The sequence below is a fragment of the Bidens hawaiensis genome, unplaced genomic scaffold (genome assembly GCF_021521415.1).
Source record: "Bidens hawaiensis isolate Kalapana, Puna unplaced genomic scaffold, B.hawaiensis_p1.1 tig00013119_1, whole genome shotgun sequence".
NCBI classification, from domain to species: Eukaryota; Viridiplantae; Streptophyta; class Magnoliopsida; order Asterales; family Asteraceae; genus Bidens; species Bidens hawaiensis.
Window position 1 is genome coordinate 590,303 of NW_027492108.1, and position 72,089 is coordinate 662,391.

Here is a 72,089-nt window from a genome sequence, read left to right on the forward strand (position 1 = left end):
AACCAATATCATAAAATCCAGCTTTTATAGCTGCAGCTACATCAGCAACTGCCTGAAGACCTGAGGAACACTGTCTATTGACAGTCCTAACTGGCACCGATTCTGAAAAACAGGTAAATGGCATATTTGTTGGTAATTATCAGAAGTAGGCATACAGATGCTAATGAGAAATGCAATTTTTTTGTTCTGCGCATACCAGGAAATCCAGCATAGAAAGCAGCCATTCTGCATTCACTTGCTCTTTGGGAACCTGCTCCCAAAACTGATCCAACAACAATATCTCCAACTTCAGCTGGATTAAGGTTTGTTTTCTCTATTAACGCCTGATCAAGTACAAGTATATATATTAAGTTTTACCAGATTCTCGAAAACAAAATCAAACCATGTCAGTAAAGGGGTGTTTGGGATTGCTTATTTAAACAGCTTATGATTAACTTATAAGCAGAAGCTGCTAAATCAGCTTATTGAAAATAGCTTATTGCACAACAAATCTCAAAATGCTTGTTCACCCTAAAATAGGCAGATTAGTATAAGTACTCAGAAGTGGTTATCTGCTTTTAAAACATAAAAATGTGCAATGACCAGATAAGCTTTTTAAATAAGCAAAATCCAAGCAACCCTAACATAGAGGTTGAAAAGGCACACCTTCAAAACCGGGGCAAGGATATCATCAGGATATGTATCCTTGAGGCCACCTCTCTTTGCTTTGCAAAGTGGAGATCGGTACGCACTACATAAACAAGTGAAAATTTAGTTAACATAAACATAAACTTACAGTAAGGCAAGTTCAAAAGAAATAGGTAAAATACAGAGATAATATATAATCGACAACAATTACTTACGCTACAATGACTACATCATCCCCAAAAACCGAATTCCTTTGGTAAGCAGAACTATCACCAGCTGCACAGACTGATGCCTGATTCAAAGCAGAAAACATTAACATATAAAAAGATAACCTATTTCAACAAAATGAAACCCTATATGCCTTCTAATAGCTAAAATAACAATCATCATCACTGATGCAGTTTCTGGAAGTGCAACCAAATGGCTCAAGAACACAATGATTTCACTCAAACGATTCGAACCGAATGATTCGCTTAACAAGCTTAAAGCTTACAAATTCTTTATTCAAAAACTACTAACTGAGCAAACAAAAGACCAAATGATGCAGTTTCTGGAAGTGCAACCAAATTGCTCAAGAACACAATGATTTCATTCAAACGATTCGAACGATTCGGTTAACAAGCTTAAAGCTTACAAATTCTATCAAAAAAAAAATAACTGAGCAAACAAAAGACCTAACAATTATATTTATAAACAAAAATAAACATGTGGGCCGGGCCGACTTAACGGACTGGATGCTCTGCATCAATCATCTTGCTCAGTTCTACTAAACTTAACAATTAATCATTAGACAAACACTAGCCAAATAAGCATCAATTTAAAATTCCAAATCTTAATCTGATGGCCACAACAGAAACAATTAACTTACCAGAGAGACAAAAATGAAACAGGTAAAAGTCAAAGAAATTATTAAGAGTCAACTCAAGCTCAACTAAACTCAGCCCTATGGTTTAGGGACATAAAACCTAACTTCCACATGCCCTGCCTGCTGACTATCTTCTATATCCAAACTAATTCATTCATGCTGAAAAAAATATTCTATTCCTCTATCATACTTCCATTTTCAGCTAACTTTGACTAATTATATCCATACGTTTTTGCAAAATATTAGGCCTATAGGAAACAGGTCATGTTAATCGATCAATCAGGAGTATATTCACAACATAATTACAGATCAAATCTCCAATTAATTAGTCAACTGCACAAATCACGAGATAAATATCAAATCAAGTTCAAACGATCACAAAACCTAGAGCAAAATGATTAAAATTCACAGTAAAATAATAAAATGATGGAGTCAAACACTTACAGCGATTGAAGAGTCGATGTTTTCTAAGGAAGAAGAAGTAGAAGACGGACGAAGGTGTTCCAACAGGACTCTTTGTCTTTCAATTGCTTTCTCCATTATCTCTCTCAAGGGGGATGGGATGGGATGGGATGGGATGGGATGATTGATTGCTGTTGCGTATGGATTTGTTAACTCTCTCTAGATAATGACGATGTGTAACGAGGTATTTATAGATAGAGAGAGAGAGATATTTATTTATTTAGTGTGTAATAGTTGAACATTGGCATGCGTGATACTTATCGTTTTGACGTATGATTGCGGTGTGGCCTACAATTTCCATCCATCCTTCCACACGAGATGATTTCTTTCTTAATTTCACGATTTAAGATTTAAAGACTAAACGTAACGTCAATTTTATCTTCATAACGTTACGCTTAAAATTTTGTTTTATTTATGTATTTTTATCAACTTACCTATCGAAGAGATATGTTCCCTCATATAAGACTCGGACCCAAATTAAAGAATAATTAAAAACCATAAGTAGAAAGCGCCAAAAAGGAAACACCTCCAAAACACCACGCAAGAGGAGGTACAAGTTATGACCACTACAGAGTCAGAACTGTATAGTAAAAGATACCAACACGGAAAAAGCTACTTGTACATCCAATACATGTGGTACCATTGCGGCGATGAACACACAAATGAGACAATAGTACTAAGATGTGGGCCCCGTGTATAACAACAATGGCGGACTCGGGAATTATTTTCTTGGGGGGCGACATTGTAACTTAACACTAATTTTAAGGGGGGCGATCGGGATTTTCACATACAAATAACACTAAAAAAAATTTAAGGTGGGCGGTCACCCCCCTTACCCATAACATAGGTCCGCCATGTATAACAAGACTCATGATCTCCACTACGATGGTTGCAGGGGTGGCAGATCAATATGCCCCCCGAAACATGGTCCAACAGGTTTTCTCCATCAACGCACACCCTCGAAAATAAATAGGAGGCTCCATCAAACGAAACTCCCACTCGCTTTAACCATATGCTCTTATGCTTGATACACCTTAAGCACGAAGATACCATGATGACTCTTTTCTAAGCTGAGAGCATATATCCCTTCTAATCATCATCACATAATTGTTTTCTTTGTATCTACACACTTGCGAATACACACATTCAATTTTGGTTGGATTCAACGTTTCTAGCTAGCGACATGTGGAATTACCTGTTCAAATATGATTTGAACTTGTGTTTCTTCATCTATATCATGTTTATAGAAAATGTATAAATTGTTTCTCCCTTTCGTTTGCGCCAGATGACGTTCATACATACCATGTGATGTGTCGAAAAAAGGTTACGTGGTTCATATACTTCGATCTATGTCAAATAAAAAAAATGACAATCATACATATCACGCAACTCTTGTATGAATATTCAAACTGGTTGCTTAATTATTTTTTGTACCACCATGCAGCTAGTATGTGCAAATCCCAATTCGATAAGTTAGTATGTTAAAAATGTTTAAATATAAATGTTAAATTTATATAATTAGTTGTTTATAACGGATTTGATTTCATTAAATGGCTTAGAAGTTGAATATATATAACTATTGATGACCGTTTATTAAGTACCATACCACATGGGGTTAGTTGTTAAGTGTATAACAGATAACATGATAGGTGGATCAAAGTCTAACCATCCTTATATCTTTTGACTCTAGATATTAAAAACTAAATTATGTCTTATTGTCTTGAGGAAAATTAATATGGGTGGGAAAAAACGAAAGAAAGGTAGAAAATGGTTTAATTTGAAGTTGATAATCAATCAAGCATTGGGGTTCACAATCGTCCATGGAACAATGAAGAATTCTTTAAGTAATTTTACACCTCATAACTCAAAATCTTAAATACAATTTGAGTATTTGGTGTAATAGTAATGCAACCGGGAAATTGGTGTTGAAATAGTTTAATATTTATTTTTGTGTAAAAAATACGAAATTGCCCAAAAAAAGAATCACATTAGGTATTTTGGTATTTTGATAGTGTAGGTGTGATGTTTGGATAGCGTTGGCCTATTAAAAAAATAAAAAGATTGATTTTGTGAGAAAGAGGACAAGAAAAAAAATGAGAATTTATGGGTAAATCTTTTACAAGGACAATGACATAATGGAAATAAAAGTGTTAAAGGGATAAAAAAAATTGGAAAATTGGATTTAAATAATCCCATCTTTAATGGATTGGCCAATAATAATCCCACCTCCGGTATTTCCCGCTGGCAGTCTCACCTTTTCAAGGTTTTTTGTTTTATGATCCTCCGTTAAAAATAATTAACGAGGTTAAGTTTTTGCTGATGTGGCGAGTGACATGGCTTTTTCAATATCCTACATGGCTTTTCCCTTTATATTCCCCCCCCCCTCCGATTACTTACGTGTAATACTCACCATTTAAACCCCAAAATTAACTATTGAGCCCTAATTAGCTATTGAATCCGATTGAATCCTCACCCACGACAAGTGTCGAACGATCTCGTTATACATGCAAACGACCATATTAAATCAATTAAACGTAGCCTCATAGTCCTTGTTCCATCGCTAAGAAAACCCCCTAACAAATTGGATTATGTTCATCCGCGCAGCGTGTTCTTGTTGAACTTCTGTCCGTCAGCAATTTATTCTAATTAACCATTCAATTAATGTTGTTTAAGGTAATTATTTGTATGTTTCTAGTCGCCTTGATTTGTTATACAAGAACCCTAACCTTAATTGATCAAACATATAGCGTTTTATAACTTATATGTTTGGGTTATTTGGTCTGCAATTTATAACTTATCAGTATTGATGTTTAGTAATATGAAACTTTAATAAATTATTTTAAAATCTCGATTCCAGTCAATCTTGTAACAACTCGGACTTTTCGAAACTTATAAACCCGACCCATTTCGAGTTTTGGGAAATTTTATCACTTTATCGAGTTAATTAAACTATTATATCATTATCTAACTAATTATATAATACATATATATAGAGTAAACTGCGGTTTTCGTCCCTGTGGTTTGTCCAAATTTGCGATTTTAGTCCAATAGTTTCTGATTGTCTTTTTTCGTCCCTGTGGGTTCATTTTGCTTTCAATTATATCCTAACCAACTAACCCCGTTAAATCCACCTGGTTATGTCCATCATCTTGAGGGGCAGTTTGGTAATTTTACTCCCAAAAGAAACACCAGCCAACCCTAAATCCCTAATTCCCAGACCTCTTTTTCATTCTTTTTGTTGTCTGTATCATCTTCTTCATCCCAAGATAGACAACATTTGAATAGACAATGTCGAGCTCCTCTAACACACAATCACTTCGTCGCCGAGCCAACAATCGAATGGTGTTTTGCTCATGTGGTTCAGTTACAACCATTCACACGTCTTGGACCGATGCCAATCCTGGTAGACGATTTCACTGTTGCACGAGTGTAAGTTTTTTTTATATTGAAACTATATTTTGTTTTTTTTCCTAATTACTTCAAAATCTTACCAGACATCAAGATGTGGTTTTGTTGATTGGGTTGATTCCCCATTGTGCCAAAGAGCTCAAGAAATCATTCCTGGTCTATTGAGATCCGCCAATAATCACGAAGCCATGGCAAGAGCTAATGCAATTCAAAACAAAAGACTGAAGATTTATTGGTTTAAGTTGGATGTTTTTTTTGTTGTATTTGATTTTTAAATGACCTGAAACTTGTAAAGGTCACTTTTTCGAGAAATACGAGACATCTAAGTCATACAAGTAAAGAGATCTATTCATTGATAAGAAAAAGAAAAAACGTGAACGGGGACTGGATTGATGATAAAATAGAATCCTGGGTTGCAAACAGTGATTCGATTGATGATGAAAAAAGAGAATTCTTTGTTCAGTTCTCCACCTTAACGACAGAAAAAAGGATTGATCAAATTTTATTGAGTCTGACACTGGCTTTATGTTTTTATGTTGTACTCTTAACTATAGGATGTGATTAAATGCACTATGTTGCAAATTTTGTTGATGACCACTATTAATGAAATTTCGTATTTTGGCTACCATACGACAAGTTTGGTTTATTAACGTTAGGGGTGTAAATGAGCCGAGCTCAAGCCTAAAAACAAGCTCATTCAATAAATGAGCCCTAGCCCGAGCTTTACTTACGAGCTCGAGCCGGCTCACGAGCCTAAAAATAAGCTCGTTTAATAGAGCTCGAAACGAGCCAAGCTCGAGCTCGAGCTATGTATAAGTTAAACGAGCCGAGCTTGTGCCTAGTCGAGCTTGGGCCTGGCTCGGCTCGTTTGCACCCCCTAATTACCTTATGCATTATAACAGGTTACAAATGAAACATTGTTTGTCAAAACTGAGTTGGTCAAAGACCACCATTTTTGTCAATTACCGACACTAGAATGCATAATTCAATGGATTCTTGCAACTAGTTTAGGGTATGAAAAGTTTACCTAATATTTTATGTACCAGCTCTTCGTTTTTTAAGCAAATAATAGAGGTCATTTGACACCTTATCTTGTTAATTAAATATATTTACTGCAGTGACCTGTTAGCGTGATATCACTTGGAAATGCTAAAGACAAGTACCTGGATTTTAAAAAGACAATCAGATACTAAAATATGCAACTTGTCAAAATCTGAATTTTAAAAAGACAATTACCTTGAAAAACTCATATTTGTCAATAAAGTCAAACATACCAACAAATAACAACCATATAATCACAAGCATACTAAAACATCCATACTTCAACCAAAACATAGCATCCATTACATAAAAACTAACATGCAACATCTAGAGTCAAAGCCTTAGATATACAAAACATGATAACCATCAAACATAAATACTAGATTATGTTTGGGAAAGTATTGCAAGTTCGACTAAAAAGTCAAACATGCCAAAACATGATAACCATCAAACATATTAACAGTTTCAAAAGACAATCAACACAAACACCATTCAATCAAAGACCTTTGGTGGTGTCTTTCTTTTTTGAACCTCCCACCTGTGACACTTTTTCTTTCCCTTTGGTGTTGCCCTTCTTTTTGAACCTTCCACTTGTGACAACTTTTTTCCCCCTTTGGCTGTGCCCCTTTTCTTTTCAGGTTGTGATAAAAACTTTGGCGCAGTACAAGACCTTATATTATGCCCCTGTGTTTTGCAATTCCTGCACGTGACCGTGTTTCTAGACCTTGGCATTTTCCCTTCCCTAGCAAGTTCGCTCAACTCCTCAGCACTTTTCTTTCGTTTCTTCTCTGGCCTTCCAATTTGTTTGTGGTGCTTTGGAGGCTTAAGAGTTGTTGGGCATTTTGAAGGCGTCCACATTTGAACACCGTTGATTGGGTCAATGGTATGATCGTACACCTTCTTCCATGTATCAAGCAAGTAGACTTTAGAGATCCAAGCCTCTGGAATGTCAACATCCATGACATTTTGGGCTATATTATAATTGACTGCCACTGCATGCTTGCATGGCATGGCAATCAACTCCCACATTCCGCATGAGCAAGTCTTCTTGTCAACATCGACTGCACATTGATCTTGTGAAGGCCCACTTACTTGGTACTTTTTCATCCCATTTCATATGACTTTGTACAATAATGCATCTTTTTTAATTCCTTCAAACAGTGTTGTTGCTTTCGGAGTCAGAGGACCGTCACACTTGGAAATGCTTTTACGAACTAAAACAATTCTCTTCATCAAACATTCCCTAGTAAACTCCAAGCAGGTTATAATGGGCTTGTCTCTTCCGCCAACCAGTTGCCTGTTGAACACCTCGCATAGATTATTTAAGAGAACATCACTTGTTGACCTTCCTGCAAAGACACAATAGATAACATAATTAGGGGTGTGTTTTTCAATATAAGTTTAGATTTTAACTCTTTTAACCCGAATACCGATCCTAATTTACCAGAACCATTTAACCCAAAACCCGAACAACCTGACCCGAAACCCGAAAAAATAACCAGAATCGTACCACTGAACACGTAATATTTTTAATTTTAAAGAATCGTACCACTAAAGTATGCTTTAGACCAGTGCTTTGGGTGGATATCACGTAGCCAATCATGTAAAGCCTGATTTTGGACCCTCACTTCTGTCATTGCCTTCTCAAACTGTGGAATAGTGGTTGCTGTAGCACACTTCCAAAGTAGATCTTTAAACACATGACCCCTCCACTTAGACTTCATATTCTCATGAATGTGTCTCAAGCAAAATCTGTGTTCAGCACTTGGGTATGTCTTCTTTAAAGCTGGTATAATACCCTGATTAATAATAAACCCAAGTAAACACAATAAGTGATGACAAAAATAGTAAACACAATACGTGAACAGTTAAAACTTGGATGTACCTTTTGTCGATCACTAATGAAAGTGAAATTGGAATTTGCATATGGATCAAGATCACGACCTAGGCACTCCAAGAACCAAGTCCATGATTCAGTTGTTTCAGCTTCAACTAAAGCATATGCCACGGGATATATGCAATTATTTGAGTCTACTCCCACTGCAGTTAGAATCTGTCCAGGAAAAGTCCCCTTCATGAAGCAGCCATCCAATCCCAATAGGTCCCTACCACAAGCTTTAGACCCTTCCCTCAATGGAGCTAAACAAATGTAAACCCTCTTGAACTGCCTTGTTAGACTAGATGTGTTAAACTCTTTCTCTACCTCAATCTCCACAGAGGTTCCTAGATTAGCTCTAACTAGCTACTTACAATAGTTCCTTAGAAGTGCATACTGAGTAGTGAAATTACCATCAATCTTCTGCCTAGCCATGGCCCTCGCCCGGAAAACTTTAGTCTCTGAGAGTTGTATTTGATATTTCCTCTGGAATTGATCTTGTAGTGCTTTAACTGGTATGTTGTAGTTCGAAGCAACAATTTGTTCAGCTTCTTTAGCAATTCAACTCACAGTACACAACTTGACATTTCTTGTATTAAGGCATGTATGCTCATTAGTAAAGGTCTTCACAACCCAAGAGGATAATTTATTGTGGTTGGAGATATGTAAGACAAAAGGACAAGTGGGAATCAGTTTCTCTTCCATTGGTTCTTTCATTGTTTTTTTTTTGACTTATCCACCTTTTGAGACCCACCAACTTTACTCTTCACAACTACCTCTTTGGACCCACCAACAGCATGTGTAACTCCAGCACACAACACCCTTACTCTTTCTTTATCATTCTTTTTAAAGTAAAGTTGCCTTCTACTCTCAATGCAAAACTTCTTCACTAGATCCCTAACTTCATCCCTATTTGAAAACTGTTGTCCAACATAAAAAGGTGCAAACACTGGATCTTTGCCCTTTCTATTCTTCTTCCTAGCCTTTTTCATTGCCTTGCTTAAAGGTGTTTCATCTTCATCCATGCTATCAAAATCATCTAAGTCAACTTCAAAATCATTGTTATCATCTTCACTAGCGAAGTATTGATGTTCTTCATTAACAGGTATATCCACCACAGATCTAAATTCATTCATGTCTACTTCTAAATCATCACAGCTATTATCACTGTCAACAAAGAAATCAGAATCCTCGGAATCATCTTCATCGCTACTCTCGCCATCCCCATTGTTATCTTCGTCACCACTCTCACCATCCCTAGTGTTATCTTCGTCACCACCCTCACCATCCCCATTGTCATCTTCATCAATGTGATCCTTAGTCCTAACCTCATTATCTACTTGGCTTACTTGACTTTCATTGATAGTTTCTGTAGTGCCTATTGCCTGGCATCCAAGCTCGGTGTATACCTCAATAACCTTAAACTCCTCAACATACTTAAACAACTCATCAAGATCAGTGTCATTTGTTAAAGCCCTTAAACCATAATCAAGATCACTGTTTGGAACCTTAAAATAGTAATAAAGTATTTCATCTCCTACATGAAGATCTAAGCAATCTGTCATAGATTCTAGTTCGTGGAACCCAAACTCGAAAGAGTCAACCATATCAAAAAAACCCTACCTTTCCATTAACATAGGTTCTGCCTGGAGGCTTTGTGAATCTCCCACCATAGTTAAACTTCATGGAGAAAACCTTTGGGTGACCCCTGGTTTAATAAACAATATCAGTAAAGATTTAATAACTATTGTTGATCCAGACAATCATGGAAAGAAGTTTAAAGAAACCGGTTAAACAGAGATCGGTACTTACGATATTCTTCATCGGGGTCAAACTTTTCATGTGGAGATCGAAGCCACCAGAGACTAAGCGCCATGATCAAAGATTAGTGATGAATCGTCGTTGTTTGTTCGTCTAGAGTTTGGAATTGTGGTTCATTGTTCTTCTAGGGTTTGAAATCATGGTGTCGAACAAACCAATTGAAAAAGACAACTGGATGGTTTTTTAATCAGGGATTTAGGGTTGGTTGGTGTTTCTTTTGGGAGTACAATTACCAAACTGCCCCTCAAGATGATGGACATAACCAGGTGGATTAAACGGGGTTAGTTGGTTAGGATATAATTGAAAGCAAAATGAAACCACAGGGACGAAAAAAGACAATCAGAAACTATTGGACTAAAATCGCAAATTTGGACAAACCACAGGGACGAAAACCGCAGTTTACTCATATATATATATATATATATATATATATATATATATATATATATAACTTTCATATTTTGGCAATTATGACCCTAAACTAAAACTATTATCATAAAATCTTTCCATCTTCTAACTATAGGGGCCTAATAGCAAACTCTGTGTATAATATTACTTTAACCCATTAACCCATGGATACACCCATACCTGTTGACCCATATCGCAAAACCGTTTACCCATTTGATAGCTTGCACCTTAATTCACGCCATAATATGGGAAATTGAATCTCTTACCATGTAATATATTCCATAAACGGCTTAACCGACTGTTTATTATGTTAATTCGATCGTAACTGATATGTTATTCCTAATTAACCTAGCCGACACCCTTGGATGATCAAAGTATATCATAACGCGCATAGTAATTCAATTAGACCCGTCCTCTCCACCCTCTGGTCATCGCGAATCGAACCCCTTTATTCAATTAGATTACTTTGGCTTGCAACAGTGGGTTCGTAACCTATCACTGTCGGAAGTTATCGAGTTCCATTAACCCTGCTACGATATTCATTCTAGGTAATTAATTGTATGTTTAGGTTCGCAATACCTTGTTTTTCAAAACCCTATGATTAATCGATTCAAAACTAACGATTTAAGCAGATTTGGGTTTTAGGGTTCTTAATCAATAAGGATCTATTACTGTTATGTTTATATTTAAACGTTTCCATGTTTACAACGAATTGGCTGCCATTTCAGTTGGCTATTGTAGGAAGGTTAAAGCTTTGTTGGCTCGGGGACGCGGGTTCGATCCCCCATGAGCCCGTTTTTTTGTAATATTTTGTTATTGTTCTTATTAATCAATACTAAGTAGTATTAATAATAATAAATGGTAAATAAAATTATTTTATTAAAAAAACCGGATTTAATACTTGTGTTTCTCTTATCTCTCGTCCGTGTATGTACGTATATGTGTAATTAGTTATACATATATGTATATATTCGTATATATAATATCACGTAAGCTAATATTTTTGGTTTAATATATATATTTAGATTATTTTAACAAACTAATAATATTTTTAAAGATGTATTTTACTTTTAAAACTAATGTTTTAATAAATATATAAATCAAGTAAACCAATTTTATAAAACTACAAATAATATTTAAGTTATGTTTTCATAAATCAAAATAATCATTTTATGTAATAAATCCTTATATAATATTTTATTATTATAATAATTACTTATTAATGATTATCGAGCTTTCTTAATCAATCTAGTTCATTAACTTAGCGTATCCATATTCCACTTTCCTCATTAGGCCTTATCGTCAACGCTTGATTTCCGCAAATCGTCATTCTCATTGTTATCGTAATCGTCTTTTGTTCGGCTTTGAGGTGAGTACCACATTCCTCTCTTTTTACTTGTTTTCCACGTTTTGGGGACATATGCGTAAATATATTTCTCATTATATACTTATACTTAAAACTGCAACTTTGTCTTATGTGTTAACAACTTATACCTTACTTGTTTATGTGCTTATTTGCTTTGTATGCTTCCGCATTCGGAGAGGTCCAACATAATCTCAGTCTAGTATGATCATATGCCAGTCGTTAGCCTTTGTGCTTCTCGACATCTCAGTTATACTTACTCATTTGGTTATTTTGTTATTCTCATATGAATTGTTGCAACTACATATTTTTGTTATATACTATATGTACATTTAAACTGGTGTGTTGCTCACTCAACCTTGTGTTGACAAACTATATTATTTTCAATGCATATGCAGGTTATCGTGTGACGTGATTATCAAGATTGTTTGAAGCAACTTAGGATGCATGTTAGAGAAAAGATACAAGAACTTAATTTTGGATGTTTAATGTAATTGTTGATTTATAAATTTGATGTACATGAATATTTGAAATTATTAAATAGATATTAAAACTTATATTGTGCATGATAGTAACTTTGAGAGCTGTGACAATCAGTTCGCGCCCCGGCATTTCCGCCGTAGGTTGGGGTGTGACAAATCTCAAAAATAATTAGGGCTCAATAGTTAATTTTGGGGGTTAAATGGGTGAGTATTACACGTAAGTAATCAGAGGGGGGGGGGGGGAATATACAGGGAAAAACCATGTAGGATATTGAAAAAGCCATGTCACTCGCCACATCAGCAAAAACTTAACCCCGTTAATTATTTTTAACGGAGGATCATAAAACAAAAAACCTTGAAAAGATGGAACTGCCAGCGGTAAATACCGGATGTAAGATTATTATTGGCCAATTCATTAAAGGTGAGATTATTTAAATCCAATTTTCTAAAAAAAATTGATATAAATATATCAACCTAAAATCAAAAAAACTACACCAACTAATTTAATACCATAAGCAAACGCTAAATAAAAGAAAACGTTTGAAAATAAGCATGCTACTTTTAACTATGTAATTGTAAATATTTAGTGATTATATACTAATTAAAATATCATGATAAAACAAAATTTGATTTCAAAGGATAAAGTAATAGTGATAAAGATACATTTAAATAATTAAGTCACCTGTATTTTTTAGTATCTCATGCATCAACACTAAACTATATATTATCATGAGAAAAGATCAAATAAAAAGTTTGATTTTCCTAAGAAGGCTAGGAAGGAGGGTATTTTTGTCTAATACTTTAATATTGAAAACTCACTTAATTTAATTTTCAAAAACCCATTTAAATTTTCACTTATCTCCTACAATCACCACCGCCCACTGCCACCATCTTGCCGGAAAAGTCTTCGGAAATTTCGCCGGAAAATAAAACACTATGAAAAACACAATAAAAAAGACACAATGTAAAAAAACACAATGAAAAAAACATTATGAAAATAAAAACACAATGACAAAAACACAATGAAAACACAATGTAAAAAACACAATGCAAAAAACATATGAAAAAATAAAACACAATTGTGTAACACAATTTTGTAAAACACAATTATGGTAAAACACACTTTGTAAAAACCCATGATTTTTTTTTTATTTTTATAAAGCAATATGATACTCATATAAAAGATAAAAATAAACACTCGTTTTTATGGTGAAATTGTTTTGAAAAAAAAAAGTCGTATAAAAAAGTTATGGACGTTTTAAAATGATGGGGGAATTTGACATGTGTCTTGCATGTGGAGAGAGAAAGTCAACAAATGTGTTATCCCTATTATACCTTTACTCTTGTTTTACACTTGATATCTCTCTAATATAATTTCAACCATTCAATCTTCAAATGAATGGACAAGATTATTTTTCATCCTTCTTAGGAAAACTAATCTTGTTATTATAACTCAACCCATATATTATCACTTAGTTGAAGACAACGTTTTACTTTTATACATATTTCAATATGAAATCTCATTTAAATAGCATTTAACTTAAACTAAAGATTTTTTTTCCTTTGAAAAAATAGCTATTTGCGAAACAACAAAATTCAATATTTATCTTGTATTTATAAGGATTTAAACCCACAAAGTATTCCATAATATAAACTTCTAATTATCTCAAAATTTAAAAAATAGAAATAACATCTTTACAAGTTTACCTCAATATTCTAAAATGTTTACATGGTACATTGGTACCTAACATTCTTTTGTTTTTTAGTTACCAACAATAACTCCACCAATAAACATTATGGAGTTAAATGTCTAACCACCCCATATATGTGATTAGAAATCTAATCAAAGAAATTGTATTTGGTTTATACTTTTATCAAAATTACAGCCTCTGAATTTCACACAATTTTTATTAAAATTTACATTTCAATTGAAGATTATGTTAAAAGGAAAGGCAATTTATACACTAACTTATAATTTGTTTTTTGAATTAAGTGCCATTTTAGTACCTGTGGTATAGCCAACTACGCAACTTTAGTACCTAAACTTTATTTTGTGCAAATGACTACCTGAGTTTCAAAAAACTTGCCATTTTAGTATTTTTGGCTAACCCCGTTAATTTTTTCTTGTTAAGTCAAGGGTAAACTTGTAATTTTTTCTCGTTAAGTTGTGTAGTTGGCCAAATCACATGTACTAAAATGACACTTAACTCTTAAATGAATTAATAAAATAATCCGAATGATTGAAATTACAAGTTTACCCCTGACTTAACGAGACAAAATTAACGGGGTTAGCAAAAAGTACTAAAATGACAAGTTTTTTGAAGTTGGGGTAGCTAGTTGCACAAAATAAAGTTTAGGTACTAAAGTTGCGTAGCTGCCCAAACCACATGTACTAAAGTGACACTTAACTCTTGTTCTTTTGTGATGTTATTCTTTTATACAAAGTCTCTTATGTAAACCAATATTCTAAGATCGAGTTAAATGAAGTAAAAGAAATTAACCTTAAAAAAGTTATTTTTAACAACAGGAGTTCAAATATTTTTTTCTCAAGATGAAAGTTGTCATTTACCTACCATAGAATTGTGTAGGTTTCCTACCTAAAGAGTCGAACGGATGTCAACACATGACGATAAATACAGGTTGATTGCTAGGGTAGTTTAAATGAATTGAAATACATCTTTGTATAACCACACAACCAATAAAACTATATCCATGCGTTGCGACAAAGCGTGCATTGTTGTGATGGCACATTTAGAAACAAATATTTTTATAATTATACCCCACAAATAGTTTATAAAGATTTAAGTTGTTAAAAATAATTTTCTAAAGAAAAATTAAAGTAAGAAACGGTTGTATTGAAAAAAAATATTGAACAAAAAAGTAAACTTCAATTTTTGTCTTTGTAGTTTGGTCAAAAACTCAAGTATTGTTCAACTTTCATACCTACAAAATACTATCGCCTGAGCTGGCGACGACTTCACCAATAGTCGTGTCAACGTCAACTTTTGAACCGAAAATAGAAGGCGGCGTGGGTGGGGGTAATCTAACCCTAATCTTGCATGTGCAAGTGTGTGGTTAAAGTACGAAATAGGATGTCATAGTCCTATTCAGACCCAATAACATAAAAAAGTTATTCCTTCAATAAAAAAAAGTGTGTGTAGCAAACTAATTTGACATCCAACTCAAGCATTTGGTTGGTTTATATGTATAACTAATTTTATAAATATACAGGAGGTAGGTTATTTTAATTATATACAGAAATCAGTTTTAGTACAAATTATAACTAATAAAAATTAAAGGTGTATTAAAAATGTAAAAAAAATAGTAAATATAAAGATAAACAAGTATATTCTCTTTTTAAGCTTAAATAAAAATATATTTTATTAATTTTTTAAGTTGAAGTACTTTAAATGTTGAAAAACCATACGGGAAAATCAATAAGTTTATACTCTTTAATTCGATATGTGCAATGTTATACTTTACTTAAACGACATTTTTTAACATGGTTTGACACCAACACGTCAAGCTGTTTTAAATTATAATAGTAAGTCAACTTTATGGAAAAACAAGGGCTAAGGGTTTGCGGGATTGTAATGGAGTGTCTTCATCAGTATGTCAAATTAACGTTGTAAGTTTGATGCGTTATTGTAAGAGCTTTTACTTAGATAGCTATAACTATACATCAAATCTTTAACAATGTGTCAAATTGTAATCGTTTTGACGCCTACATTGATAGCAATGTGCAATAGTGGGAAGATATTTTAGAAAAACAATGATAAAATAGCCGTTGGAAGAAAGTGGCTATCCAAGATATCGGTGGCACGTGGTACAATTCGCAGTTGAACTCAAAGCGTCAAACTGATGACCCAAACTGGTTGGGTTAAAATGCTAACATATATCGATACTTTTTAGTTCTAGTTATTTATAAGTTTGTGATTAGTCTAGTCGGCCTATTTGTCATGGGCTTATATTTATTATATGGACCATGAAGAGCTCAATTTCTATCACGGTTTCATACTTATATGACTACATTTATATCCTCTCTCTTCAAAACAAGGAATAAAAAGAGAAATTAAAATTTAAGGTTTCTTTACGAGAGAATAGAGATGCCATAATATTTGTTTTTCTAAACTCATAATCATACTACTAGTTAACTACTACATTTCATTAAGTTGCATTGTCACTGTGTTGAGAAAGCCTAATTTTGAAAGTACCTTTTGCAATCACAACATTGAATAAATTTAAATACACTAATGATATGTAAGTAAAAATTGGTTTATCATGTACAGCACAATGAAAAGTTGATAACTTTCTTCACGATGGTGAATTAATATTAAAGTATGAGAGTAAAATGACTAATTTGGAAATTAACTCTTCTAATTATATTAACCAAAAAAATAACTCAAAATTTTGGTTACAACCTTTATCTTGACTCCATATATATATAGTTGCACATAAACTTGTTTAGACTATAACTAACACTGTATTCTCGGGTTTAAAATACAAGGAAAAGCAATGATGAGATTGGATAGAAGAAGAAAGGAAAAGAAATTATATACTTAAAAGACATTCTTGAATTAAAATAAAAGAAAAGAAAGTGTTTATTACATTCTTGAGTTAGATTGGAAGGAAAAGATAGGAAAAAAAATTTGTAACTTTACAATTATGTCCTCATAGCAACATGGAAAAGAGAATTACGACAGTGTAAATTGGTAATATGATAATGAGATATAAACTTTCTTTCACAATCCAACCATATTTGACAGGAAAGTTTTGAAGGAAAAAAAGCTTAAGTTTTCCTTACATTCTCTTTCTTTTTTTTAATGAAATTAAAACTCAAGAATGAAAAGAAAAATTTTCTTATCTTTTCTTTTCCAATCCATTAAATAAAAAACTCAAGAATGCAGTGTAAGACTCTAATAAAAATTGGCAATTTCATATAATAGTAACCAAGTTTTAAAATTGTTCCAACATTCAACTTTAAAAATGTTCCAATTAAATCACTTAATTTTCATATTTAATTAAATTAAAGATTTTAACATGTTTTTTTGGCGTTTTTTATATTTTCTTTCACATAGGAAATCTTTTTATTTTTTTATGTTGACGTTATGTGGCGAAGTGGATTTTATTTTTTATTTTTGAATTTTAATATAATTAACGTTTTTAATTTTTTTAAATAAAATTACTACGTATATTGCAAATTCCGACCCCCACATCTTATCCTCAATTTCTTCTTGACGTACAAAAAAATCGGTGAGACTCGATTGACAGATTTAGTGACCCGATTTGAGAAAAATATGCATGAGTTACCTAAGTGAAACACTTTTGAAAGTTGGTTACTATTCTATGAGATACTCCCTAAAAATAATAAAAACAAATAATAAGATAATTAATCCAAATATGATAATTATATATAACACTTTAATTAATTTTACTTTAACTCCAAGACTCTTTCCTTATACCGCGAGCCACATATGATTGAAGATCGGTTTAGTTATTAATTCCAACCAGTGGCGAAGCTTGGACGAAGATGTCGAGGGGGGCGGATGAAAATATACATTTAAAAATCCGTAAATGGAGGGGGTCAGGATCAAATTTTCGGTTAGAATCAGATTAATTTACACTACGTATAAAAAATGTCGGACGAAAACGAGTAAATTTACACTACTATGCGAAAAACCGGAGGGAGTCGGGGCCACCCCTGGCCCCAACTATCCTTCGCCATTGATTCCAACAATCATTACCCTAATTTCTAAACCATTTTAGGTGGATCTATAACTCTGAGCATGTCTCGATTCACCCGGAACTCCTCTTGATTCATAAACATGTTCATTCGGCTCACCCGACCTCGATTATTTATGTGGTCATGTCCTCGACCATTCTCTGGGTCGTTTGAACTTGCATATATGTTCTTCTGGCTGCGATTATGGTCATCTAATCTTTACCAATTCACGGGGGTATGAATCTGATGTTTTTTTACTTTAGACTAACAAATCTTTTGAATTTTGATTAATATATGTGAAGGCTCTATACTCTTACCTCAAACTAAGATATAAAATTGAAGTTGTCATAAGTTTTAAGATATAAACAGAAACTAATTTCTTATGAATAGGGCAGTCACGAGTACGAGTTTAATTTAATGTTTGGACGAAAACATACATATCCTCTAATAATCTCAATACGTTGTCCGTTAGTTAATTTCTGAATTATAGAAACGTGAATTTGGTCTTTCTTCCATTTCCAACATCCCTGCATCTTCTAATTGATTTGTTGGTATCTTCCTTGTATACATTCGATGTATGGAATCTTTCAAGCATTAATATTCAATATTCTACATTATTAACACCTCAACGGCCAACGCAACCCACTAGGAGGTGAGGTGTGCATGGTTCGTTTTGGGTCGAATTTGGGCTAAAATCGAACCACATGTATACTTAAAAACCGTTCTTTTTCTAGCACAATAAAAAAGAATTCAAGCTTAAATCATTTTGTAAACTAATATAATAGCTAATCGATTATTATACATTTGGGCTAAAATATTTGGCCGGGTTACTTTTTTAATAAATTCTTATAAATTATTTAAAATAAAATGTGAAAATCTAGAAATTCGGGATTTGCTCATTTTTTATAATATGCAAAACCAAAATCGAACCATAAGTTTATTGGTTTCGGTTTCGAGAACTAAAGAGTCAACCCGTCCAGTTATCGGGTCGGGTTTAAACTTGGATGCGGGTACCATTAATAATAAACGAATTGGATGTAAGACTCGTTACGTCTACTAAGCAATAGTTGAACCTTGGCCAAAATGTAGTGGTATGGCCAAGGTTGATTTGGAGACTAAAAGTATTAAAAAGTTTTCCTATGGGAATAAACGGTTTGGTATACCGTTATTTGTTCCCGTAGAAAACAGTGAGAAAGAAGACGATAGTTATATAATGCGTTATGTTAGAGATGAAGATAACGAGAAATCGAAATAGTTGGTAGTTGATGCTTCAAGTATGAAGCAAATATGTAGAATCCAATTACCTGGTAGAGTACCTTATGGTTTTCATGGTACCTTTATCGGTACCCAAGATTTGGAAAATCAATACTAAACATGTTGAAATTACCTTACGTACATCAATTACTATATAATATTACAAAGTTTTGGAACGACCAACTAAGTAACGTCGGGTACTCCGTACGCGACCCCCATTGGCTAAAGGTAGCCCGAGCCGGACACGATTCTGGACGGACGGAGCCCCTAGTGGTCCACCTATTGAGGGATTCCCCGGGTAAAATCCGACCCCCACGCCCCCCAAACGGCACAACAGCGAGGAGCCGGTAAAACCGGGTGAGATCAGGACTCGAACCATGGCAAGCCAGGGTCATTCCTCATATCTCCCATATAAATTAGTGATAGTGAGGTTTGAACTCCCTACATCTCACTAGTAAAGTGAGGACTCTACCATTGAGTCATATCCAATTTAATTCAAGGACCTTTACTAAATAGGATTTCTTGGGAGAAAATGAAAGGTATGCTAGTTGGGGTATCTTCTAGTCTTCTACAAGAACCTTTATTAGGTCATCTTCATCAACGTTTCTTTTATTTTTGCCACCCCTGAGCACCTGAGCAGCGCCCCGCTGCCAAGTGATCGGAAAGACAAGTGAGCAACTTTCTAGAACTATACTCGGTCTCGAACTTTTGCGGTGTCATTCTCGAAATTCACAGAGGCTGGTATAAAAATTTCACAGAAGTCGTCAGTATTTTAACACTATAATAGTATTACTTTTTTTCATAGGGGATTAACAACTGACTCCCGTACTATAAGGGTGAGTCAGCCTCAATAGTGTTCAAGGGTTTAAATCATGAAGAATAAGTTAGGAGGTTTAGGAGTGTAATAATAGATGTTAGAAAAATGTATGAAAAGCTTTAATGGAAGAATATTCGTTACATGATCCATTAGATAGACCAACATTCACAACCTAACAAACAATGTGGCTTTATACTCTTTTACCAACAAGCTACAAGCAAAAGGCTTTACACGCAACGTGGCAAAGAGACATAATAATGCAATGGATTAGATGCTAGAAGTTACCATAACACTTCCCGTAGTGGTCTTAACATGCATTCCACGTCACCGCTGCTCCACCGTTAACCCAAACTGGCACCAAAGAGAGGGGTGCGTGCCAAGGGCCTACACCCCTATTTTCGTTATCCCATTAATAAGCATGGAGAGTGTGAGTCCAAACCAAAATCAAACCAATTAAAAAATGTTTATTGTGTTTTTAGTTAGCCCACTACATACTTGTGAATGTGTGGTTTTATAAAAGCCCCACTACCTACATAACACTAGTAGGGACGTGACAATTGCTTTTAAACTTTTAGGTAATCAAATATGGACATTGGGCAGTCTAAATGATATGATCCGAGTGGTGCTACCTCACCCAATCACCCACGTAGCCTATGCCATGTTCCCAATTCATGCATGTTCTCAACCCATGTTCTCATGCAACATATTATCTAGTGTTTTGTTTATTTAGTTTGCATTAAGTATTTAAGTTATATTCAGTTTATAGGTAATGATTCGACTTAATAGGATAGTGGGTAGTTTATTTTGTTTTGGTTGTTGCCTATAAAAGGCATTTGAATTATGTTATTAAAGAAGAAGAATATTGAAGTAAATTACATGTCTTGTTCTCTCTATTTCTTTGGAGTCTAACCCGCTCAAAGGGTCACTATCTTGGGAGATTAGCCATCTCGAATCGGCTACCTATCAATTGGTGCCACTCGTGTCTTCCGCTTGCTTTTATCTTTATAATTTGTTCATGTTGCATGGTTTTACTTGTTTGTTGAGGCAACCGACCATCTACCTGCCAAGGGTTTGAGCGGTGTTGTTTGTTTGTGGTGCTTGTTTGGGGTGGTTTGTAGTTCAGGCGTTGAAGGCGACAATGTTCGTTGTGGTGGTGTAAATGGTTCAAGTGACGGTTTTGGTTTAGCAAGGGTAGCGAGGAATGATTTGGCGAAAGATAATAAGAGGTTGGTTTGCTCTATCTGAGCGGCTTGGGCGTCGGCAAAGGCGGGGTGACGAAGGTATCCAAGGCGGAGGAGTACTCCTTCATCGCAGCCGTTTGTTCGGAGACGGTATTGGCAAAGGCGGCTATGGTTTCTTTAAGCAGAGTACGATGAGGCCTTGAAGTAGGTGGAGGAATTGGGTTCGAAAATGAAAGCACCATTGATAGAAGCCGATTCGAGATGGCTAATCTCCTAAGATAGTGACCCTTTGAGCGGGTTAGACTCCAAAGAAATAGAGAGAACAAGACATGTAATTTACTTCAATATTCTTCTTCTTTAATAACATAATTCAAATGCCTTTTATAGGCAACAACCAAAACAAAATAAACTACCCACTATCCTATTAAGTCGAATCATTACCTATAAACTGAATATAACTTAAATACTTAATGCAAACTAAATAAACAAAACACTAGATAATATGTTGCATGAGAACATGGGTTGAGAACATGCATGAATTGGGAACATGGCATAGGCTACGTGGGTGACTGGGTGAGGTAGCACCACTCGGATCATATCACTAAACATGTAAGCCCATATGCAATGGGTCATTCCAAGCTCAAAGCCACGTAAAAAGAAGGAAGAAAATCTCTCTTTCGGGTTGTCGTTAGCAATTCAACATCCTTAGCCGTAGATGAACCCTTCAAAATTCATTAAATTCAGTTCCAAATGTTAGTTAAAAAAATTGTTGCTCTTGCCGAGGAGCACAACCCATTTGTAAATCTTTTAAAAACTATAGCTCGTGTAGTCATACTCTTTCTAACATACCAATTTCTAAAAAAAAATTAATCAAAATTAATATAATACAAGTGCAGTTCAAACATGGAAGCAAATTACAGATAATAAACAAACGACAATAAAAAAAACAGTGTTTTTCGACATTGTCTGAATGGATGTCATTCTTAATCACGTTCTTTGTCTTTATATTAATATTTTCGCCTAACAAGAAACCAATAGTGGGTAAAGAGGTTCATATTAAGTGATGATGGTGACTAGTGACTATAACAATGCCAATCTAATTATCTGTTATTAAATATACGAGAAAAACATGATAGCATGATAATAAACAATGAGAAAATTCCGAAAATGATCCAAACGAGGAGAGAGAAAAAAAAATAATCCTAATTATATCAAGATTCCCAAAACAACCTTTAAAATATGTACTGAGAAGACGCATTGGGAAAATAAACGACGATATTTTTAACCAGTCAAAATGTGACATGTGTAAAGGTACTGACACACCAGACGAGATTTTTAAAAATCTCGTCTGGTCCGACCATATTTTTAAGTTAATTAACTCTTTAAAAAATCGTCTCTCCAGACGGTTTTTTTATGTTTCTCGTCTGGTCCAACCATATTAATTTTTTCTTGATATTTGAGCTTTTTTTAATTTCGCCTTGGTAGACGCATTTTAATTGAATTTCGTCTTCCAAGTTCATATTCCAAAGTTTCTTATCTTGTGAGTTTAAATCTCTTTTATTCTCTAATCTATATCTTCTTATATCTATAACTCCGATCATTGAAAATCATAACTACACTTTAGCGAAATGAAGTATAAGAGAGGAGATCGAGTCGACGTTGCGGATTTGGGTCTTGGGTTTTTGGGATCGTATTACGGCTGTAACATAATTCCACGTTTGGAAATGAATACAGTGTTCAATACCGTACCCTAATCGAAAATGATTCGTCCGGGCCTCTTCGAGAGTTTGTGAAGGCTGTAAAAATACGTCCGGAACCCGCATCTGTTGAGGTGAGCAGTTTTCATTTGGATGAAGATAAAAAGGAAGAAAATGAAGATGAATCAATAATACTTGAAGAGTTGATAGTTTAATTTAGTAAAGTGGGGTCTACCTAAAACATAATTAAAAATACCGTCGGATTAGACGGAATAATAAAAGACATTGTCGGTCAAGACGGAATACGAAAAATACTATCGGTCCAGACGATTTTAAACTTTTATAACCACCAAATAAGAAACTTTGGAATATGAACTTGGAAGACGAAATTCAATTAAAATGCGTCTACCAAAACGAAATTAAAAAAGCTCAAATATCAAGAAAAAATTAATATGGTCGGACCAGACGAGAAACATAAAAAAACCGTCTGGAGAGATGGTTTTTTAAAAAGTTAATTAACTTAAAAATATGGTCGGACCAGACGAGATTTTTAAAAATCTCGTGTGTCAGTACCTTTACACGTGTCACATTTTGATTGGTTATCATCGTTTATTTTCCTAATGCGTCTTCTCAATACATATTTTAAGAGTTGTTTTGGAAATCTTGATATAGTTATGATCATTTTTTTTATCTCTCCTTATTTGGATCATTTTGAAAAAATTTTACCATAAACAATGAGCTCCGAGACCGTACAACCCCACATCCACATGGGGAGATTCAATAACAAGGTTTTCACCATATATACGTGAACACAATCACTATGCCATTTGCATCAATATGATTGGTGCTATATGATAGTTTGGTGGGTCAATTCTATTATTTAATAACAGCTTGATTTGGGTTTATTTCTTAAAAGTAAACAATTATTATTATAGTTATAAAATTAAAAGTTGACTTATGATTTATCCAACAACACAAATTCATAGTATTAAATCTTTATGGAATCAATGTACAATAGTTAAGTAATTGTGTATTACTATAATAGCATTCACAAAAACATGTTTTTTGGGATTGCTTTCTCGTATTTTTTTTTATTTCGTAAGTTTTTGTTTAATATGAAAGTCATTCTTGTGCTCATTTTTTTAAGATGTTCTTTAACAAAAACTAGAAAAACATGTGATGTGTGCCTTTAGTGGGGCCAGTGAAGGTGTTTATAGTTATAGGATATCTTATTAGGTAGGTTCGGAATGTTTTAAAAGAATAGTATTTTTATGATGTACCAGTTGACTAAACATGATTTTTTAGTATTCTTGTGACTCCGTCCTTATTGCAAATGCTCTAAAACGTATTTTGAAGATGATAATGAGGTCACATATTTATACAAGTCAACCAAGTAGTTTTTCTTTTCAAGATTACTTCTTTTCTTTTTTCACAGCAAGAAGTTAATATAATAGACTAAAGGCATGAACACCGACAAGACAAGATAAGAAGTGAGGGGAGAAGAGAAGGGGGGGGGGGGGGGGGGGGGGGGGTACAACCCAAACAGACCCAATCAATTACTTTATGCTTGGGCTTGGACCTAAGTTTTATCAAACCAAAGAGACTCTAATTTCTTCGACGATGAACTAGGTAGAAAGATTCTGACTATAGAAGGTCCACTCGTTCCTTTGCTTCCAAATAAACAACAAAGACGTGTAAATAATACAAGTCAAAACCCGTCTTTTCTAACTATTTGTCAGTTATACCAAACTAGAAATAATTCATGTTAAAATTACTTGATTATGAAAACAATTTTATGTGCATACATATTTTTATTCGGTTATACCAAACTAGAAATAATCTATGTTAATTAAAACATTGTAAAATGATAAAAACATCATCGACACATCGTAGTCGCTTCACATCAAGTCAATACAAAACATTTTGCTTTTAAAAAAACTTTAAATGGTATTTTTATCACTATTCAGTTTGGGTTGGATTTGATCTAAACAAAATCATTTACATAAAATCAACTTTGCATATATGTATATGAAAATGATCGATTTCATTATTATAAAATGACTACTATTTCCATGCATTACCTTATGAAGCGGAAAACATTGAAAGAAAAACAGTTGCGTATTATCTATGTTGGATTTTGATTAAATACAAATGAAATTAACGTGTTAATTGTGAGAATCAAGTACAATAATTATATATATATATATATATATATATATAAGTAGAGTAATTATGTAAGTAATTATGAAATGCTCTATGATGTAATTATATAATTAATAACCTACTTGTATATATAATTACTATATTTGATTCTCACAATTAGCACGTTAACTTTCATCTATCTATATTTATGCTTATATTTATATAATATTATGATACATTTTGACATGCATGTTAATTTTTTATTTTTTTAAGAAGTTTTATTCATATAGTGTAACATTTAATTCATTCACTTTAAGTAATAATATCTATTTTTTTATTCTGAGAAGTTGGTTTAGTGATAAGAGACATGCCCTCTCTTAGTGGACTGCATGCTCAATTCTCACTTGGGCCGATTTGAAAGATATCTGGGTAAACGAACGAATCAAGGCTTTAATCCCAGGTTCGAACCCGACAAGGGCGAGGGTTTTCGGATTTCATCCGGTCTTCGCGCATCAGGGGTATGGTCTCACAGCGGTCGAGGAGACGGCCTTGGACATAGTCCCGAAAAGGAAAGGTTTACACGTGAGATCCTTTGCCGCTCAAAACAAATTTAATAATAATAATAATTTTAAAGGGTAAAATTTTCTTCTACAACAACTAATAATTAGTATACATTGTTTAATAATACATATTTAATTCACTACATTGAGTTATATATTGAGTAATGCATATTTCATTCACTATACTATCCTTTTTTTTACGACGAATTTCTTTTAATTCTTGTCATCTAATATAATCGATAATAATTATTATTTAGATAATAATAATACCTATATATAATAAGCGTTAAGGTAAGTCAAGTTAAATTTAACTCTTACGAATCCACCGTAAAAGGTGGGCCACCAACTATTATTAAATTATGCATGTGTTTGGTCTTAAATGGTGGTGACATGAAATAGGATAAGAAAGAAATTGGTAAGAGATGACAAGGACGCATAAACAGAGTCGTACCCCATTCCTCACATGGTTGTAACGTTATACACATGTTTGGTCGCTATGCTTACTTCGCTTGCTTGCTTGCTTGCTTTAAGGAATGGAATGAATGGAGAATGGAATGGGAGAAAGAATGGAATGGACAAAGGAATGAAATTGATCTTTTTGTCTTGTTTGGTTAACATAGGAGAATGAAATGAATAATTAATTTATGTTAATTGGTATCTGAAAAATTTTTTAGGAATGAAATAGAAATAATAAAAATATTCCTATCCCAAAATGTATATATTTTTACAAAAAACAAAAAAAAAAAAAAAAAAACCTGAAATGGTGACGGTGGTGGTAGCTCTGGAGATGAAAATGGTGGTGGCGGGTGGCGACGTTGGTGGTGGCGACGGTGGTGGTGGTGGCGGTTAGGCACGGGGGTGGTGGTGGTCAAGCGATGGTAGCATTAGTAGTGATGGCGGTAGTAGGGTGGTGATGACAGTGGTGGGGGCTAGGCAGTGATAGTGGTGGTGGCGGTTATGGTCGGGTGGCGACGGTGACAATGGTTGTCGTGATTATGGCGACGATGGTTGCGGTGGTAGCTTTGGTGGTAAGGTGGTGATGGCGACGGCGGCGGTCAGGTGGTGATGGCGGCGACGGTGGTGGCGACGGAGGTGGTGGTGGTGATGGTGGCGGTGGTAGTCAGATGATGGTGGTGGTGGTGGTGGTGTCGATGGTTGTTAGATGATTGTGTTGTTGAGAAAGTAGGTTGAAGATGGAATGGAATGAAAAAAAAGAAGGGAGGTGGGAATGAATGGTTTTGATGGAATGAGATTCCATGTGTAATGGATGATTCCATTCCATTGTGCAACCAAACACCTCTTATTTCATTCCCACGTAATGAATAATTCCATTCCGTCTGTCATTACTGCATAACAAACGCTACCTTACTTTTTAATACTTGCAAGCAATCTTTTAAAAACTGAATCAAACATTAACCTATCCTCAATTCGGTTCACTGGTTTAAACTGAAATTTTACAAGACGTATCGAATCAGTTTAAATAGAACTTTTATAGGATACATCGAATCAGTTTAAATTGAAACCGATCGGCCGTTTGGATTTGTAAAACCATAATTCTATTTGAATTTTATTAGAGTTGTAATTATGTATTATAAACTTGGGAGAAATAATTTTTTATTTCGTTTTGAATAACATTGTATATTTGTATTAGTTGTAGTTGTGTATTTATATGGTGACATGATACATATATATTTGGCTGGATGAAGAGATGGTGGGTCAATATCAATTTATTGATCTTAATGTCATGCCTTAAATTGCTCATTCCAATTCCGCCACATCTCAAGGGTGGTTGGTATACTTACGTGTCTTCAATTCTTTTGTTAGTTTTATTTATTATTTATATAAAAAATTGTGTACTCGTAACTCAAATATCCCATAGATCTTTCTAATGGACGGTCTTTTATAACTCGCATATGCAAATATGAAAGAGGTGCTATAGACGTGACTAGAAGAGGATACTGTAGTATGTGGCCTCAAGATCGTTTTTAATGGAAGGGGAGGGGAAATGGTGTGGTTCGTGAGACCCTTCCGATGTAAAGAAGAGAGGTGTAGTCTTCCACCTTTACTTTCGTATTTTGTTTCTCTTAGTTTTCAATTAAGGGTTTCAAATTAGAAGTGAAGAAATATATATTCATTTTAGTAAAACTCAAAGTTTAAACAATCATATGACCAAATAAAAGATTAAGAGCATGTTTGAGATTAAGTTTGAAAAATGTTTATTGGCTTATTGGTGTTTTCAAAATGCCAAAAAGTTTAAATATGTTTGGCAATCACAAAAAACTTTCTTATTTTAACGCTTTGAAATAGTTAAAAAACAGTTTTCTAAAAGCCTCAATTCTTGGTTTTTCAAAATGACTTTTTGAAAAAGGTAATAACCTAATAAGCATTTTTCAAACTCAATCCCAGACATGCTCTAACTATCATATATTATTCAACAATATTATCCAACATTTTAATGTAAATAAAAGTATCCAAAATAAAGTTTACATAAATATCATCAAATGATTCAAGTGATTAAGTCAAATATAAGGGGTGCTACAAAACGTACCATCTTTATCCATTTTTACTATACATACCCCCTACCTCAAGTATTAAATTAAATTTTCATTCGAACACCACATCTTCCATTATTGGTCCATAATATTGATCAACAATTCACTATCCATGTTTAATCTTAAACTAAAAAGTAAATAACGGTATAAACTTTAAATAATGGTTCAAATGTAGATACTAAATTTACACAGGTATTTGTCAAAAAGTTCACCCAAAACAGTACACATGTGTCATGAAGCTCAATGTATAAAATATTCTAATTTTCCTAAAATTTTGCAATGAAAGTAAATATTAGTAATAGTAGCAAGACAGAATAGCAAGCTACTAAATATACCTGCCATCTTTTCTTTTTGGAAGACCAAATCTTATAAAGAATAAACAAAGGAACCTCAAGCCAGCAGCAAATAAGTCTAACCATAAAAACAAAACAACAAACTACAATCAAACATGAATTTATATATAAAAATTAATAAAATTAAACTTGCATAACGATTTCTTATCAATGCTCGCTATTTTGCTATGCTTTTCACCCATAGGACCTAAACAAGAGCAACATGAGTGAAATATTTAAATATATGCAATATGTAGCTTTAATAGATACATTAAATGATATATTTTATTATGCCACAAATTTATTTTTTGTTGCGTAATCTTAAAGGTTTAGATAATGATATATAGGTGGGTAATCGTCTAAACCCTGTCAGTTTAATAAAGCAATTTATACACAATCAAGATGTTTGTATCAAGGGCGGATTTAGTATTGGTTGAGGGTAGCGTGCGCTATTCCTCAACTTTGTTGGCAAATTACATTTTTAACGCAATTATTTTTCTTTTTCGTTTTATGTATCGCCTACTCGTGAACAATAATTTTTTAGCTTGAGCTATCACCCAACTTTTTTTTCTAAACTCGTCATTGGTTAATTTGTATATCCGTCGATCTTCTGCGTGTGATTTTACTCCATTATAAAAAACACCAACATAGAAAGCTAGGAAGCTGTTGAGAAGAGACATGTTTTTAGTAAAATGACTTTGTTACTCTCTTGAATGAGTGTAACTCTGATAAGGAATGTTACAGTTTGCGTAAATGCTAAGGCTCCATTTGTCATAAATTTAATGAACCTAAATTACTAGAAAGCATGTTTGGTTGGTGAGTGATGAAATAAATTCTTTCTTCAGTCAAAAGGGTTTTAAACTAAAAAACAAACATGTTTAGTTGGTCATTGATGGAATTAAAATTCTTTCCTCAATCAAAGGATCTCAATTCATAATTGTCAAGAAATACATTGAACATATTTAATCCTCAACCAAAACGTCCTAACTAGATAGTTTTTATTTTTTTTATTTATACGTATCAATTTTAATTTAAAATGCTTAAAAAGTGAGAAGTCATTGTTCGATATTAGCAAGAAGGTTTGCACGACATTCACGTCAATAAAAATATGCATAAATAGCATCTACGTTATAAGTGTTGATTGTATAAACTTTTTATAATAATAAGTTATTGTGTTACAATCATTATATTGTTTTGTTTCAATATATATTCTTCTAGGTTGACTTTTATGGCGTGGAGTGTCCATTGCAATCACGTAAATTTGTTCCACAAGACAAGGATATTGGCATGTCATTGGACAAGAGTAAGTCACCATTTTCGTTCCACGTCACAATCAAGAACATGAGAAGGAGTGGGCTTCTTAGAAGAGAATGATTACGAAATATTAAGTAATTATACGATAATGATGTTTGAACATAAATAATTAGTAAGTTGTAATTATTTTAATAACTGATGGTTAATATATTGAGATCCTATCCTATACATGTAGTGATAGATCTACAAATTTTCTTAAATGTATTCTAAAAAGAATTTTGAAAGGGGTATCTGAATACTTTGCCGTGAAAATTAAGGGTATCCCAGACATCTCCTTATGGATACATGTTTTATTAAATGAGAATTAGTCGTATTCATTGTGAACTTTTCTACCTACTAGATTTAAATTTGTAATAACATATATTGCATGGATGCAATAAAAACACCCAACTTTAGTTATCGATAAACCTGATTAAATTCGAAAAAGTTTCTATGTAGAGGCAACACCTCAAAAAATAAAATATATCGGGTGTCATATTTCTTCACCACCAAAGATAAATGGCAATAATAATATTGATAAAAGAAAAATTACTACATTGACTAGACATACTTTGGTTCCTCGTGGTATTAAGAATAGCATTGCACGACACTTCTTCCCATCATAAATTGAACTTCAGATTCCACCATTTTAATATTTTGGCAATGCACTAATAATTCAAATGTAAGGCACTAACTATCGATATTTTACTTTGAATATATTGGGGACGGTGAAACACCCTCATCTTATGTTAGATGGAAAAGCCAACTAGAAAGTGCAATTGTCATATTAGCAAATCAACGGAGATTTGAAGATGCAATTGTTGACTATTAAATGTCAATAGTGAGGTCTTTTAGTTTGTGTTCTTTTATGTAAGTGATTGATCATGACAAGTGGCAAGACCAACAAAAATTATATTCAAATCCTTATGTTGATTTTCAATTGATTTGTACATCGTATTCTTCACTTGCTCTCATTTGTTAAAATCATGATCGACCTCGTGAAAGTTTGATACTGACACATATGAAAACAATTTTCTTGGTCCGTCATTAGAGGCACGAAGATAATACAGACTGACTGATCACATGGTTTATTTAATATGTCAAGTACAAGGGTATAACTAAGTTACTTTCTAAAAAAAATGTTAAAAACACCTTTATGACCACTACAAGGATCAAACATGTTATTCACTAACGAGCACACTATGGATCATAAATCCACATTTTAAAATTTTGAGACAAAAACCAATGTATAAACTTGTTCATATGATTATTTTTGTAATTAACTCTAATAATTAATGTAAATGCAAATGTGAAATGTCTGTTAAGTTAAACTAAAATGAATAATTGTTTTAAGGGTGTGAAATCATTCATAACCTAATCACATCATCTAGAAATTAATTCGAACCTCTAAACTGATACGTTTCCATCATAAATAAATGCACCAAGATTGTACAATCATGAAGTGATTAGTTTTGAATCAGATTTCAATATACAACGAGTTATCCACCGAATGATCTTTAGTTTAAAACCAATCATATAGGTTTGAAGTTGACATGAATTGTATAACGACTAGAACATACGTAAAAAATCGATTAACTATTATTTGGTTTCAGTTTCACACCATATTTTGATCAAACTACACCATATTATGTAGCACACATAATGTTTGACGTCATGGATGGGATTCCACAAGAGAGAAAGGGCCCAGAAAACTTCTACCACCGAGTACAATCTTAATTAACATGTTATGTAAAATAAATTATGAACAACGGCTCACACATTCTTCTACCTTTTTACTTCTAAACCACACAACAAGAATTTTAAATTAGCATGCTACTCAATGTTGTGTTTTGTGTTTTGACATTATTATCTCTAGAAAAACAGTTAAATAAAAAAAGTCTATTTGTTACCTCGATTTAGATATGTTTGGTAACTAATTTGTATCATATAGAAAGTTAGAAAATGGTTCAAAGTGTGATAGTAGAACTAGCTAGACATTGATCAATATTTTTCAATTGTTAATTTTGAGACGGTATAATAAAAAGTAAAGAAATGGTTGTAAGTAGAAAAAAAAAAGGAAGCCTCCATTGTTACAATTTATAATTGGTCTAATACCAAACAATTATTGTTTAAAAGTGGTTTTTGCGAGAAAACATCTTAATGGTTTTCATTTGGTGTAAAACTCCTTAAGTTGAGCTTCATTTAGGTTAAAGAAGCCTTATCATTCCCGATGCTATACCATGGAGATATGCTATTATAAAAGGTGGTACATGTAATAAATCTTGCCATGGACAAAAGGGCGTCGGAGGAGACACACACGAATTCTTCAATGTAGATGAATTACCAGACTACATGTAATATTCTAGTTTCAAAATTTTGGTATAATCTAAAGTGTAAAATAAGAGGTTAATGGTTATAATATTCCTGTAGAGTATAATATCTAGTTGTTTAAAAACTATATTAAAATTTATTTCATTTCATTACGATGTTGGTTCTATCATCATACTATCGTTTTAATAAAAATCTTCCTTATTAAAAAAAAAACCTTAATATTGTTTTGTTTTTTTTAAACGACCAACTAAGTAACGCCGGGTACTCCATACGCGGCCCTCATTGGCTAAAGGTAGCCCGAGCCGGCCACTAGTCCGGACGGACGGAGCGCCTAACGGTCCACCTATTGAGGGATTCCCCGGATAAAACCCTACCCCACGCTCGCCAAACGGCACGACAGCGTGAAGCCGGTAAAACCGGGCGAGATCAGGACTCAAACCCTTGCAAGCCAGGGTCATCCTTCATACCTCCATATAAATTAATGATAGTAAGGTTTGAATCTCATACCTCTCACTAATAAAGTGAATACGCTATCATCCATTGAGCCACATCCAATTTATCTTAATATCGTGTAATGTTAAATACATGCTACGATTAATAATATCCTGGTCACCTGGTGTAAATAAAAGACGCGTGTCACGGTTATGTTAATATTAAAAGCACATTCCCATAAACGAATAAAAAACTAAATTTCTAATTCCTTTTACCTTTGCCGCTATCCACTTATTATCAAAAATATAAAAAAATAACAAATACATTACAATTACAGGGAGTGAGATTCCTATAAAAGACGCTGCTGCACATTTGATACTACTCCCATTTCATTTATACATTACACACATTCCACCTTCTTGCTCTACTTCCACTTCTCATCCCAACACACACACTTTAACTGTGTGTGTCTACTTATTATTATTATTAATATCTTCTTCAAAAATCAAAATCAACTACTCTCTGTATCTTCCTACAATGGAGCTACCTAACAAGAAGCTAGCGTTATCTCTGTTTTCATTTCTGCTTCTGATGACGTCACTCGTCGCACTTGCTTCCACTTCATCCACTGACTCTAGGTTTGTTTCTCTTAATAATCATACGTCATTTCTTCAATTTCACTCATCTGCATTACTCATTCATGACGTCATTAAATTCGAATTATATTCGAACAAATTAGAGACGATTTACTGTATTTGTTGTTTATGTTACAGGACGAGTGAAATTGAAGAGTTGCAGAGCTCGAACAACTCGTCAATGGCTGCTAGGTAAATAACTTAACAATTACAAACTTACTTCACTGAGTCGACTCAGTTATTTTTGGAACCGTTGATTTTTGTTAATTAGGTAGATCTACACCGTTAGATTTGTTAGTTTACGAAATTAAATCTCAGCCGTTGGTGTATCAAGTTCGTTAAGATCTGGCCGTTACTTTCCGTTGTTAATCTCCGGATTCATGACGTTTTAATTCCCAAACAGCATATTCCAGGGCAATTACGTCATTTGACATAGATTCAGTTAATACACGCCTGACACCTGTTATGTAACCGTTAACATTAACGGTTTTAATCATAACAAACTACCTCCGTTAGTCCGTTTTCTCTTTCACTCACACAACATTTACACGGTGTTAAACCGGTGCAGAATCTTGTTTAATTTACTAAATTGCCCCCAGCTCAAAACCTCCTTATTATGACATTGGTCTCGTCTTTTTGGAGGTGTTGGCGTATGTAAGGGTGGTCTAGTGGCTCGCTAGATTTTTTTGAATGTAATTGTTTTTTGTTAGTCGTTTAAAAAGAAGTTTTTTTATTCCAGCATTATTGTTTTTAGAAGTTATATAATATTATTTTAACAAATTCGTGCAGAATAAAGGAAATTGAAAAATTGAATGAAAATGCCATCCAAGACGCTGAGGAGGTTGTCTCCATGGTTGAAATGTACGAATCCATCCTCTCTATTCATATGTATATGTATATATAGTTACATTATAATTACAATATTAACATTATTAGTATATAAACGTTCATTATTTTTTTAATGAATTAGCTCTCACTGAATTGATATATATATTGTGTTGAAACTGAAAGGTGCTGGTAATGACATTTAATGTGTCTGTTCAAAATTGTTGTCGTTGGCATGACAGATCTAACTCAAAAAAATCTTTATTTTCACTTATGGTTATTAATCTACCCCAACATTTAATGGCTTTAAGACATTTTGCTTTCACTTTGAAAAAACGTTTTTTAAAAAAAATGGATTTTTGTTGAATAAATTGACAAAAACAACAAGATAGAATTCAAGGTAGCACCATGTGCTCCTGCTATGTAAAGCAACAGGACCCTAATTAAATCATACACTATGTCCTCCCACATGGCTCTTGCATTCATATCTTTACTACTTTTTGCATTCACATGCATATTTGTGAACAGTGTTATGCAGCTGCAGAGTATGTTTATAGAATGTAAAAGTAGTCATTTGGTCAAAGCAGTAATTTCATTTGGTGGGCCTGTTTGGTCAAAAACCCGTTTTACCACGAACCAAACTGATATTTTTTTAAAACGGTCGGTTTTGGCATGTTACTAGACCTGGCACGCCCGCTTTGCCGGTTTAGCTGTAATGTGACCATGTCTGTTAGGTTACACATTTTGGTTGTTGGTCATTATGTTAAAGGTCCCTGTTTGGCCACCGACAGAATACAAGTACATTAAAACAATATATAGTTCATGCTTTTCTAGTTTTGTGGTGCACCTTCCTTAAATTATTGCACACTATTCAACTGGCCCTCCATACTCACATGACAAAATTTAACATTATTACATAATAATATTATAGTAACATCAAAATGTTGCAAAACACTAGTTTTTGTTTTTTACCAATTTAATTTGTGAGCAGGAGCATGAGAAATAGCACAGCAAGGAGAAAATTAGGGTACTTTTCTTGTAACACTGGTAACCCGATTGACGACTGCTGGCGGTGTGACCCGAATTGGCAGAGGAACCGCAGGCGGTTGGCTGATTGTGGCATTGGATTTGGGCGTAACGCCATTGGTGGCCGTGATGGGCGGTTTTACGTAGTGACCGATTCCCGAGACGATGACCCAGTCAACCCACGACCTGGCACCCTACGCCACGCGGTCATCCAAGACGAGCCGTTGTGGATTGTGTTTAAACGTGACATGGTTATCCAGTTAAAACAAGAGCTTATTATGAACAGTTTTAAAACAATTGATGCACGCGGAGTTAATGTACACATTGCTAACGGGGCTTGTCTAACAATCCAGTTTGTGACTAATATTATTATTCATGGGTTGCATATTCATGATTGTAAACCGACTGGGAATGCGTTGGTGAGAAGCTCCCCTTCACATTACGGGTGGCGGACCATGGCGGATGGTGATGCTATATCCATATTCGGGTCGAGTCATATTTGGGTCGATCATAATTCGTTATCTAACTGCGCTGACGGGCTTGTGGATGCGGTCATGGGCTCAACTGCCATCACCATTTCAAATAATTACTTCACACATCATAATGAGGTGATATTGTTGGGCCATAGTGACACTTATTTTAGAGACAAGTTAATGCAAGTCACCATTGCTTATAATCATTTTGGAGAAGGCCTTATTCAAAGAATGCCAAGGTATGCATATAATATCCTATCCGGGCCGGGTCAATTTGAACACATTTTGATCGATTTGTTTTTAATTTACAGATGCAGACACGGGTATTTCCACGTGGTGAACAATGACTACACACATTGGGAGATGTATGCGATTGGTGGAAGTGCAAACCCGACAATCAACAGTCAAGGAAACCGATACCTGGCTCCTGTGAACCCGTTTGCAAAAGAGGTTACGAAGAGAGTGGATTCGGATCCAAGACACTGGCACGGGTGGAACTGGAGGTCAGAGGGTGACCTGCTTTTAAACGGGGCGTTTTTCGTCCCCTCTGGTGCGGGGGCTGCTGCCAGCTATGCTCGGGCCTCGAGTTTAGGTGCCAAGTCATCGTCACTGGTTGGTGTCATGACTTCCACTGCCGGGGCTCTTAACTGTCGTGGTGGCGCACGATGTTAGCCATATGGTAAAAAAAGTTACCTTGTTGATGCTATGGTGCAAAATATATAGAGTTTCATACCTAAAGTTGATTAATTATTAATTACTCTGGTAAGTAAACATTTTACAAATTGCTTTCCATCATTTTATCATTGTTGCAACCTCGATGAAGCTGTCAAGTGTTGCTTAAGTACGTACATGTTCGTGTTATCGACATTGTGTCAATTTAGTTACTTTGGAGTCTTGTTATGTGAATTTGGATGGAAAACGTACTATTGAGTATTGGTATATTGAATTGGATATGTGATTATGGTCCGTATCTTTTTTTATTTTTTTATTTTTATTTTTGTGGTTTGTGTGATTTTGTTGCATGTATGATTTTACCTTTTTAAATGATCAAGTTAGCATTTTTAAAATTAAATGCTACAAAGTACAAAATATCAAAAGGCAAGTCTGAATTAGAAGTAGAATAGTAGATTCATTCTCGATCAATCCATGTGATGGGCCCGTCAAAACAGCCCATATGGATGTGGCCACACAATGGGCCGTCTATGGGATTGCCATCCGTCAGATGCTGTAGTCCTATAGACACAAACACCAATTAGGTGATTAGACCATTTGACAGAAGAATGGTGAAATCGGAGAGATGATGGAAGGTGGTTGTTGAAGACATGGCGTGTAGTGGTCGTTGCGCTCCTGCCACCTCTTGGCAAAGTAGGCTGCTGGGAAAGCCCCCTCCTGTCGCAACGGTGTGGGGCGTCACAGGCTGTTGCCCCGTGGCCAACTCGAAGGGGCTGGAGTTCGATGAAGAGCTTTTTGGTTGTTAAGTTATAGCAGCACTCAGCAACATCCAACAGCTCCAATCCTTCTGGTTTGCACTAAAGTGGCTTAAGTAGCCCTGGAGGAGTCTGTTTATTCTCTCCTTCTGAGCTTTCAAAGATATACCGACTTAGGTATCTGACCAAAAAATAACGCCATCATGTTGGCGAGGGTAAACTTGGAATCGAACTTTTTAATGTGATGTTTATGGCTTCCTTTCTCTTCAAGTCGGTCTAGTTTGGAAGGAAAGATATAAACGATACACACTAAAAACCCCTCTTTTTCGCTTGTCCCCTCTTCATTTCTCCCCATAGAAAAATCTCCGGGATACCAAATTGCTTCTTTTCGTTCCAAACCCTTTCCTTTCTCTCCATAACTAAAACTCTGGAACACAGCGTTAAAGTGGCTAGCGCGTCGTTATCAATCGATGTACATGATCATGTATTCACATGGCTTTATTTCTTTTTAGTTAGTCATATGTTAAAGCAAAAAACAACATAGTTGGATCACTCACAAATAATAAAAACAAACGGGGTGTGAACGACTTTCACACATGCTATGATAGGTCAGATTGTAGATATATACATATACAAAATATCACTCACATCAATTATTGTATCCACAACACAAATAGCAAATGGAAGTATTATATTGTCTGACTATAAAAGAAAATACAAAAATTGATTGCAGAGTTGGTGAATTAAACTACACATTATTTTAATCATGACACGACACGATAATACACAAAAATATGAGTGACCTGGTTACATGGTTGGAAGACTTAAATCGACGATAACAATTTTTAATTGGTTACATAGGCATCCTTATTTTGATCCTACCACGACACGATACTTGCACTTACACATTATCAACCATCCAATCCTACTACAAATCACATATAAGGCTAACACTCTTTCAAAGCTAGTTTGATTATGTTTTAGTATGGATTTTAGTTTAATTTTGTTTCTTAGGTCTAAGTTAGGGGAAAAATAGTTTGGTTTACATTTAGAAATTTGAGTTATGTTGCAGTGTGTTTAATTTTGCCCGATTTGTATGGAGTAGCTCGATTGACGGTGATTTTTTATTTGTATGGTTGTGTATGTATGTATGTATGTGTGTGTGTTAGCTCGTTTAATAAGCAAGCCCAAGCTCGAGCCTAAAGGTAACATTGTTTAGTAAACGGGCCTTAGTCCGTTATGTATATATAAATTAATATTAGTCTAAACGAGCTGAACCCGAGCAATGGTTGGTTCGGCTCGTGGCTCCGTTTGTGCAGAGGCGGCCCTTATCGCGAGTTAGAAAGACGTAGTTACATATTAATCTTTATTTTTAGAATTTATTTTTTCGTGTTTCATATATGAAATTACATCAAGTTTTTGTTTCAAGAAAGAACAAACAAAATTACAGATGAACTATATATCAGATAATAAAACCTGATCAACAATTACCAACCTCAATTAGGGAATATCCATTACATTATCAGTGCGGTCATCCTCATCATCTAAGTCAAATTTATTAAGAAACGAACACGAAACGAAAGTATTAGTATGCAGGTTAAAGAGCAAATCCAAACGGGCTACTCTTTGTGTAAATGTTGATTTGTATTAAGTATTAACAGTCAAATTTTTTCCGTTGTATTAATAAGCTTACTTTATGTTTGATTTTTTATTAGGATAATTTATTTGTAAATTTGTATTAGTAACCAAATCAGTTTATTAGTTATGTTGTGTTTTTTATTAATAAAGCAAATGCGCAAGCTGTAGGAGTTCTTTGTCACTAAATTGAAGTCAATCGCTTTCATTTCTTGATATAAATTTAATTGGTTTAAAGAGGTAAAACAATTGGTTTATTGATTGGTTGATTCGATTTACAAATACATGCCATGATGCAGACTGTTTAGACCACGGGCCAAGTCTCAGATTCGGTTCGTTTTATATACCTGGGTTTTTGTAGCAGGACAGGGTGTAAGAAAATCAGATTCTACATCATGCCTCTTGTCCATAGAAGCTGGATTACCGAAATGGACCGTAGCTCACCTGAGTACAAGCAAGGACTTAACTCTTTTATCGAAATGTGCAGAGGACTAGTCGATAGCAAAGGCAACGTTAGATGTGCGTGTGCAAAGTGTTATAATACTGAGTTAGTATCGTTTAACACAATGAAATATCATATGTATTCATTTGGTTTCTGCCGATCGTACACGAAATGGGTCTATCACAGTGAAAGAACAGTTCCCCCAGTTGTAGTTGTAGATGACGTTCTGCCAAGAAACGATATGGCTGGTGTTATTGATAACGTCATGGAGGAACATACTGAAGAGGATACCAATTTCGAGGAGGAAACACGGGAACAAATGCTAAAAATCGGGTGTAAATTGGTAGCAGGTCGAATGACCAAATGGTAAAAATTCAGCTTATTTTCAGATTTTAGCTGTAAAATTCATAGTAACTTGACTAGATGTTCAATCAAATAATAAGGACTTATTGGATTGTATGAACATACAAGGAGTGTTGATGTTGCGGTGGAATTATCAAACGATAAGTTGATATTCATTGTAGTAATGTTTGTGAGAGATGTTATACACTGATTAAGCAATATTGTCATGATGTGTTTTTTTTTTCTTTTTTGAAAAGCTTGTCATAATGTTATATATATGCCTTTCTTCAAGTCTAATCCACATCTTTGTAGGATGTATTTAAGTTGAAAGTTTACAATAAATTTATAAAAACAAAAACACTTAAGGTGACTGCCAATTGTTGTTTTTGTGATTAATAACTTTAAGGTTTGTATATGTAGAGTTTGGATCAAATACAAATTAAATTAACGTACTAATTGTGAAAATCAAGTAGATGTAAGCTGTCATAATTATAAATATATATATGTTAAAACAAATTTTTGGGACTTTCCCGTCTATGTAAGCTGTCATATATATGTTAAAACAAATTTTTGGGACTGTATTTATCACAATAAAAACCATGAAATCGTTTTCAAAATAGGTAAAACAGTATAAGCATTATTATCAATATATATCCTATAGATGCTTTTGTTACCACTACTAAAAAACGAATATGTTCGGAAAAACAAGCCCGTCAATAATCTAATGGGGAAAAAGGTCTCGCTTACAACATCAGAGAAGTTAATTGGTAATCAGTCGTTGAAACCATTAGTTGGTGATCCAACCGAACCTTCTAAATGTGTTACCAAAACCTTATTAACCGGCGAGTATCACCGGCTTTCACTAAAGAGATTACTTAGGTATATTTTGTATGATACGTTTTTTCCTATTTTCTTTTTTTTAATTTTTATGGTGAGAGATTGAGACGTGGACCTTTTGGATGTTTTAATTAATCTGTGAAGTTAGAACGCGTGACTTGTACATTAAACTTGTATTTCGTGACTGGAATTATTATTTTATTTATTTCCAGTGAAAAAAATATCAAATTATTTGAGGTTGGAATTTTTGTTTTAAATTAGTGCAAACAAATTCTTATTTTCAAAAGTACTGAACTTGTTATTTGTTAACATATATAAACAAAACTTTTCAACTCAATAACACACCAATTTAAACATAAAAGCTATTTTTGGTGTTCTACAGTTGCTTGTCTTTCAGAACCGATCTCCATCACCAAACTCATCAATGAGATTAAAGTGGACAAGTTTTTACAGAATTACACATTTGGAATGGTATTTATCATGTGAATTAATTTGATTGCAATTGCGAGCTTCTTAAAGCTCCTCTAATGTAAAGTGCGTTTACACGTGTTTTTTTTCCTGCTCTAGTTCCTTCCTTTTTTTTCTGAACGACAAATATTATTAGAAAATCAATAGCCAGATCAGACTAGCAAGAAGCTATACTAGATACCTATTACACACTCGCGTGTTACTACGTTACATTTAAAACTAAAACAAAATAATGTTTTCACAGTCTACCTAGTTCCTTCTTAGACGATTAATTTCTTTTATAAAATAATTTGCCATTAAAAAAAATACATATATCAATTAACACGTACCCTTTGGCCGCTGGTTTGAGTTGGAACAAGATACCATCTACGTCCGACACGTTGCTTTCATAAAGAACAAGAGTTGACTTACAACTCACACCACCTTAACTCTTCTCTTATTTTCATACACTTGCCTTCACCTAACTCTGAAACCATGCAACTCAATTCAATTCCATCTCACAACCACATTAATTCCATGCACCTCTTCTTTCACCATATACAACTGTCCACCACCCTTCAATCTCTCCATAAATACCCACCACCACCACCATCAACTCAAAACATACATTCCCAAACTCCTTGTATATTGTGTGAGAGAATTAGAAAGAGATGGTGAAGTTTTCTTTTGCAGCGGTTGTATATGTTTGTGCACTCGTACTTTTAGTACAAACCAATGCACGAGACGTCCCTAGTGTCACCATAAGTGACAAAACTCCCACCAAGGTGGAAATGGCTGCCGCGGCACCACATGGAGGAGTCGGTGTTGAAGATAAGAAGAACTTCATTGCATATGGTGGTGTTGGTGGTTTTGCGGGTGTAGGTGGATACACCGGTGTGCTTCCAACTCTTGGTGGTGTTGGTGGACTTGGTGGAGCAAGTGGTCTTGGTGGGCTAGGTGGAATTGGTGGTGCTAGTGGTCTTGGTGGGCTAGGTGGACTTGGAGGTGCAAGTGGTCTAGGTGGTGTGGGTGGAGTTGGTGGTGCCGGTGGTCTTGGTGGTCTAGGTGGTGGGATTGGGGCGGTTAAAGGTGGCGGTATCGGTGGTGGTATCATAGTTCCTTGATTTATTATAAACGGTTTATGGTTATTTCGGTTGTAGTAGGTATTACCTCGTATTGCATGTCTTGTTTTGTACTTTGATTCCTAGTTTGTATGATGTCATCTTTTTTTTTTCTTCTGTTTTTGGTGGTCTAGAGGTTAGTTTGGTGAGTAGTACTCACTTGTTGTGGTTTGTTGTACTTCTCTATGAATTTTGAAGATTTTATGCTTCTAATCATATTATCAATTAATATATTATTATTTTTTCTTTTGCCATTTATAAATGGAATATGATTTATATTAAAAAAAAAAGACTATATATGTACAAGAACGAGATTCTAATATCATGTAACGCACTAGTTAAATAAATATAATGTTAATAAAAAAAAGTGATGTTAAATATCTAAACAATATTGTTTTATATTATTATATTATATATATATATATATTAAAAGGCAGATGGTAGTTTACTCACAATTTGCACTGTTCATGGCATCATCCTATTACTGTCAGGCAGCTGTTTAAAACTTTACTAATTTCAATGTGACAGTTCCTTTTCTCCTTAATCCTGGTTGAATGTCTTATGATTCGAGGAGGAGGATGGTATTTCATGTTATGACGAGGGTTAAGGTAATGTGTTAAAGTAATGTTCAGGCCTTTTGGTCCAGTTTTGCTTACTGAAGGTTTTCCTACGATTATTATCGACCGGATTCAACTATTTACTTTCCGCCCAGACACTAAGTCGTATTATTAAGTTGTTAATAGATCTGCACACTCTATTTAATAATATATGGATGTTTCTTTCTGTAATATTATAAACAGTAATAATCAAGTTCACGAGGCAGGATAAAAATTATGTTTATGAACCTCATATAATATCCAATTATCCATGTTAGTTTTTTGCTTTGCTCCTCATCGATGCTATGTATTTTGGTTTCTCCGATTTGGGGTATTAGAAGTCCTTTCTACAACACGTCTATTGTGTTTACTGCCAGCGGATTATTCGAGAACTTACAAGCACGCCGCCCTTGACATACACTATCAACTTTTAACAACTATTGATTGCCATATTATATGACAGAAGTTGAGAATATGCATATGAAGTATTGATGCCCTGTTTCAAATTGTTGACCATTCAATCAATGAGATGTCTTTTTGCAAAAAGTATTGTAACCTGGATTTTGATTTTTTATTTATTAAATAAACAGGTTCCTTTAAAAAGAAAAGAAAAATCTAATAAGAACCAACTTTTAAACAATGTTGGTAAAATCTTCACAACAAACAGTTTGGTCGAAGTAAACTTCTACCTGTTGCAGCTATCAAATCCGTTTGAAGAATATTAGTTATGCTTATGTGATAATATGCTCTTTTTCATATCAATAATGAGTTTGTGCTTATTAGGGATAGATAAGAAGATATCAGTTTGTTTTGTAAACTTAGCAAGTTGTAAGGACCTAACTATTTTTTTTTTCTTACTTCTAAGCAGGTAAAGGAAAATAGAATGAAGGTTGAACCTGAATCTTAGAAAACTAATGTTTTGTATAAATGCCAAAGAGATGCATACATCACCTTTATATGTGTTTTCTCGGACATGTTATTTCATATAAATAAGTTGCATGTATTATTTCTTACTTTCATACCAACAATTAGATAATAGGATTGCAATTTATATCCGTATGTTATCTTAATCTTCAAAAGAAGTCGTTTTCGAGACCCGCCGCATCGTGCGGGTAATTTTACTAGTTATATTTAAGAGGTAGATGAGAAAACACAAGTTGTGATTGCCTGAAGTGAGAGGTGATCTAACAAAATAAAATGAAATAACTACTTGAAAAATATATAATAGATGGTCTAACCTTGAAAATTTTTGTGCATATAAATGCTTCAAAGGATCTGTCGGTTCATCAATCATTGATGGTTCTGAAACCGTTAATCCTACATTACATGTAATAGTACCTAGAATTACTACTGGAAAAATATATAAAAGATCGTTGGGCCATGCGGGCTCCCTGTAATAATTATGACACATACCTTTAATCAGTTTGGCTCTTAATACATGATCATTCAAGTCAAATTTTTTTGTTATTGAAATAGATGAATTCTTATAGATTCATCCCCGAGAAAAACCGGACATGATAATTTTACTACTGGGGTATCTAATCCCATGCACAAAACAAAACGTCTTATCAATTAATCACACGTGACATTGACCATTTCACCCATATTCCCAAAATATAACATGGACCTAACCCAAGTTGTTCTCTATGTGTGTTTAGCCCACGACCCTGATAAAAGCCCATTTCAACTTAATAATCCGGCCCGAGACTTATGGTCCAAGACTCCAAGTTCAACAAATTTCAATAGACATAGCACCGACCCATAAAACATACCATTTTTATACATTTAATCATCTCGCACAACCCGATGTTCTATTGTGAGTTTGTGACTCGTTTGACTATCTATTAACATTAAATAAATATTACACTGGTTATGTAATCACTTGTTTATTTATATTTATATAGTTTTAACAGAAAAAGGCTTGCGACGCAATATGTAGTTAGTTTTTTTTAACCGTTATCTTTTAATATAATCTTTTATGGTTGGATTTAAAAAAAAATAAGAAAACTTGTTCGTTTGCTTTCAATCCAATATGAACACTACTCTTTAATGAATGATGTAAGATGCGGATATGTTACTCTTATGGATGACCACAATGACGCTAGTTTTCGACCATAACTATTTAAAATATTTTGGTTATGCCTTAATCTAAACTTAATAATTTTTTCTAGTTGGTGGATCTTTAGTATGAAATAAAAGTGATAATTAAACAGTGGGTAATATTAAAATAATCTGTGTATTTATTGAAAATCATTTACCTAGTATTTTTAAATATATATAAAACCACACACGTTTAGAAAATAGTGGTCTTACAACAAAATAGTTGTGGGTTCTAGTCTCAATTAAGGAGAATTAAAAATAAATTTAAAAAAAGAAAAAAAAAACTCACAATCTTGACCAATAAAACGTAATAAATTTATGATTTTGTTCACTAAAGGGCTAAGGGCACATTATATTGATCCACAGTAGAGTGAAAAACGTCTCTTCACGTGGGTAAATAGAGTTTATCTGGTACGGTGTCCAATGCCGTTGTTTGCCTCACAGGAGCACCCAAATCGCCTTCCATGAACATTTTCGGGCAGTTTTAGTGTATGTGGCATTGGGGAATTAGACCATTAATTGCATGCCATATATTGTATCAAATGAAATTTCATAATTAATGCCAATTAAGTCTAACTCCTACAAATAGTACTCACATTCCATCAAAATCCCAACACCATACATCATGAACAAATGTCAAATATATTTCATTATCTTTTTCGCATTTGACGTAGTTTTTGTGTCCATACGGTACCTCCAGACCAAACATGATTTCTCCATAGAAGGTTATGAATATGAAATTCGTGTTGTTAACGGTTTCACCAACAATTCTTCTGTCCCTCTAGTCATCTGGTGCACCACACAAGATGGAGATATAGGCGGCCGTGCCCTTCAAGAAGGTGACGCCTACACTTGGTACACTAGGCTAACTTTTTGGACCTGGGCCCCAGCCCCGACTTACTCTTGCACCATGAAATGGGAGACAACCAGGAAGACATTTGAAGCTTTTCAGCCACACAGAGACATAGCCAGGTGTGGAACCCGTAAGAAAGGTTTGTGGCTGGTTAAGGAAGACGGGGTCTATTTTAGTAACGACGAGTCTAATTGGGTTAAGGATTATTTATGGATACAATAGTATGTGGTTCCCAACCATTTTATCAAAGAAAAAATGATTTTGTTATAGCTCTATTTAGTTGCATACCATTTAAAAAAGGAAAAAAAACACTATTTTTTTCTTATGGTTTGTTCACTTAGACCATGGGGTGTGGGTGCGGAGAAGGGCAACGTCCTATCCCGTTTACCCCTCTCGCGGGTCATTTGATTGCTTTGTTCTCTCAACAATTTTTTTTTTAACATAAAAGATAAAGATGAAGGAAAGCTTACTTTATGAAAATAAAGAAGAAAGAATAGAAATAAAGGAAAGTGGAGTTATTTATTTATTTTCTTTATATAATACTAAAAGCGTCCTTTTATTCTTGTTAATAAAGAAAAAAATCGTGGTGTTCAGATTTCGAAATTAAAACGTATTACTTAGTTGGTCATTTAAAAAAAAATATTATTATTATTACAATTAATGTTATTATTATAAAAAAACAGCGTAGAGACAATTAATGTTATTATTATCATTATTATTACAAGTAATGTTATTACAAAGTGTCATTTATCTTATAATTTAGTGCTTTATTATGTATATCATATTAATAAAAATAAAAATTGTTATTATTATTATTATTAATTGCATAATTTAATAGCATTGCTAGTTTGTTCTACTTTTGTAATTGTATACTTTAACCAATAATTAAAAGGTTGTAGGTTCAAATCCTACTTGATGCAATTTGTGGTATTCTATCCAAAAAAAATCTAAAAATTGTTGTTAATAAAAACCAAAAAGTAATCATTTATTGATTTTCTTTTAATGGTGGAAATTATAAATATTCCTCAATTCAATACATTTGTTACAAGAAATTAATAAATCTGAGTATTTAAGAAAAAAAATACTTTGATAGTGTTGAAAGTTGGTTCTAATTGCAATAATTTGATAGTAATTTTAGTGTTTTGGATTTTTCGGGCCGGTTCGGAGTTATTTTGGTTTGACTCGGTTTGTTTACTTGATATTTTATAATGTAGTCACTTTCGATTGTGTAAGTCTCATTTTACATGTATATTTTGATATTTGTATCCTCTTTTATATGAATCAATTTTGAATCCGAAAAACAGTCAAACTTTTTTTATTTTTAGTTTTTTAATTTAGATCTTAGTTAATTAATTTTTTTTATAGAATAGCAGGGATTTTTGTACTAGTGATTAGTGAATGTATCATGAGATTTGTCAAATTAGCAAGCCAAACATGTATATATTTAATTATCAAGCATTCAATTTTCACTAAAAACATTGCATTATTTCTTAAATATAGTATGCCCTTTTGAGCAGCAGAAAGCCATTATCAGCTTGACTGCTTCATTGTTTGTTTAGTAATCTCTTTCCAGCAGGTGCACCAACTACACACAGAGTACTTGTTCAAGAATATTGACTTGACTTCTTTGACTTTTGTGTTTCAATCTATACAACTGCTTTGACTTTTGAGTCTGGTATAATTCAAGTATAATAACACCAAACGACACGACACGACACGACACGACATGTTTTAGCGAAGGTGACAAAACCGCAACAAATTCAGGCTCACAATGACAGTAAAATTGAGTATTAAATAATATAGACAATGAGTAACACAAACTAGAGGAAGAAATGTATGTACATTCTCATCAAATATTGTTTCTGAAAAGGTAAGTCCCAGCAGAGCCCAGTTGGACCCGCAAGACTCACCTTGAACAGGGACGTCTGCGCAATGACCAACTGCTCCAGCAGGACCCACCATGCTCAAAGAACCTTACGCGCAGTACGCCAGCTGTACCCGCAGGGAAAGCCTCCCAATGAAGTACCCAGCCTGTTCCCGCAGCTGCGGATACAAGCCATCAGGGAAGGCTACCCGCACTAACATCAAGGCTACACGCACAAGGCATTAGCTACTTCAGTAGTCACATGAAGGAATGAGCAAGGCGGGAATACTCCCGCCTAAATGAGCCAGTCCGTATGCTTCTGGAAGGTCTTTCGTACTATACCTACTAAGGTATGGGCGGAACAGACAATTTGACCAGAGCAGCCCATGAACCAATCACAGGGTGACAGCTCACCGACAACAATACGAGGAGGAGCACCCTCTAGTACTGTTTGTCACTATTAGCCGCTGCCTACTCACCAACCCTTACGATGGGACGTGCACAGCCTACAGTTGGTGGAACAGTGCGTAGCCGGCAGTAAAGGAACAGTATACAGCCGACCTTTACTGTTGGCCGTAGCCTATCCACCAACCAGCATGGCCTGTGCGTAGTCCACTGTTGGTGGAACAGGAATACTATTCAGCCGGCTGTACCTTCTAGGAAACCTACCTTCGGCTATAAATACTTCAACACCTTGGAATGGTAAGGACATCATCTGATATCTCAATCTTATCTAGCAATCTCTTAATATACACTTATATTCAGAGCAATCTAGTCTGATTCTCACGCCGGAGGGTGGTCACAAGGAGGAACCCCCCCCCTTCTCAGTGACGAGCTTACGGTGTCTGTTTTGCAGGTCCCCTAAAGAACAACCTTCTCTGCAAGACCTCATCCTCGTGGGAAACATTACTTAACCCCCAGATTATCTATAATCTGCCCCGGGTCGCTTAGTGTTTCTTCATTGGCGCCATCCGTGCATAAAAGCTAGAACTAATTCTTAGTTTTTTCAAAGTTTCTGAAGAAATGGTTAACGTTACTCCGGTCCCAAGACCAGTAAGTGACCAAGAAACCCAGGTGACCACAACCCCAGTAACGGGGAACACCGGCGGTTATACAAATCTTACGAACACTACCCCGGCTACCCAAGCCGGGGCAAGTGCAGTAAATATTCCACTGGGGTTCACTGATGCCCAGTTGGAAAAACGAACGAGAGTCCCTCGCCAAACACTAGATCAAGTGAAGGCGTGGGCCGAAGCACGTCAGAGAGAGTTCCAAGCTGAATTGGATGAACGCTTGCGTTCAGTTCAACAGGCTGACGAATTCGGCAGTACTCGCCAACATCTCAATATGAACAGCGAGTGCGAGCACTCAGACGGCGAGAGGGAAGAATCCGATACCGACGCAAACCCTCGCCATAAGGCGAAAGGGAAGCGTAAGGAAACGGACTTCCAACCGAAAAGGAATTTTGGGGAAGCTTTTAAACCAACAAATGCGGAGAGAAACCCGCGTGACTTCTCCAAAACCTTTAGACCAACTGCTACAAATGCAGGAAAGTCAAAGTTCGCAACGGACATTGCGGAAGCAATCGCCCCGAGAAGTGCCAAACAAATGTCCAACATTGGCACTTATGATGGTCTATCCGACCCAGACGACCACTTGAACAGATTCATTGCGGGGGCAACCGTCAGTAACTGGACGGAACCCACGTGGTGTTATATGTTCCAGATGACTCTGGTTGGAGCGGCCAGGGCATGGTTCGATCGTTTGCCGGTCCACCACATTTATGATTGGGCGGACTTTCAAAATAAGTTCAGCCAGCACTTCAGCCAACAGAGGAAATACACTGAAGAACAGTGGACGATCCTCAACTGCGTTAGAGAGGAGGATGAATCTTTACTAGACTTCATCACCCGCTTCAACTCCAAAAAGCTAAGTCTCGGCAACATAAGTGAAGATCTTGTTCGCGCCGCTTTCATCCAAGGCGCCGAATACCTAGAGCTTATCCGCACATTGACGGGTAAGGATGGCATGCCATCAACATGGGATGCCATCATGACGGCGGCAAAGCGCTTTGCCGAGACGGAAAAGCAACTGGGAAGGGATCTTCCCCAGAGTACACACCTCTACACGCAGAGGACAAGAGAGAACAATGTTCGGATCGCCCGGCAGAACAAAAAGAGGAAGCTAGGTATCTGGCAGTCAAGGGTAAACTTTGACACCTCATCCAGCTCTCATCCTCTTGTTGGCGGAAGAAATCACACACACCCTTCAAGCCAAAAGCACCGGTGGACGCCACTCACCAAAAGCGTCACGGAGATATTTGCCACTGAAAAGCTACCATGGCCGAAAGCTCCAATGATCCGGCAGCGACCTAATGCGGATCAGAGTAAATCCTGTGACTTCCACGGGACAAAAGGTCATAGTACGGAAGAGTGTACATCCTTGAAGGATATTGTTGAAGCATTCGTCAAGGATGGAAGACTGGCACACCTGGTGGCATCAATCAAGAAGGGAGGAAGGAACGACAACCGGTACCGAGGCAACGGACGAAAGCCCGTTGACATCAGCATCAACATGGTTCATGGTAAGATCAGAGGAAGAAAAAGGCGAACGACAGAACCATGTGCGTGGAAGGAAGCTGAGGTGCGCTTCCCGCGAGTGCCAGGAGGACCCAGCAAAGAAGGCCCTATCGTTATCAAAAGCCAGCTGGGGCACCACATCACTTCTCGCACTCTTGCTGACAACGGCGCCTCGTCAACGGTGATGTACAGGCAGTTCTTCGACAAGCTAGATGACGAAGACAAAGAACGCCTGGAAACGATTTGCGCCTCGATGGAAGGGTTTGATGGCAGCACAAACACCCCCCTGGGTATCCTATCTTTCCCCGTCACTCTTACTGATGGGAAACACTCCCGCACAGAAGATGTGGACTTTGTCGTGATGAGGAAGCCACACCACACATACGACATTCTCTTCGGGAGAGACGGGATGGCAAGATTCAACGCCGTGGTATCCTCAGTCCACGGCATGATGGGATGGCCAACAGCTGAGGGTGTAGCGATGATCACCGGCATTCCCCAGGTATGCATCGCATCTGTTTCATCTAAACCCAAACCAAAGATGGCTAAACCAACCATCACCGAACCAGAAAGATGGGCCTTCAACGGCAAGTACCCTGACCAGGCCGTCACCATTGGCCCGACAATTGTTGATCCCACACGCACCTTACTCAAGCGCTTATTACAAAAAAACGCTGACATCTTCGCGTGGACACCAGCTGACATGACTGGTGTACCTCGAAGTAAGGCAGAGCATAAGCTCAAATGCGATCCGGCTGTTACGCCGATCGTACAAAAGCGCAGAGTAATGGGGCCAGAACAAACTAACGCGTGTAGAACCCAAGTCAAGGAACTCCTTGACGCAGGCATCGTGCGCGTTAGTAGATATCAAACTTGGGTTGCAAATCCCGTTATGGTACCGAAGAATAACAAACAATGGCGCATGTGCATAGATTTCAAAGACTTGAACAAAGCATGCCCCAAAGATTGTTATCCGTTACCCGAAATTGATCTTAAGGTGGATTCGTTGGCACCATTCCGCCTTAAATGCTTCCTGGACGCGTATAAGGGGTACCATCAAATACACATGGCCGTTGATGATCAGGACAAAACCGCTTTTCGGACGCCCGATGGCACATTTTGTTACCAAATGATGCCATTCGGACTTAAGAATGCCGGGTCCACATACCAACGCCTGATGGACAACGAGTTTCATGCCCAAATTGGGAGGAACTTGGAAGTCTACATGGATGACTTGGTCATCAAAAGCCTTGACCCAGAAGCGATGTTGAAAGACATCGAAGAGACTTTCAACACGCTCAGGAAGATAAACATGAAGCTCAACCAGAGCAAATGTGCATTTGGAATGGAAGAAGGGAAGTTATTGGGGGTCATCGTCACTAAAGATGGCTTCAGAGCGAACCCTGAAAAGGTCGAAGCCATTATCAAAATGGAATCACCTACTACCATCAAACAGGCTCAGACACTGAATGGACGACTAGTGGCACTTAATCGCTTTTTGGCAAACCACGCAGATAAGTCGTTTCCCTTCGTGTCAACGTTGAGAAACTGTTTAAAGAAAACGCACTTCCGCTGGACACCAGAAGCGGAAGCAGCTTTTCAGGAGATTCGGTCACGCTTGATCGAACTCCCAACGCTCACAGCACCAAAGGCGGGAGAGGAGTTAATCCTATACCTTTCCGCAACAGATAGAGCAACCGGGGCAGTCCTGCTAGTAGAGCGAAAAGGCATCCAGATGCCAATCTATTATGTCAGCCGTATCCTAACAGACGTAGAAACCCAGTACTCTACCCTCGAAAAATTAGTCTTAGCACTTATACATGCTTCACGCAGGTTAAGACGATATTTCCAGGGTCACCCAATCACCATTCTCTCCAACTTCAAACTTGCAAACGTTCTAGGCAAACCCGAATTATCGGGACGCCTAGCCAAATGGGCAATTGAGTTGGGGGAATACGCGATAAAGTATAAGCCAAGACCAGCCATAAAAGGCCAGGTTCTGGCCGACTTTATTGCAGAAGTGCCCGCATCGCGGGAAAAAGAGTGCCAGGAAGAGGCTCAACCCTCTCCAGCACAAGACATCAATGACGTCTGGCGACTCTACACTGATGGAGCAGCCAGTAGCGAGGGTTCAGGCGCAGGGCTGAAACTAACCAACCCAGCAGGCCAAGAATACACTTACGCTATTCGACTGGATTTTCCAAGTACGAATAACGAAGCCGAGTATGAGGCATTCTTGGCTGGGCTGAGAATTGCGCGTAAGATGGGGGTGAAAAACTTGGAAGCCCACGTGGATTCCATGTTGGTAGCCAATCAAATCAACGGGACGTACACGGCCGTGAACGACACAATGGCCCTTTACCTCGCACAAGCAAAATCCCTTATGCGCGATTTCAACGACTGCAAAGTCATACACGTCAAGCGAAGTGAAAACAAATCTGCGGATGCGTTAAGCAAGCTTGCATCATTAGCCTTCACCCACTTAGGAAAGGATATCCGCATTGAACTCCTCGAGGCACCCTCGGTCCCGCACAAGGAAATTTGTGTCATCCAAACCGGCACGGAAACGTGGATGACACCAATAATAAAATACCTTGCGGCAGGTACACTACCAGAATCAAAAACACAGGCAAGAAAACTACGCTGTAAAGCACTAAATTATCAACTCATCGATGACATCCTTTACAGACGTAACTTTCTTGGCCCACTCTTAAGATGCGTGGACAACCAAGATGCTGACTACCTCCTAAGGGAGGTACACGAAGGCATCTGTGGAGTACACGCAGGTCCCCGCGCTGTTGTAGCTAAGCTAAACAACGCGGGATACTTTTGGCCGGGGATGCATACGGATGCACTGGCATACATCAAAAAATGCAGGTCTTGCCAGCTTTACGCACCCAACACGCACCGCCCGAAGAATGAACTTGTTCCAGTCACTTCTTCATGGCCATTTCAGAAGTGGGCCATCGATGTGACAGGCCCATTTCCTACAGCAGCAGGAAATGTTCAATTCCTAGTGGTAGCCATCGACTACTTCACCAAGTGGATAGAAGCAAAACCCTTAGCCCAAACAACCGCGAAACATATCAAAAAATTTATTTGGGAATTTATTATTTGTCGTTTTGGACTTCCACAGAATTTGGTGAGCGATAACGGCACCAACTTTGCTGACAAGAAGCTACAACAGTGGCTCAAAGAACTTCAAATCACCCACACCTTTACCTCAGTGGCACACCCACAAGGTAACGGTGAGGTGGAAAGAGCAAATAAGAGCATCGTCGAAGGCATCAAGAAAAGACTCTTGGAACACAGATCCGGCTGGGTGGACGAGCTTCCGCACGTCCTTTGGGCAAACAGAACGCTGAAGAAGGCCAGTACGGGAGAAACCCCGTTCAGTCTCACTTATGGCACTGAAGCCATGGTCCCGGTCGAAATTGGTTTACCCTCACTAAGGGTCTTGATTCAGCCAGAAGACAATGATGCGGAAAGACGGTTGGACCTTATGCTAACCGAGGAACGCAGAGACTTAGCCGCAGTGCGTGAAGAGAACTACAAGCGACAAATGCAAAAGTACTACAACACGCGGGTAAAACTCTGCAACTTCAATATAGGAGACTACATACTGCGTAACAACGAGGCTTCGAACCAAGAACACCCGGGAAAGCTGGCCCCGGTCTGGGAAGGGCCATACATTATCAAAGAAGTCCTGGGAAATGGCGCATACCGGCTCGAAAGGCTCGATGGCACTCCCATCCCAAGAACATGGAATGGAGCTCAATTACGCAAATGTTATATGTAGATCAATTCCAAACTTGTAAAGAAAAGGCCTAGAGCCACTTCTAATGGAAATGATTCTCCTTTCACAATGTGTTGATAGCCTTACCTTTATACTTATGAACTTCCCACACTGATGTGCCGGTATTCACCGCATAAATGGGGGAAGAAGTAAGTCGTTACGTGTGGAAGGCGGAAAAATCCGCATAAACACAACGCTAAAAATCTCAAGTTTTAAGGAAAACCTACACGCAGGTCAGATGTAAGTAAAGTTTAGCCATCCTTGTAAGTGCAAGTGACGGTCTTACCCGCACAATCACGAACAAGGAAGCAAAACTTCAACCTATCATCTACCACGTTCAAAGGTCAACTTATTCTGAACACTTAGAAAATTTCAAAGTTAAAGATGAGGAAAACTTCCACGCAGGTCACATATAAGTAAAGTTAAGCCATCCTACTAAGTGTAAGTGACGGTCATACCCGCACAATCATGAAAGAGGAAGCGAAACAAACTTATAATTTACCACGTTAAAAAGTTAACTTATCTAAGTACTAAAGAAATTGCTAAGTTAGATCAAAACATGCGTAAAATAAACAAGGCAAAGAACTAACACAATCTTTATTTCATCAAATTCAAATATTACAAAGATAGCTATACAAAAGCAAATATCTACGCTAATGGTGGAAAGGGATCTTCAGAATCAAGCTTCAGGACCACTTCCACTTGGACCCGCTCCATCAGTAGAGCGTGGTGGTTCAAGGAAGGCTTTAAGAATAGCTAGCCCATCATCAGCAGCGGCGACTTCGTTCACCTTCTCCACCACCGGATGCGGGAAGGCGGCATACTGGTTCACTGCTTGGTCGTAAATAGCTTCAGTATCCACATCATACAAAGGGAAGTTGGAAGGCGGGATGCCTTTCTCAACGAACCCTAGACCAAGCAGGAAGCCGGCCTTTTCCCCATCCTCATGAGAAGCGTTGAGGGCTGCGCTCATAGCATCGTCATAAGACGTCTCTGAGAAGACCCGATGCACAACCTACAAGAAAATATACAAGTATCAGAACCCTTTCTATTTACAAACAAAAGCGTAAAGACATGAAAGCTTACCTGAGACAACGCTTCTCGAAGAAGCCATTCCTTGGCAACCAGAGCTTCTTGGAGGGCAGCTTGAGTTTCGTTACGGGCGCGTTCGGCTTCACTCTTGTTGAGGTTGGCAAGCAACACTTCCTTTGCAGCAGCCTCTTCGACGCCCTTTAACTTCCGCTCAGTATGGTCAAGCACCCCCCTCTGGTCCAAGATCTCCTGGAGCTTTTTGGCGTCTTCCATCGCCAAGGCATCATGAGCCTACTGAAGAGCCTCTAATTTGGCTTTAAGCTCTTCATTCTCCACGCGTAGAGGCTCAGCAACGGCTTCAGCCTTGGTGGCCCTCTCGGTTGCGTTCCTCGCAGTTTCCTTAGCCAGCCGAAGCTGTTCATTAACAGCTTGGGCAGCCTTGGAACGGGCCTCGAGTCGAGCCTGAACTTCAACCTCGAGGGCCTTGAAGGCCTTCTCCTTTTCCGCAGCCACTGCGGAAAGCCTTTGGTTCTCCTCCCGGACAGCCCGCGCCTGAGCTACTTCTTTAAGGCGAGCTGCTTTTAACTTGTCGTTTTCACGACAAAGCAGCTCGACGCGCGGCTGCATCCGGGCCAGGAGAACCCGAAGCTCATTGGTTAGCCTACCTTCCTGGTAGCTAGCCATGGCTTCCCCCAACGCACCACTGGGAGCGGCGTGACGAGCCCATACTACGCACTCCACAGGGGTGCGAAGGGTTGTTCCTCGGCGAATGTTCCATCGTGGAACATACACTTCATTGGAATCCGACACTGCAAAAAACATAAAGCAGTTAGGAAAAGATGATAAAAAAAAATATATGGAAAGGGCCAAAAGAACCCTACGCACCTGTAGGGTCAATAACAGGCCGATAGCCGCCGAACCCATCACCTGAACCCAAGGGAAATCCATCCAAAAGGTCAGGCAGATGGGAAGGTGGCAGAGATTGGCGTGAAGCCCCATGCGTACCTGATGGATCGGCCGTCGTTGCCGATGACGGGGGCATGGTAGCAGCCGCCGCGGTCGCCGCCGCGGAATCCGCAGCAATAGTAACCGCCGGCTCGGTGAAAGATGCTGTAAAAATCGCACTCACAGCCGGCGGTGACGTCATCTCAGCTGGAACAGTCGGCTCAAAGGAGTGAGCAACTGAACCAGCGGAAGCAGGCGCAGGCGCCTGGGTCGACGCCTCAGGTAGGCTGACCAAGCCTACCGTCATTGGCGGAGAGGTACTCCTCTGCGCTCCACCCTGGAATGCGTCAACATCCACGCCTGCGTAAAGAAGATAAGTGTTAAATGATATTAAGCTATGAAGTTAAAAAACAAGAAGTTTGTACTTACGGGTTTTCTTGAGCCTAAAGGTACGGAGAGGCGGGGACGAACCCGATGGAGCCGGCCTCTTTGCGCCGGTTACCGTCGTCTTCTTGGGCTCTCCGGAGGTGACAGTCGCAGCCTCCGGAGCGGTGGTCTTATCACCACCGGGATTCCCCGCCACCTCTTCGCTCTCGGTCTCCGAATCAGACCGAGGCGCCGGATCGGCAGTGGAGGCCACCTTCTCCTTTCCCTTCCCGCCGGCAGCCTTCTTCTTCCGCACCAACGGAGGACCATCTGCGGATTCCTCATCAGAACATACGATTAGAGGAATTCCAGCAAACGTTTCAACATTGAGGGGTCGAGGGTTGAATAGCGCCTTACCTGGCCGCCTGGCGCTCAGGATCTCGTGGCCTAGCGGGTAGACCTCCACGAACCGATCCGCAGTTTGTTCTAGGATGGGCAACTCGTTCTCGTCTAGAGCGCGAGTACCCATCCGAGCGGGACCGTCAGCCTCCCGCGGGTTCAGGAGCGACTGCAAGTCGTTCCCCTCTGAAATAAACAGGAAAGAAGTTAGAAGAAATTCAAAATCAAAAAAAAGGAAACAAAGCATACCGTAAGGAACAGAGTTCGAACCGTATTCAAGGACGATTGGGATTTTTTGCGCATCCGCCGCCTTCCACACCCGGCTCATCCCCAACATCACCATCCCGGACTCCGCAAACCGGTAAACCGGAGATTGGACCCGGGAAATCCTCGAATACCATTCCGCCTCCTCGTAGTTGGAGGCGTGAAGGCAGGGAAGAGCTTGCCCGTTCTTAAACTTCATGGCAAGGGGGATGGCGCGAGCGGATATGAAGAAGAACTCCCGCTTCCACGCGCGAAGACTGCGCTCGGTTGCGCAAATCTTCAAACCCTTTATCCGGGTTATCAACGTATACCACCCCTGGATGCACCTCCAGGTGTAGAAGGTCATCAGGCAGTCAACATAGGGCTCAATGCCCAGAATCCGGCACACCCACTCGAAGTGGCGAATCTTGGCGATCGCCATGGGGTGCAACTTGGTCAAATGAACACCGTGCCTCTCAAGGACACGGTAAACAAACTTTGTCAATGGGAACCTAAGATTCCCATAAACAAAGAATGCAGCATATACCCCGATCTTGCCTCTGGGGGCATCGTACACGGTCTGATGGGGTTCAGGAAACTCAGGCTCGAGAGACTCGAGCATGAACTTCCTGACGACGTACTGGTACAGATCGCCAGGCAGAGCACACTGGCACTCGCCAGCAGTACTCTTGTCATCAGCTGTAGATTCAACATCACGAGACGACATCTTGCAAAAGAAAGAAGAAAACGATTTCGGGAGAATGCTTGCCTGAAAAGGTGAGTATTCGCCGGAAATCGCTTAGAAGATGAAGAGAAGAGTGAAAGTGTGGATTACAAAGAACCCTCTCCCCCTTTATATACTAATCGCAATTAATGCGATGCATTTAATGCGGAAGAGAGAGAAATCGAATGTGCAATGAAACTATGACACGTGGCAAAAAGAAAGCTGGCAACAGCTGTTGATAGGACGCATACAAAAAATTTCGCGGCCACGCGCCCGAAAAATCAGGCCCACGCGCCTGAAAAAGCGTCTGGAATGACCATGTACTGTCACGTCACCATAACTTCCTGCACGTCCTGACACAGTCAGAAGAAACTGTCGCACGACGTTTCAGAGGTTTGGACTGTTCTTATCCTTCCACCAACTCTTCGAATTTCAAAATTCAAAATTCAAAATGATTCAAAAGTAAGCGGGAAAATACCCCTTACCTTGGCAACCAAGTAACCATAAGACGGGTGCGGGTACAGTGTCAAGGCAAAACCCTTCACATACTTAGCACCCGCAGGGAATTGACGCCAGGAATACCTTGGAAGTAAAGTAACCGTAAGACAAGTGCGGGTACAGTGTCAAGGCAAAACCCTTCACATACTTAGCACTCTGCAGGGAATTCAAACCAAGAAAGATCTTCTGGGCCATGCTTGCGGAAACGGGAATAACATCCCCGCATGACGGGAACGTCGAGAACTATATTGTTTGAAACTCCAAGATGGAATTGGTGGTTTTAGCATAATTGATCACTATGCTGAAAACTACCAAGACCCCATGGAGAATCCACACAAGTGGGACTCAACGCTCCTGACGTGCGAGGAGGTTACAAACCTACCCGCTTCACACCCAAAGATCAAGCAGAAAAGTCGGGAATTTCTGCGTGACATCAGGAAAACTGCGGGAAGAATCACCACGGAAAACCTAGAAACTAAACCCTTTTCAAAACCCCTTGCTAAGTCCAAAAGTTCACCTCACTTATTAATAATTCATGAGAAGAACATTGGACTGGGGGGACTTGAAGAGGTAGGTCCCAGCAGAGCCCAGTTGGACCCGCAAGACTCACCTTGAACAGGGACGTCTGCCCAATGACCAACTGCTCCAGCAGGACCCACCATGCTCAAAGAACCTTACGCGCAGTACGCCAGCTGTACCCGCAGGGAAAGCCTCCCAATGGTGAAGTACCCAGCCTGTTCCCGCAGCTGCGGATACAAGCCATCAGGGAAGGCTACCCGCACTAACATCAAGGCTACACGCACAAGGCATTAGCTACTTCAGTAGTCACATGAAGGAATGAGCAAGGCGGGAATACTCCCGCCTAAATGAGCCAGTCCGTATGCTTCTGGAAGGTCTTTCGTACTATACCTACTAAGGTATGGGCGGAACAGACAATTTGACCAGAGCAGCCCATGAACCAATCACAGGGTGACAGCTCACCGACAACAATACGAGGAGGAGCACCCTCTAGTACTGTTTGTCACTATTAGCCGCTGCCTACTCACCAACCCTTACGATGGGACGTGCACAGCCTACAGTTGGTGGAACAGTGCGTAGCCGGCAGTAAAGGAACAGTATACAGCCGACCTTTACTGTTGGCCGTAGCCTATCCACCAACCAGCATGGCCTGTGCGTAGTCCACTGTTGGTGGAACATGAATACTATTCAGCCGGCTGTACCTTCTATGAAACCTACCTTCGGCTATAAATACTCCAACACCTTGGAATGGTAAGGACATCATCTGATATCTCAATCTTATCTAGCAATCTCTTAATATACACTTATATTCAGAGCAATCTAGTCTGATTCTCACGCCGGAGGGTGGTCACAAGGAGGAACCCTCCCCCCCCCCTTCTCAGTGACGAGCTTACGGTGTCTGTTTTGCAGGTCCCCTGAAGAACAACCTTCTCCGCAAGACCTCATCCTCGTGGGAAACATTACTTAACCCCCAGATTATCTATAATCTGCCCCGGGTCGCTTAGTGTTTCTTCAGTTTCAAAACCAATACCAAGAAAATTAGAATCATAATTATAGTGGTTAATTAATATATGTAAACTAATACATACATACATACACTCGCTCATTGAGAAGGCTCGTCATATACCGTAGCAACAATATTACCAGCTCGTTCGTTTGACTCAATCAACATCGACACAACATCTCTCATTGACGGCCGATCATAGGGTGACATATTCGTGCACATTATAGCAACTTTAAGAACCGAGAGCATATGGTTCACCACACGCTCATCGTCCTCGATATCCAACCGAGCGTCAAGTATCCCATGATCTAACGAATGCTTCCGGATATAACTTCTCACCCAAGTAACAAGATCCCCACCTTGATCCAGCGGCTGCACTGGGGCCCGTCCCGTTACTAGTTCTAACAGAACCACCCCGTAACTATACGTGTCACACTTTTCAGTCACCTTCATTGTATACGCGTATTCTGTAACCATTAACACATGAACATAAGTCATTAATATTTTATCCATATTACAATGTCATAATTCATAAAATGAATAAGGTGACTTACCAGGAGCAATGTAACCGTAAGAACCCGCAACTGCTGACATGGATTTCGACTGAGGCATGTCAATGACTTTAGCCAAACCGAAATCACCAACATGAGCTTCATCGTGCTCGTCAAGCAAGATATTATTCGACTTGATATCTCGATGAATAATGCTAGGCTTACAGTCATGATGCAAATACGCAAGGCCTTGAGCTGCCCCTAGCGCGATGGTGAACCTAGTCGGCCAGTTCAAGCTGCAAGACGAACCGTTATGAAGCAGTTCACCCAAACTACCTCTTGCCATGTACTCATACAACAGCAAATTCGAATCCTGATAATAACAATAACCGTAAAGCTTCACAATATTTCGATGTCTGATCTTTCCTAGAGTCAGTATTTCCGCTTGGAAGCTGTTTTCGATAGTGCTTGATTCACGATTGGAAGCGAACTTCTTGACCGCAATCGTCTGTCCCGACTGCATTACCGCTTTGTAAACTGTCCCAGCTGCGCCTCGCCCGATGACATAACTATCATGAAAGTTTCTGGTTGCTTCAACTAACTCCTGGAATTTGAATCCGTCTTTTGGTGGGAAGTAAATATCCGACGAGTTCGGTGATGATCCGTCTGTATCGTCCTCTGGAGACGTGTGGTTTCGTCCTGCAGATGTTTTCATAAAGTATAGGATGACTGCGATAAGAATAAGCGAAATGCCGCCAATGACAGTCGCGATTATGGTTACGAGTTTGCCTCTGGAAGAATTCGAGGTGTCTGAAGAGGGTGGTGTCCGGTTAGAATTCGAAGAACCGTCACAGCTAGGTAACGGGCCGCCACAAAGGCCGTTGTTACCGGTGAAGCTGGAGAGAGCCATGTTTTGGAATAATGGTACTGAAGGTATTGGGCCTTTGAGGTTATTGTATGAGAAGTTACATGTCATTAAGCTTGAGAGGTTACCAAAAGTTGTCGGGATTTCGCCGGTTAAGTTATTGTTGTTTAGAAGAAGCTCTTCGAGTAATATGAGGTTCCCGAGTTGGGGCGGTATGGCGCCTGAGAGGTTGTTGTGGCTGAGATTTAGAGCGATTTGTAAGCTCGTTAGTAAACCGAGCTCGGGTGGGATCTCGCCCGAGAGAAAATTACCGCCCATCTGCAACTTCGTCAACCGCGAGAGGTTACCTATGGTAAAAACAGTCATTAGGTAAAAATTCACTTAAAGTTGGTATACAAAAAAATAAAAGGCTTTTTTTTCATACACACTTTTTTTACTGTGAACTGTAATGTACACAGTAATAAAAAGAGAGGTTACCTATGGCCGTGGGGATGCTGCCCGAGAGCTTATTATCCGAGATCAACAAAAGTTCGAGCTGAGAAAGTGCGCCAAGCTCACGAGGTATATCGTACGAAAACTGGTTCCCGCTTAAATCAAGTCGTTGCAGCATTTTGCAACGCAGAATCCCCGAAGGTATTCTTCCCGTGATCAAATTTGAAGAAATGTTAAATGTGACCAAATGTGTAAGCTTCTTGATTTCATTAGGTAACTCGGATGAGAAGTGATTACCCGAAAGATCAAGTCGCTGTAACTTTTGACAGTTCCCTATCTCGAGCGGAACTGGACCGCTAAACCTGTTTCCACCCAACTCAATCGCAGACAGATTCACTAACTTGCAGATTAATGAGGGGAAGCTACCGGTTATCATGTTCCCATTTAACCGAAGCTGCACGAGCGATTTGCATTTCACAATCCCATTCGGGATGTTCCCGTATAGATCATTTGATTCGAGATTCAACAGCATCAGATTCCCACCCCAACACGCATACGCAGGGATCTTCCCAGTTAAATCATTATCCGAAAAGTCCACCACCCAAAGCCGACTATACAACCCGAGCAATTTTGGAATGGTGCCATTTAACGAATTGCTAAACAGCTGCAACTGATACATGTTAGGCAGATACTGAAACCCTGATGGAATCGGGCCCGTTAGTGAGTTTATCGAAAGATCAAGCTTTGATAAATTCTTCAAGGTACCGAGTTCACTCGGTATCACCCCATGAAGCTGGTTTTCAAAGAGGTATAGCAATGTAAGCCCGCTTATTCGACTGATCTCTGTCGGGATCTCACCTGTTAAATAATTCTCAGAAAAATCAATCTCGGTTGCTAACGAAAGATTCCCGATCTCTCTCGGGATCGTCCCGTTTAACCCGTTTCGGTACAAGTACAACTTCTTTAAATACTTAAGTTTCCCTAACTCTTTCGGGATTTCGCCAACGAGATTGTTTTGATACAAAGCAAGTGTTTCAAGACAAGTACAATTCGAAATCTCTTTCGGGATCACCCCGGATAACTGATTACTCCAAAGAATCAAATCAGTTAACTTCGTTAACAACCCGAACTCCTTCGGTATCTCCCCATCAAAACTATTCTGCGCCACACCGAAATACACTAAATTTTCGCACCCGCCAATCTCTGCAGGTATGCTTCCAGTCATACCATTTTGCCCGGCCCGAAACGTAGTCAAATTCTTTAACTTCCCAATCGAATGAGGGAGCGGGCCTTTGAGATTATTCGTGTACGCGACAAACTCAACCAACGAAGAAAGCTGACCAAACGTTTCCGGGATTGACCCGGATATCTTGTTGTTGCAAATGTTTAACCGAGTTAAACGAGTCAGCTTACTGATCTCATCCGGTATGGTTCCATCGAACTGATTACTGTTTAACAAAAGATTTTCTAAATTTGAGCAATTTCCTATTTCTTTTGGGATGTGACCAGTAAAACTATTGGATGAAAGATTAAGGTAAGTTAATGAAACCAAACCGCCTATGTTTCGGTTTAAGGTTCCGGAAAGATTCATGGAGTAAAGATTAAGAGACCAGACAGCAGGGTTGTAATAATCATATGTACAACTCACACCAGTCCATCCACAAGGTGTGTCATCATATGGACTCCAGTTTTTTAAGTAACCTGATCCATCAGTAATGTTTTTCTTTAACTCCAAAAGAAACTTGCCATCTGAATTTAATCCCTTGCAATTGTAAATCAATAAACTTGTAATGGTCCACACCAGTGTTAACCAAGAAACATTTGACATTGTGAATAATATTCTTCAATCTTGGTCAAACTATCATAATCAACATGATTGTCTTCAAGAATCAAGATTAATCAATCTGCAGAGTATATATTTAAAAGGGTAATAAGAATCCAAACAAGAAAATTAAATAAAGTTTTGTCCTTTTTGATCAAACAAAGAAATCAATAAAGTTTAAAGATTCATAAAGACAAGAAAAAGTTGTTAACTTTGTCATTTTCCATAGTGAATAATAATATTTAAATTCAAGAAACCTATAAAAAGATTGAAACAAGAAGATGGTATGAAAGATCTACACACACACCTTTAAGTAATTCCTTTATCCAAGAACTGAGGGATGTTAGAAGCAGGTAAAAGCCCATTTGAGAAGAAAGAGAAAGATCCATGAAGGAAGCTAGCTTTATGTATGATCTTGGTAAAAGAAGCACCCTTTTGAAGCCAAAAAGAAATGAAATCAAATGCAATGAATCAAAAGGCTTTTTTGATTAGGGTGAGAAAGAGATTATTATTATTATTATTAAATATTAGTATTAATAAATTTATATGGGGGCACTGAAAGATTAACAAGGAAGCAAAACTACACACAGCCACGTCTGTTGGCAACTGGAATTATGATTTCTGAGAGGTTATTTATTTATGATTATTATTATTTTATTTGTTTAAATATATATATATATATATATGATATAAAGATTGGAGATAAAAAATAGTGGTGGTGTGGGTTAAGAAGTGTGGAAATGAAGCTGCAATGGCCGACCAAGCATGCAATGAATGAATGAATCACATCTCTCACTCTAAAAGGCAAAGGCAAAAGCTCCTCTGTGAGTGCTAGAGAAAGGTTGGCAGAAAAAAGTTGGAAACTCTCTTTTCTTATAGACTAAACTTATGTATTTACATTTGTTTACGTTAAGTGTTAAGATACTATAAGATCACTTTGCTAGCTATCATATAATTGTGTGTTATTGAGCATTAGAAATATATTTGAGGTAGAGTGGAAGCACAAGGGATAGTATAATAAGAGTATTATTTTTATGTAACTTTGATTAAAAGAAATGGAATGAATAGATCATTACAAGAATTGACCCTTTATAGAGAATTAGAGATCTTCTAAATTTCTCTAGTTTGTCAATTTTTTAAGAATTATAAATTGACAAGAAAATTTTAAAGTTAAAACCATAAATAGACGAGTAAATTATGTTAATTAATAATTTACATGTTTCAAGTTAAACGACAAAGCATCAAAAATTGATAAAATTGGGAAACTATTTATTGCTGAAATTAGAGCTTTAAATCAAAGAATAGGTAGCAGGGATTAACCCGTCGAGACCTTTTTATTAGTTGGTCATGCGTCTCGTAACTCCGATCCTAGTCCAAGTTATTTTCTTTTGAAGTTTTAAAATTTGAAGTCATGTTTTATCTGTTTTTCAATAGTCCCAAATAAGAGTCTTTCAATTATTTGATCTACTTCTTATCAATGTCAATATTGTTTTTAATGTTATTATTATTATTATCATTATTTATTTACTTTTCATTTCTTAACCTTACATAAAAACTTAAGTATAAACTAAATGTGAAGAACCTTAAAACAATTTCAAAGCGCACGAATGGAAGCTAAAAGGCACAAATAGAGCCCAAAATGCACAAATAAAAGCAAAAATACAAGAATGGAAACCAAACGAAGAAATTGAAGCTAAAAGGCACAAATGATGTCAAAAGACACAAATAAAAGCTAAAAGGCACAAACAGAGCCTAAACGGCACAAATGGAAGACGAAACACACAAATGGAAACCAAACGAAGAAACGGAAGCTAAAGAGCACACATAGAGCTTAAAAGGCACAAATAGATGTCAAAAGGTTTAAGCTAAAAGGCACAAACATATCCTAAAAGACACAAATGGGTGCCAAAACGCATAAAAACCAAACAATGAAATGGAAGCTAAAAGGCACAAATAGAGCCCAAAAGGCACACATGTAAGTCAAAACACACAAATGGAGCCCAAAAGACACAAATGAAAATCAAAACACTTATAGAAGTTAAAAACACAAATAGAACCCAAAAGACACAATTATAAGCTAAAATGCACAAATGAAAGACAAAACAAACAAATGAAAACCAAATGAAGATATAGAAGCTAAAAGGCACAAATATAACTCAAAAGACACAAATGGAAGTTAGAATTCATAAATGGAAGCTTAAAGAACAAAAGACCCTAAAAGGCACAAATGAAGTCAAAAATGCACAAATGAAAGTCAAAAGGCATAAATAGAAGCTTAAAGACACAAATAGAGCCTAAAAGGCATAAATGAAAGCCAAAATGCACAAATAGAAAACCAAAGGAAGCTAAAAGGCAAAAATAGAGCCCAAAAGGCATATATGAAAGTCAAACGCACAAATGGAAACTAAAAAACACAAATAGAGCCTAAAATGCACAAATAAAAATTAAACAACACAAATGGAAGTAAAAAGGCACAAATAGAGCTTAAAAGGCACAAATGAAAGCCAAAAAGCACAAATGAAAGTCAAAACGCACAAATAGAAATCAAATAAAGAAATAGAAGCTAAAAGGTAGAAATAGAGCCCGAAAGACACAAATGGAAGTCAAAACGCACAAATGGAAGCCAAAATGCATAAAAGGAGGTCAAAATGCACAAATGAAAGTCAAAAGGCACAAATAGAGCCCAAACAAAAGACACAAATAGAAGTCAAAACACACCAATGAAAGCTAAAATGCACAAACTTAGCTAAAAAGCAAAAATGGAAGCCAAACGAAGAATCATTCGGAAGTAAAAAAGAAATTATATTGTGCCCCCGCTACTGAAATGTGTTGGTTTTGTCAATGTGGCCAAAGATGACTCAAAATGAAACTGGGATAAATCGACTTGTACATCCCAAATTCCATAGAAAAATCATCATGAAGAACCGACAGGGACGGGGCTCCCTTTTTATTCTGTCCTTTCACATGGCCCACTTTGCAGAGGGAAGATCGGTGAAATAACAATAATAATAATAATGTTAGAGTGATAAAAAGAAAACAATTCTATTTTACAATGAGGACAAATGTATCATTAACTACGTATATTGATATGGGTTCGGCAGGCAACTCGTAAACTATACCGCATGCATGTGCCACACCGAACCGGTTACATTACGAACTAAGCCAATACCAACTGTTACCGAAACCAAACAACGTCGACAGCCGTATCGATTCTATCATAACCCTGCCAGTATTCTTTTTAATTTTTTTGACAGTAACATATTTTGTTTCTTCTTAAATATAATATTATATAAAATTTTGCATATTGCGATTTGCTTATTTTTATCTACGTTTTAATGCAAATTTTACTTAAAACCGAACCGCCGCAGTTTTCGGTTTTGTCCACTAGTTGAAACATAATATGAATATAATTTAAGTATACAATTATTAGATACTTTGTTGATAAAAAAAAGGTTGAGAATGATGATTACAATATGAATTAAGCATCAAATTTAATTATAACTTGTATCCAACAATATCAAAAGATATATTCCTTGACCAATAATCCTAAATCTCCACTTAATATCTTTGATAGTCTAGTATTTAGGCATAACTTTAATATGAAACGTGTATTAAAACAACTTATTTACAAATGGGGTAACCTACCCATTACAAAACCAAGATTTTAAAAACATTCCAACACAAAAATGCAACATTTGGTCATTTTGGGGAGGTTTAATTGACTCATAATTTCTTTACATTATTATTTTTCTTTAAAGACAAAGAAGATGTAGGACTACCAGGATTGTGACAACTGACATGTTAGTTTTTTGGGTGGGTTGGGTACTGAGAGATCCATATACCAGTTGAAAGTGAAATATGATATATATATTTGTCTGCAACGGTGTCGTTTTCTAGCAACATTATAACATGTGAGCTGGTTTGCTTCTCATCCAATTGCACTCGTTTACATAAATATTAATCTCTACCGAATCTCAGTTTTAAAATTTAATATTAATTATGTCAGTAAATACATCATGACTAGATCTAGTTTGTCATTATTTTGATAGAGATTGTGTTTGTTTTAGATACATACATATCTACAAGACAAAAATAAATCTCATCCAATTATTTTACTTTTAAAACCTTATAAAAAAGACAAAATAGGTTATCAAAAAAGTAGTGAGATTGTAATACTTTGCTAACTAACACGACTAGACAAATCACAGTGTGTGCTGGACGAATGTCTTATTGGTTATGACGTGAAACAAGGAGAAACAAGATTCATACCTGAAAATAAAGTTATAACAATTGTCATATCGCCACTGTTATATGACATATGATTATCCAAATTACATGTCATATGATAATCCATTAATTAAAAAGAAAAATAATATTTGAAGTTTAAATTTACACAAATAATATCACACAAAGAGAAGAATAGAGAAGTTGGAGGAGAGGAAAGGGTTGAACAAGAACACCACTCGTCGGTTTAGAGACGCGACGCGAAGGGGCACCTAAGCAGCCACGTTGATTAAAATGTATCAATTAAATGAACAAAATAAACACACTTTTGCTAATGAAAAATACGAAATGGACAGTGTGCTGGTGTCAAAATCATGCCTGTAAAAGCATAAAAGATAATGTGAATATTTGATAGTCATAGCACTAATAATATGGAGATTGATTTTTTTTTTCTTTTATGAACGGCTAATATTGAGATTGATGTTTAACATTATATCCGTATTGGTGGGGTCTCTCATTCCGTACCATCCCAATTTCTATTTGCAACTTGCTTTCAATATGAATATATAATAGATACCAAATAACAATTTAATCCAATTTATTTATATAGCTACACATTTTAGGCTTTAAATTATGTTGATGTTTCGAGTGTAGTTGCTGCTCATAAACTAGTCGAGTACTCGGGATTGAGTTTCTAAAATCTTGAATCATACGAAATTTAAATAAGCTCAAGCCTAGCCTAAAACGAAGACGAGTTCCTGAATGAGCGTAGTTGCTGCTCAAGCCTAGTCGTGAACCGTATTTGTTACACTGTTTCTTTTTAGTTTTTATATATTTTTATTCTGATTGAAAATCTTTCGTTTTGTTCAATAAAAACATTGAAATTTTGTTCAAGAATTCAAGATCTCTCCTCCCAAATTACTCATGCAATCCAAGGCGTACGGTCACAAATGAAAAAACTTTAATTTACTGCTACCCATGTAAAATCACATGGAGCGTGTGTATAAGACCACCCGTAGTGGTGGCTTTGCCACCAGCGTTGTGAACCAAAACGCGGGGGGTACACCACCGCCCCCCCTGCGTTATGTTGATTTCATTTTTACAAGCGTTGTATATAAAACGCTGAGAATGGCACCAAAAAACAAGTGTATAACTCTGGAAACACCGCCCCCCTCCAAGTTATGGAGGCTTTATGACTACACTTGTTTTTTGTACAAAACCATAACTCTGACTGGACGCCACGTGACGCATCACCCCTGGATGTGGAGCTTTACGACTACATATGGTTTAAGTGTGAACACCATCTTTTACTTTTAGTGATAAATAAATAATTTTGCTACTTCCTTGGTTTCATCGAAACATCTTATTCAATGCAATTCCGAGTTTTACATGGCTTATTATTTATTAATTCATAAATTGGATTATGCTAGAGAATCGATTTATAAGAGCACTTACAACAACAAACTTAACTTGTTTTTACAACAGCTTCACATTAAATTTCTATAAACCTATTAAAAATATCAAACAACAACAAACTTAACTTATGGTGACATGTTAAGTTTCAAACATATCTCAAAAATACCAATTTTCTTTCACAACAAATATCTAAAAACCTATAAAAAATAAAATAAAATTATAATATATATATATATATATAGTGTGCGAGCGCACGCACGATGTGAGAGTGGGGCCCCACTTTGCATCCCAAAGAATTCAGCTTGACAAACTTCTTCCACAATGTTGAAGTCTGGATGCGGCCCGGTTTATTGGGAGCAACCCCCACAACGAATCAACTATCGAGAGTACTCTAACAACTTAAAAACCTTAATAAAACTTTCTACTTATCTCACGAATTAGAAACGTTTATTAATCTACACAGGGGCTTGTTAAGCATACCATTCTATCCCTTAAACCTTTTAAAACTTTTAAATAATCATTTAGTTTACATTTGTTATTACAACTATTTTATTTAATTTAATAAATAATTTAGCTTGAATGTAGTAAGAATATATATAATATAAGAAAAAGTATTTTGTAGATAACTCAAACTATATTGAGGGAAAAGTATAAACTTTGTGATTCATAATTTAAAACAGCACATAACATATAAAAGTTTGGTATGTTAAAGAATATGTAAATAAACTTTCTTAACTTAAAAAACTTACAAATTTCATAAGTTTCATTTAAAACTATTAGTAAAAGTTCAGTAAGTTTTGTCCACAGTAAGTAAATTTGTTTATAAAATAAATAAAAATAATCAATTAAAAAAAAGCAATTATTAACTATCTTGGAGAGGAAATTGCGAAGGGGATGTGATTGGCCAACCGGAGTAAAAACAATTAAAAAATATGGAATAAAAGATGGGTTAATGACGTCATTGGTGACACACAATATATGAATGAACATCTAGACTAATGTTATTGTTTCACTTTTACTTTTAGGTTAGTATGGATGTTAGTGATGATTCCACTTCAAAAATTGAAGTATCAACAGATAAAGCATCATACACTCGACAAAATAGAATATAAATGGATAATTGGATATATTTCAATTTTAATGAGAAAAGCCTTTGAAGTTTGATCTATGACCTTTTTATTTAATGTCTACTTGCAATATATATAAATGAAATTTAAGAATATGAAAACTGAAGAATCAAGCTATAAGTGACGAGGCGGGTTGTAAATAACCATATTTAATTCAATTGTTAGATATTGATCATAACATAACTATGCATATGCTTACTAGATCATAATTGTTAGAAAAATAACTCACAAATGGTGTGAAAAATTTTTATGATCAAACTACCTTCTTACGTTGTAGCAGAAAAACATAACAAAACGAAGAAACTAGTTTGTATGGTGTTGGCCAACACTGCCTTTGCGTGACATTTGAGTGTTTTTTTAATGCCAATGAAGGCAATGATTTCCTTTTTAAACAAACACTGGCAGGATGCTAGAGAATAGACCACATCCACTAACAATTTGACTTCCAGAGAGTATGATACTTTAACCGATTTCCATTCTAAGAATATGATCCTTTGCCATGATTCTTTATCCAAAGATACGAGTTTGTTTTTATCCCTTCCACAACCATTTGTATGGTGTTTGACTTCTTGTTGAAGATTTTCGTTTCGTGCTCTCCAAATCGGCCACAATAGTGTTGCACTTAATTAATGGCTTCTAACCATTGCCATTTCAACATTATAGTGCACAAAATGAATTGAGGACAAAAGCACGGTTCTAGCCTCTAGGTTCTCGGGCTATAAAAACATTAATTTGAGTTATATCAGCCCTTCTACTTAAATCTTTTGTGTTCAAACATGCATTGAAATTACTTTTTGTTTTTTTTTTTTACCGTCAAAACTAACTTTCATTAAACCAAACAAATGACAACAAAACGGGCATTGAAATTGTGTGATGTATATACATTTTTCAAATTACAACCCAAGAGTCCAGACTGATATTCGGTTTTATGGGCCAAGCTAGGACTGGTCCGGGTAAAAGCCGAAATCAAAGCTGTTTGAATTGGTACAAATTTTGGGCCTCCGTTAGTTTTGTTTGTTGGTTTGTTCTGACTTGATTGGGCCTAAACCGGCTTCAAGTTTCAACCCACTAACACATTTTATTCCTAGAACTCTAGAAGTTTATGATTTAGCTGGGCATGGGCTATATTATACATCCGCGCGTAGAGATGCACATAACGGTTAACTGGTTATCAACCAAACCAGTTAAAATTTGTTTAGCAAAATACCGGTTCTTTTCGTAACTGGTTTTTGTATCAAACCGGTTAGGCTATAGCCGAAACCGGTTAACCGGTAAAACACATACATTTTAATTAAAAAAACCTAAAAAAAGGGTTTCAATTAACTAGTATTAAATCGATTCGATGTTTAATACTTGAAATCGATTAGGAAATGTCGGTTAGAACGGGGGCTGGGATCGGTTTTTGTGCTAGCAGTTAATAATCGAAACCGGCTTTTTTTGTGCACCACATCCACAGCTAACCTTTCAAATAACAAACCACAATCTAACTTGAATAATGTTATTGGGAATCTTTCAAGTTATCAAACTAGTACTATACAACGAAGGATGCATTTGATCATATTGTGCTATCAAAAATTAAAAGATTTTATCTTTCTGAGTACTTCTGAGTACTTTTCTTATTCTTCCTCTACCAGTCCACGTTCAAATTTTCTTTAATTATTTCATAGCTCTCCCACGAATATCGGGCCGGCTATTGTAATAAAAAAACGTTTTTTTTCTTGTTTACAAAAAGCCTAGGAAGACTTTAGAGTACGTTACATGTAAAAGTTTGAATTTTAGGGAAATTTACTTGCGACAATAAGTTGGACACAACATGCAATGAGTCAGCCACACTGTTGTAATGAGTTAGATGCACAAAAGCGTAATCAAAACTCCTTTAAAGATCAGAGCTAGAAAGTTCAGCACATTGTTATAAACGACTTTGATGGCTAGAGAGAACAGGATACATGATTAATATTGTGTACTTATAAATGTAATTTTTTCATTACAAATATCAAATTATGTTTAGTGATTTTAGTCTTTTACATTCAGTTGGTACTCCACCTAGGTGGCTAGCTTAGATTGATCGAGTAACCATATGTCACGGGCCACATGCTACCTTACCAAAACCCACAAAGCAAACCAACTAACCAAAGTGTGACTAGCAATTAATCAATTCACAAGACAACCACCATTCTTAGCTGGTCAACCCTTCACATGTTCACCACAAAGTACTAACACACACACCAACATTCACACCTAAACATCTCTGGTCTGGTCCTTTGAAGAAGCGGTCCCAACCGATCAAGCCCGTTTATCCTAATGTCACGACCTGCCTAA

At 36.8% G+C, this 72,089-nt stretch overlaps 4 protein-coding genes across 4 annotated transcripts in view; 1 reads left to right on the forward strand and 3 right to left on the reverse strand.

The window, feature by feature from the left end:
* The window catches only part of LOC143543403 (3-ketoacyl-CoA thiolase 2, peroxisomal-like), a 4,454-nt gene extending 2,303 nt beyond the window's left edge, over positions 1-2,151 (reverse strand). The window contains exons 1-5 of the mRNA XM_077035737.1: positions 1,937-2,151; positions 843-919; positions 646-730; positions 197-323; positions 4-102 (exon numbers count right to left, since the gene is read on the reverse strand). Coding sequence (XP_076891852.1) covers positions 4-102; positions 197-323; positions 646-730; positions 843-919; positions 1,937-2,032 — 484 coding nt within the window. The 5' untranslated portion in view covers positions 2,033-2,151. The remainder of the gene's footprint in view (positions 1-3; positions 103-196; positions 324-645; positions 731-842; positions 920-1,936) is intronic.
* A 30,904-nt stretch (positions 2,152-33,055) lies between these two features.
* On the forward strand, positions 33,056-36,591 carry LOC143543404 (putative pectate lyase 8). Its single transcript, XM_077035738.1, has 5 exons — positions 33,056-33,304; positions 33,440-33,493; positions 34,091-34,162; positions 35,118-35,864; positions 35,937-36,591. Exons 1-5 carry the CDS (start codon positions 33,204-33,206, stop codon positions 36,295-36,297), a joined length of 1,335 nt encoding a protein of 444 aa, XP_076891853.1. The 5' UTR covers positions 33,056-33,203; the 3' UTR covers positions 36,298-36,591.
* Positions 36,592-59,410: 22,819 nt separating this feature from the next.
* Positions 59,411-63,103, reverse strand: LOC143543406 (uncharacterized). The gene is made up of 3 exons (XM_077035739.1): positions 61,227-63,103; positions 59,948-61,096; positions 59,411-59,860 (listed from the first exon to the last, which is right to left on the reverse strand). Exons 1-3 carry the CDS (start codon positions 63,007-63,009, stop codon positions 59,493-59,495), a joined length of 3,300 nt encoding a protein of 1,099 aa, XP_076891854.1. The 5' UTR covers positions 63,010-63,103; the 3' UTR covers positions 59,411-59,492.
* Positions 63,104-71,491: 8,388 nt separating this feature from the next.
* The window catches only part of LOC143543381 (GATA transcription factor 1-like), a 1,767-nt gene continuing 1,169 nt past the window's right edge, over positions 71,492-72,089 (reverse strand). The window contains exon 2 of the mRNA XM_077035710.1: positions 71,492-72,089. This exon is cut by the window's right edge and continues 802 nt beyond it. The gene's annotated coding sequence lies outside the window, so the exon portion shown is untranslated.

What these genes read in the sequence shown, in the direction of transcription:
- LOC143543404 (XM_077035738.1), top strand. Translation starts at nt 33,204, where the DNA reads ATGGAGCTACCTAACAAGAAGCTAGCGTTATCTCTGTTTTCATTTCTG. An exon ending in ACTTCATCCACTGACTCTAG is followed by an intron (nt 33,305 to 33,439) that starts GTTTGTTTCTCT and finishes TTTATGTTACAG; the next exon opens with GACGAGTGAAATTGAAGAGT. An exon ending in AACTCGTCAATGGCTGCTAG is followed by an intron (nt 33,494 to 34,090) that starts GTAAATAACTTA and finishes AAATTCGTGCAG; the next exon opens with AATAAAGGAAATTGAAAAAT.
- LOC143543406 (XM_077035739.1), bottom strand. Translation starts at nt 63,009, where the DNA reads ATGTCAAATGTTTCTTGGTTAACACTGGTGTGGACCATTACAAGTTTA. An exon ending in CAGCATCCCCACGGCCATAG is followed by an intron (nt 61,097 to 61,226) that starts GTAACCTCTCTT and finishes TTTTTACCATAG; the next exon opens with GTAACCTCTCGCGGTTGACG. An exon ending in TTACGGTTACATTGCTCCTG is followed by an intron (nt 59,861 to 59,947) that starts GTAAGTCACCTT and finishes TAATGGTTACAG; the next exon opens with AATACGCGTATACAATGAAG.